The following is a 72,089-nucleotide window of genomic DNA, read 5'->3' as shown; positions in this document are numbered from 1 at the left end:
TCTATGTTTTAACATGATCCTAACTGAAATGGCTGCAAATATTTCTGAAACATTAAAGATGCTGCTAACATTTTACACCGTAATCAAAAATAATCTAGGGTGGCTGAAACAATCTTGCAAACGGGCAGGGAGAATTCTCCCCCTGATATCAAGCTCTTTCAGCTGCAGCTAGTGAGCTGGTGTGGCTTTGATGTACAGGCTGATAAACAGATCAAAGAGGCGCAGCTAGAAACCCAGGAATAGCCTTACATATGTATGGTCAAGTGACTTTTGATAAAAGCCCAAAGAAATTCAGTAAGGAAGTCTCATTTTTTCATCTAGCGGTGTTGGGCCAGCCAGGAAAGTATCACAGAAAAAGTCAACTTTAACCCCCCTCTTCCTGTGCCTAAAAAATAAAAATGTATCGGAGGTGGCTTACAGGTCTAAACATAAAAGCTTAGACTATGAAATTTTGGGAAGAAAAGGGGAAAAAAAGTCCTGTTTTCACAGGCTTGAGTCAGGAAAGAATTTAGAGGGGAGCATGGAAGGGGTCTATGCAAAACAGTCATCAAAAGCCAGTGGCGTGGCATTCAGAAATGGCAGGAAATCAAGATATGTTCCAGGCTAGCAAGGGCTCTCAAAACCATTTCTTTTTTAATCCTTAAATTGAACATCAACAAATTAATATCTGCAACTGTAACACCAGCTAACTCTACTAAGAGTATGAGAAGTCAAGCCGCTATCTGGGGAAAGTATTTGTGCAGGACATGCAGATTCATTAAGATCTTGTCTCTACCATGCATAAAGGAGTGCTGATATTCACCAAAAGACAGCCCACTTTTAAAATGCAGGCAAAACATATTAAATGCCTTACAAAAGAAGAAGTTGTAAAAACCAGGCAAGGGACACACATAAGAAGGTGTTACACCCTGTGAGTCACCATAGCACTAAAAATCAAATCCATGCTTCAGAGCATCCAAAGTTGGAAAGACTGACATTACTAAATGTTGGTGAAGGTCAGGAACAGCAGACAGAGACAGGCTTGAGTACAGGAGCAGCAGAAAGAGATGTGAGTTTTATTACAACAATGTTTTTGCCACTCTAAAGACAGAAATCAGGGTCTCATAGCTGCAGGAGGAGCACTCCATTGGTGAGTGAGTTACAGCTCCACACCAAACAGTGTGACTGTAATCATTTGGGGAAGTCAGCAGTATCTTCTAAAGTTAGTGATGACTGGACGTCTTACTCTTTATGATTTAGTGAAAAACAATGAAAACAGAACCACAGGGAAATACATGCATAACTTATGAAAAAGCTTTTTATTCCTATCTCCAAGCTGGACATGGTAGCAATATCCAGTAGCATGTAATCTGTGCCAATGAACCAAAGAGGCATGTCCTTATAATGGAATAAAAACCAACATGTACACACACACACACACACACACACACACACACACACATATGTGCACACATACACACACATACATACACACACACACATACATCTAAACATATACACAATTTCAACATAGCCACACACATATCCATACAGTCACACACAGGCACACATGGCTATGTATAGACACATATATGTAAATATATACACATATACACACATGCACAGATAGCATACACAAACATGTGCATACATATACACAGACACACATAATACACTATTATCTATATATCAATTGCTCAACCTCAGGTCATCATCATCATCTTTAATGTCAGCATAAGTCAGCCATCCAGACTAATGGCTATAGAAACCCTGTACACAAGTACCTCTTTTTAAGACCTGTATCCTCGTCTGGAGAGATGGCTCAGTGACAAAGAGCACTGACTGCTCTTCCAGAGGTCCTGAATTCAAATCCCAGTAACCACACTGTGGCCCACAACCATCTGTCATGTGATCTGATGCCGTCTTCTGGTGTGTCTGAAGACAACTACAGTGTAGTTATATATAATAAATAAATAAATCTTTAAAAAAAAGACCTGTATCCTCTTTAGCCTTCCTCCTCGGAGCAAAGGTGTACCTGTGAGCACTGCAGAAATTACCATGAGCACCTGTGACTAGAGTAGATATGTTTGTATCCTTGAGTCAGAACCCTCTCCAAGCAGAGGCTTAGGGGCTATTCGTGTAGAGACCAAAGGACATTCTTGAGTTTTGGGAGCTCTCATTGGTTTGGAGTTTTTTGGGGGGGTAGGATGGCTGTCCAGGGGCTCCAGGGACCTCTACCTGTCTTCCCTTCTAGGCCCTGGAATTATGAGTGTTTGCGGCCATGGTGGTTTTTTCTTAGTGAGACCAAGAGGAACCTCAGAGAGAGCTTTGTATCACTGGGAACATTACCAAAATCAAGGTCTGTCTTAAAATCTGCAAGACAATGACTAAAGAAAGATTCACACACACACCCGCACCCCCCCCCCCCCACAGCTTTAGCTTAGCAAGTACTTCACAGATGGCAGCTTGCTAGGGGACCTGTCCTTCCCACCACCTTACCCTGGTGTCTCAGGAAGCCCCAGCTGAGTGCCTGATCCAGAAGCCAAAGTCAACAGTGGCCTTTCCGGGAACTGGTTCTCTTTGTAGATGGTGGCAGAGAGACTGAGAATCGGTTTTTAGCACTGTATGGGGAGGGGAGGGTGGTCTGAGTGAACAAAGAGCCAAAGCAGTATATACTGAAAGGAAATCTGAGAATCTGACTGTATCCACTACTACCAACATGGCAGGTTCTATGGCTGGTCAGATTGAGCCTCTTCTGGTCCAGATGTCAGTCCTTTTCTCATAGCCCAAAGACCCCCATATCTGAACATACGCAGGGAAGGCTCAGCATTTCAGTTGCTTCTCATTTGGGAGCACTTGGTATGCAGGAAAGGGAGAACCAGAGCATTGAGGTTTCCATCCAGCCCTTCCACAGTGGACGTTTTGAAAACACGTAAGTATATGGGAACTGGCATCTGTGCTGATGGGATGCTTCTGTTTTAAGACAAATCAAGCCAAGCAAGAGAGCCACTGAGTGCTGCCTTATGGCAGAAAGAGGGGACCGTCAGCAAAATAATGGGCTACACTCATAAGTGTGTTGTCACTGCTCAAGCTGAGACTTATTTTCTATCCTGAAAGTGGCTGGGACAGTACAAAAGAATCTGCACTGACTACAGCATCCCTTCCCAGTGGGCATTTACATACTCAAGAGCCCAATAGCAAAGGTCCCTTGAAGGTCACACAGCATAAGAAGTTGACACAAGCCCCCAGGCCCACCTGTCCCTAGGACCTGCCAGGTATGCCTTATACATATTAGTGTTGGGTGAGGGAATAAATTCCCAGGGAGGGGCAATGGCTATCACACACCTACTTCTTCCTGGTATGTCTGTAACTTTCCCCCAAAGAGTGACTCATTTGAAGACCTTGACGTTAATGAGGAGAGAAAGGGAGCTGCAGTACATTGTCCCAAGTCAGTAAGAAGGGCTTCTCCCTCCTGTCCCTGAGGCCCACTGGCTTCCCACAGGGACTGCGTCTGGACTTTAAGTTTTCCAGGAACATTACCCTATGCTCTCTGTCCCAACTCTGGCTTAGAACTGCCCTTCGGTCATCCCCTGCTGAGCCTAAGTCCTGATGTTTAAACTTCCACAAAGCAAAGTGCACACATGTTGCAAGTTTGGAGAGTTTCCCCTGTGTCCTGATATACGATTGCCTAAAAGCAAATGAACCCCAGACCCATCCAGCTCAAATTGATTTCCTCTCCCTGCCTTCTGATCCAAACAATTAAACCAGACAACTGTCCAGGTTGACTTCACACTACAAATTAAAGTAGGGAACATTGGAGAAAAATGGCTCAGATGTTTGTAGAGCTCGGAGAGACGCCCCCACTGCAGAGCATCCTCAGGGGTGCTGGGACTGAAGTGTGAAGAGGTGGGTGGCCAAGCTTCCAGTATCCTCCCTGGCATGTGTTTTTGTACTTTCTTCCTGGTATAATGCAGGATTACCACTCAGGCATGAACTACCTCTTGAGACCCCTGAGGCTGAGGTGTAGCCAGGCTACTCTGTGTTGTGCTCGAAACTGAACTTCTTGGGAAGGTGCTCATCACCAGGTGCATGATGTCAGTCATCAAGGTGACTTGCCCTGTGCCTCAACTCTCAAAATAGCAAGGTGAGTCACATATGCAAGTCAGCATTACTGAGAGCCACAGAACTCTTTAGAGAGGGTAGACTTGAGAAAGAATCATGCTCCTATGTTGAAGACCCCATGTTCGATGTGGTCATATCAACACAGGGTTCACATTTACTCCTGGACAGTATTTCAGAATATTTCTGAGTCTTTCCCATGAAAGATTTGAAACCTACAATTTTTTTCTTCCTTTCTAGACAAAAATGACTTATTTTTTCAAAGTCTAATGAACTTGAAATCTCAGAAGTGTCCAACCTTTTGACATTGTGACCTGATATTTTATCCACAAATGTTTGGGTCTGAGTTTATAACAATTCTGTAGTGATGCAAATCGTGATCACATGTGGGACACCCCAAGGAGAGGGACAGCAGATCCATGTTACCACATATAAGAAGCTTATTTCTTCTTTGGGGAAGGGAGTAAGTTTCAAGTGGCAAAATTCTGGTGCTCTAATAAAAAATATATATATGAAGGCTAAATATTCAGTTTCTCTCACACAGTGCTACCCCTCAAGTTGCTTGGGTCTTTTGCTGGGTGCAGTGGAAGCTGGACTGTGTGTGTGGCCAAAGTTCTGTATCTTTCACTAGCATCCTCTCTAATATGGGCACCCAGGGAGAAACTTCCAGGCCACATAATGAGCTCTGTCTTGGAGTCTGGATAAAGGATACTCAGACTGAACACACATAGAAACACGGACACCTGCCAGGATTCCATAACAAAGACCATCTAGGGACCTCTCTACCTTCCCCAAGCTACTCTGTTCTACCTGTTCTACTGACTCTGGTAATCCACACGAGAGAGACAGTGGCTGTCACAGCATCACCTAGCATGCACAAAACCCATTCCATCCCCCAGGGCGGCATGAACGGTGTGCCACAATATTCTTGTGATTTCGGTGCTTACAAAAAAGACTCAGGAGCATCAGATGTTCAAGGTAGTCTTTAGCTATACAGTGAGCTCCAGAGCTGAATGTTAGACCAGGCTAAATGATATCCCATTTCCCCACAAACACGAGAGAGGAAGAAGGCTGCTGAGAAGGCTCAGCAGTTAAGAGCACCTGCTGCTTTTGCAGAAAGCCCAGATCTGGTTACCAGCACCTACATGGAAGGGCATCAATTTCAGTTCAAGGAATCTGACATCCTCTTCTGACTTCCTCAGGCAACATGCATGCGCATGGCACTTATTATAAATGTAGACAAAATACCACATTCTAAATTTTATTCTAAAAATAAAATTGGAGGAAGTAAAGCAATTGGCAAAGAGAAAAATGGGGCCCCAATATAGTCTCATGTTCCTCCAACCATATCTTGCCTATTTTTCCAATCATTCTTTTACTAATTCTAACCCTGCTGGTAATATATTTCTTCTTTGCAATCATTTTAGATATATTTTATTTAAATTTAATACAGATAATCTAAAAATTTCCAGCTGATACAGAAAAACCTGTAGATAAAACTCATAAAAGCCACTGTGGGAACCAATGACATATTTTTCATCCCGTGGAGGAGCAGAACATAAGAGATACTAGCTAGGCATCGAACTGTACTCCTCGCTACCAGGTCTTAGGTCCCAGCTGAGCACTGGCTGCCTCAGGCTTTCCAAACAGTAAGCCCAGGGCATGAAGCTATTATCTATAGGTGGCTGTGTCACTCCAAAGGGCCAAGTCACTCTGTCTTGTGGAGACTGTAAACTTCCCACCCTTGGTCGTTCATATACTCTACATGTCACATGTGTTACTATATGGGCCAGACTCTCCTGGTACCTGCTGAATGAATGAAGACATTGTTAGCCCTGATGAGCTCCAAAAGCCCTAGAGGCAAGAAGTTAGGCCTAGAAAAGTTTAAAGAACTTTGATAATCATGCCTGAGAGAGAGACATGGTTTTGTCCCTGGAAGGATATGACGATCTATCTTTTCTGTTGCCAGCTTCCTGTTAGGGGTAGCATGAAGGTGGAAGTGGGCTGACACAAGAGCCCATTCCAATGACCCTGGGCTCTGAGGAAGAGGGGGCTTCTGTTAAGTAGCTTTCTAGTTCTGATATTAACCCAGGCAACTTCAAAGAAAACACCAGGCAGTCACATACCTCCCCAGTCAAACTCATGCCCTTCTAAGAGCTCCTGCCTCTCATTGTGATCTCTGCACAGCATGTTGATTCTCATCCTAGAGAGGAGAAGCAGAAAGATCTAGGCTGCGGAGTCAGCAGAGGCTACCTTCCTTGTCTCCATTCCTGGGAGAAAATTATCCTCAAGCTACAGAAAGGAGAAGTCAATGGCTAACCAATTACCATGTCCAAACCCCTGCTTCTACATCTAGAAGATGTCTCCTAGAAAGCTGAGGCTGGAAAAGTAGGGGCCATCTAGGTTATACTTGAGTCTCTTATCTGGGAAGTGACATTTCTAATGAAAATGACAATTACTTAGCTCTTGACTCTTTCTCACTTATCAGTTGAGAAGGGCACTTTGACTTCTAGCAGGATCCTAGGATCCTCTGTTTAGGGGCTGGTCCCTGGAGTCAAGCACAAAGTAGACTGGGACACATTTATCCATGACTCATACTTTGCAATATCTCTTCAGTCACACTGAACCCTGTTCATTCTTGGGATACCAAGAATGAAGACCTTGGGTTCCTAGTTCTGTGTGCCCAGGCATCCAAGCACATGGCCCTGGTGGAGTCTATTAGCTACTTCTCTGTTGTCGTGACCAAAGGCGCTTATGAGAAGAGTGTTTATTTTGCCTCATGGTTCCAGAGGAACAAGGGTCCATCCTGGTGCCAAAGTACAGCAGCAGGCAGTAGGCATAGTGACTGAGCAAGATCCTAAGAGGTCACATATTTAACTACAAGCATAAAGTGGGGAGGGAGGAGGGAAGGGGGAAGGGGAGAAAGAGAGAGAGAGAGAGAGAGAGAGAGAGAGAGAGAGAGAGAGAGCACAAACAGGATGTGGGAAGAGCATATAAACACTCACACCCCACCTTCATTGATATACTTCATCCAGCTAGGTTCTACCTCCTAAATCTCCCCAACAGCACCACCAACTGGGAGGCCAAGTTTTCAACCTGTAGAAGATATTTCTCACTCAAACCTGTAGGGGGTATTTATTTCTCACTCCAACCATCTCTTAGATCAATCATTTGCATGGTGCTGTTAAATCCACAATGCAATAATTTGGTTTCCAGAGGACTGGGGCAATAACCAGATCCCCCAAGCCCTATTTAAAATGCTGCTCCTCTCCCCCTCTCTCTTTTACATTGTTTATCTTATCTGTTCTTTAGACTGTGGTTATCTTCATAGGCTTAGAAAGAAGGAGAAGCCCTGTGCATGGGGCAGGTGTTTATTTTTTTTCTCCTCTCATAACTGTTTCTTTTGGAAGGCACTGGAATCGCAATTATTAATTTCTCTTTCTGGAATTTCCAGCTGCCGGTCACGTGTCAAACCAGATACAAATGGGAAGATGTGACAGCTGGAGGGCAGGGCTTTTCTGCAGTGAAAGGCAGGTTTCAAGTTCCAGAGCCCTGGAACCCACCTCCCTTGGGTCTATGTCCTTTCCTCAGGAGGTGCCTTGTGCTCATCATTCGGAGAGAAGGATGGGCTGGGAAGTGGGAAAGGGGCCAGGGAATGTGAATGTCATGGGGTCAGCGCTGGTGTGCATATGTTGGGGAGAAGAAGGCATTGGCAGACCAGGGACATAGCACCTAGCATCTGTCCTCTTGACCAGCATGCCCTAGCTTAAAGGCACAAGAGGAGCCATCGTAGACTGGGTTCTAATCTCTACAGATCCGGGAAGAGAAGGTGGTCTCCTGTGGAAGAACTGAGAACTGTTTTTTGAAGACCCTAAAAGTCACCTTTCTTAGCTAGCCAGAGCAAACCTCTTGGCAAAAATCAAAGTATAGAGTTTGTCAACCAATGGGGATAAGAACCACCTGTCCACTTCACCTCATCACATAGAAGGGAAAATAAGTTTGAATCCCTTTAGAAATATCCACAAAAGCCAAAGTGAAGTTTACCGACCTCTAAGAGTCAAGAACGGGTGAGGGGTTTAGAAACCTCGGAAGGGTCACAGTTGCTTTGAGATCTGGAGCATAATGAATGTGCCCAGGAGACCTCTGAAGGCATGAGCTGTGTATGTGTGTCTGGGGAACAAGGAATAATAACCACCCCCAGAATATCTTGAGTATTGGCACCCAGACCAGAGGCCTTTATATTGTGGTCCATAAAACACTTGCACATGGAGGACACCAGGGACAACAAGGACACCAGAGGTAACTGGGGTAGTGAGCAGCTGTTACTGAGATCCTGGAGAAAGGACGCTTCTTACAGAGCACTGGATACAGAGATGCTCACCCACGGTGGTAGGGATGTACTCCACCGGGACAGAATGTTGGGCTCATTGCCTCTTACAGCAAACCTTATCACAGGTGACTTGCTTACTGCAAAGGCAGTGCAGGGCATTTGCCACTTGTTTGCACTGAGATATTAAAAGGCTCCCCAGTTCAATATACCATCACAGACAATGGAAAAATGATGACAAGCAAATCCCCTACCTCTGGGATAAGCCTTCTTCCCCTGCAGGAGAGCAGATCCTGTCCCCAGAAGCCTGGATAACAAAGGTTCTCTGGGGACTGAGCCTTCTGTGAGCACCAACAGAGAGTGCAGGCTTAGAGAGGCTGGAACCTCAGTGGGAATATCACTTCTCTGTGCTGGCCAGGTACATAGAAGTCTCAGGGCCAGCCACCTGTGTCACAGCTCCCTCTGCCTAGACAACGCTTCAACACTTTGTATGCCAAGGGAAAGCCCAGCTGGAGGTCATGGGCTAGCTGTCATGATGAAAGGCCACAGTCAGCAAAGCAAAAGTCCAGTTGCAGGCAGGACAAGCTGAGGCCACACGGCTATGTGGGGACTGTAGTAATATATTCTGAAATGGCAATTCTCCTAAGTAAATCGCACATCAACTCACTTAAACCTAATCATAAATGGTACAAATTGGGCCCATGTGCAAACAGAAACCTGAGCTGAGGCTAGAGTTAAAGCAGCCATTGTTTCTCGCCTGACCTGGGCTCGGGAAAATCTTGCGTGTCTGATTACATCTGTTAAAACGATTCGAATGCCAGCCCTGTATTTTAATTATAAATATATAAAAATTTTTAATAAGAAGGCATTCTGGGCTTGCTAAGCTTTTAAAATGCTCATTGGGGGTGGAGCGGGCAGAAGAGAATTCCATGTGCCCCTGATCCAGTGCCAGCATATAATGATTGAATGTTTTCCTGTAATAAATGGGAAAAATCTGGCTCGTATGAATGGCTCCAAATCACTTGGCATTAAAAAAGGAATTCGTTACCTGGCTTCCAGCATGCTAGAACCTGGAGGGAATGGTGATCACAGAGGGAAGGGACAAGAAGGAAGCTTGTGATCTGCCCTGAGCACTCCACCCCCTGGAAATTTTATGCAGGGTGTCCCTCTCACCTCCCTTCCCTGCGCCACCTTTTCTCTGGGCTTCTGAAGTGAAGGTTGTGTGGGCCAATGGAGAAGGGGGCTGTTACAAACCAGAGCCAGCTAGCTCTTAGCCACCTCCTTTGTACATCTCCAAACCTCAGGCCTGCTTAATTATGATTAATTGCCACATGGATAATCAGATACAGTTTCAGAAGGTTGGAAATGACATTCCAAGGACACCAGGGAAGACACAAGGTATGCCTTTGTTCGCAGAAAGAAAAAGGCAGGTCCCTTCCTCAGCCCCGTAACCTTTTCTTATTTTAACAATTCCAAACAGAATTAATACCATCAGTATATTATTCCCAACTCCAGGGAATTGGGCTTCAACAGCACAATTTCTGCAGCTGTCAGGGTTTTCAGAACTCCTGTCAATAACGCGATGTTGGGGTGCCCTTCTGCTTGAATGAAAGCCGGCTCGAGTTTCTGCTTTATGTCTGTGCTTGCTGGGTGGCGGGGCACAGTGAGAAAGAACCGGAAAGAAAAATAATAACAGCAGTTAAAAAGCCCCACTCTCGACCCAAACTGGATCAGATGTAATAGACTCGTTCTCTTTTCCCAATTTCCTCTGCTTGTTTTAGAAAACACTCAAAAGTGCAGGAGATTGTGCCTTGCCAGCTCTCCCCTCCATTTAAAATCCCTTTGGCTAAGTCAAGGATCACAGTATGTCATTTCCAGTCTAACAGAAGTGCCGGGCCTCACTCAGCTCCTATTACCAGGAGGCAAATCCCTCGGTTCCAGGCGCCAGTGTTGCGGGCTTTGGCTCTTAGCCCAACATTGTTCCCTTCATTACATTCCAGAGGGCCTCTCAGCCAGTTAATGTTTGCACTGGGAGGTCCAAATATCCAGCAATCAGCACTGAACTTTTCTCTTTCTGTTGAGAATTGCAGTTTTCAAATGCGATCACTGGCTTTGGAGAAAAACTCGCAGGTGAACACAAGAGCCCTAATTTACATTTTATTCACAAACAATAACATTTGTGGCAGTTTCTCCATGTGTGCTCATAAAGGAGTTTCAGAAGACGCCTGGCTTTTTAAGACTTTATGGGGGCTGGAATTGGTTTACCAATTTAAGGGCGGTCATTCCAGTTATTTACTTTTTAAAAAATCCTAAATAGCATAAGAGTATTTTATTTTAGGATGCTAGAAGCCACGGCACATTCCACATTGTTAGTGTGTGTGCTCACGTGGGAAACAACAGCCAGAAATGGATAAACTAATTTGAACCGGTTTCAAGCACACAGCGTTTAATTAGATCCCCATCTCAGAGAGGATTTTAAAGGTTGCGGTTTTCAGAACACGTGGACTTGTACTTTGGCATCTTGGCCCCAGCCCTGATGCACTTTTGCCAAGTGGCCACACTGACCAGACATGACTAGAAAGAGCAGTTGGAGATTGCAGAGCATCCTGTGTCTCGCAGGACTTGGAGAGTGGTGGTGGTAGGGGGGTGAGGGCATGGGCCAGAGAACTGCAGGCTAACTCTGTATCCCTCTACCCATCCCGGATCCTCGGGATCCAGAATCTTCCACAAAGCCCTGCTTCGAAGAGGGTGTTACAGACAAGGTGACATTAATCCTGCAAGTCAGAGCATTTCCTAAAGATGCTGCCTGGGAAGTGATAGGCTGAAGTCTTGGGCTTCCAGAGGTGAATGGACATTGCAGACCCAGGGGCCATGCTGAAGGACATACACTTCTAGAGAGTTCTCTATGGTGGTTCTGTGTTAAATATACTAAGTGTGACAAAGGGCAGAAAAAGCCTCTTTTCCTGCTTCCTTCTTCCACCACCTAATTCCTCCCATTTACCTCATTTTTCTTTCAGGCCACCATTTTCTTGCTCAAGAGTCAACTAGGGCAGAGATACTCTAACTTGTCATAACCATCAAATAAAAAGAGTTCTGGGAAAGGGTTCTGACCTCACTCTGGTTTCACTCCCATCTTCTGAGAAGACACAGCTGATTTATTTTTATTGAGAGTTTTGTCCGTGTTCATAATGACTTGTCATCTTTTCCAGTTTGTTCCTTGGTCTCATCTCCCCTCCTCTCTGTCACTGAGCCCTTCTTCTTCACAACTAACCACATCCCTTCCAACTTGACTTTTATGTGTCTGACCCACTGAGTTGAAGTACGGTTATCTCCATGAGTATGGATGGAAGATTCTTTTCTGGAGTACATGCAACTTAGCAGAGCCTCCACCACTGAACCAAGTGACACCCTGCTCGGTAGCCATTGCTAATTATCATTAGTTCCCTAAGGAGGAGTGGAGCCTTGAGAACTCTTCTCCCTTCCATGATGAATGGCTGAGAGCTGCCTTTGATGAAGGGCTTGTACAGATAACAAAGGCTGCAGGGCACTTGTGAATGCAATTGTATGTTGTCTCCAAAAGATGTTGTTTACAGCAGCCTCTCTGGCTTATATGCTCTTTATACCCCATCTACTTCCATGTTTCCTAAGTCATACCTTAGACTCTAAGTCTTAGAGAGTGACCACATTGGGTTTTGACATTTCTCCCACAGCTGATTGTGGTGGTAGATCAGAGAGAAGCAATATCTCCCCTTCCATCCTTCCAGTCTCCATCCTTCCCCACTCTGCTCCTCCACTACTACAAGATCACTACATTGCATTGGAGGCTCTCAGGAGCCACAACACAGCACATGGCACTGAAGACTCCTGCTAATTCTCTCAGTACTTGCTGAGAGAGCAGGTGGGCAGACTCATAGGAAAGAAAGGGTCAGGAGTGACCACTGAGCCCAGACACAAAAAGTGTTGCCTTGGAAAGACAGGCAGGGGGTTTTGGATACCACCTGAGCTTCAAAGAGGAACAATAGCTAGAGAGGGAGGCCTTTGAGGTGCCCAAGATGGCTACAATTAGGATCAGAGGGAGAAAACTGAGGTGTCCTGCTCTGAAGATGAGCTTTCCAGCTTCCTCACTAGGAAAATGGGCTCTGTTCCTAAGGACAAGGGTCTTGGAAATATTGCTTAATCATCTTTGTCTTTCTTCTTTCATGGTCCTTGCTGTGATTCCCAGATCGGGGTCAGGACCATTGCATGTCTGCCTTTGGTGAGATAAGGGACTTTCAGAGAGCCTCCCAGTTCTTTGGCAGGGAAACACAATAAGGTCATAAGGACCTTAACTCTGAAGCAGCTATTGAACACTCGAGAGTGTCAAAGAATGAATCCTTAGGGTATTGCTTGTTCAGCTCACTCCAACATGTAATTTGTAAAAGGATTTGAAAGTCCAAGTAGATGTTGACCATTTACTCATTTCTTCTAATTTGTTGCTGACTAAATCAATCAATCAATCAATCAATCAATCAGTCACATCTTTTATATTGCTCTCTGTTTACTCCCTCTGAGGGTTATTAAAATAAATATTCTTATGTCCCCTCCTCCTATTATTTTGTGATCCTCTCTGGGTCCCACTTTGCCAGAAGCCAGTATGAAAAAGTTCCTTTTGTACCAGTGGAAACCACACTGGATCCTGCCTCGGCTCACCTCATTTCACTGTATGGATGAGGGTCCACTTACCCTCTGTGATGATCAATTAGTCTTCATCGTCAACTTGACTGGATTTGGAGTCACCTAGGAGACTTCTTCTGTGGTGTCTGTGTCTTTGAGGCTATGATCAGAGAGGTTTAACTGAGTAGCTAAGATCCACCATGAATCTGACTGGCACCAGCTCTTTCATTTGGGGTCTAGATAGACAAGACAAAGAAAAGAATATGAAAAGGAAGGCAAAGAAAAGGAAAGGAAGGGATGGAAAGAAACTTTCCTTGTCTATAGCATGTAGGGGCAGCAATCGCTTCTTGAACAAATCTGAGCCATGTAAGAAAGACAAAGATGTCTGGAACAGTATAATGAAAGGTAGAGCAAAGTAGCTGTGGAAGGTACAATAGGCCCTTCTGAAAGCAAAGGAGAGCCATCCATGGCATTCTATATGTGAACTAAGAACCTCGTATTCCAGTGCCACGGTACAATACTTGGAAGATTTAGCTAACCACAATCGGAATCCCTATAGAGCTAAGGAACCTCTTTCACTTAGAGAAAGTAGGGTCTCTTCCAGAAAGTGCTGAACAGAGGATGAAAGCCATGGGAGCCTTCTTAGAGTTTGGGGTATGGATATGCATGCCCTCTGCTGGGTTTCCACTTCTTTGCTTGTGCATATATTAACTTTTCAATTAAAATTATGAAGATTAATCTGCAATATTTATGACTGGTGATAGAAACCATTTAGGAAATTATCTCCAAAATGCATAAAAAAATGAAGGTAGTAGTTACAATAACTCATGAGGAATGTAAGGAAGCCCAGAGCAGGAGGCTATAACAAGTACGAAGGGACAGAGCAGTGTGGGAGCTGCCACAGACCCATTTCTCTCTCTGCCCTCCGCTCTGTCTTTAAAGAGAACATTCCAAGGGAGCTGGCAGAGAGAGTGTGAATGGAGCAGAGCTCTCAGCAGGAGAGGCAACAGATTTGTTCTCATGTTGAAAGAGCTCAGATGTGCATTTGTACCTAGCTATTGCAGGTGACCAGAATAGTCAAATAAGGGAGGCATGAATGTTCACTAAACGTAGATTGAGATGTTCAGGGAAAACAAACAAGAGCAGATCTCCAGGATTCAGAATCACCTATTGACCCCGAAGTTTGTCTGTCCCTCTGTCTCTCTGTCACTTGGAGTTCTGACATGGGATGATGGCCCTATTTCCCTTCCATGTACATAGTGATTTTTACCCCACTGATTTACTGTTGCTCTACCTTGATGATTTATACTTTTTTTTGGCTAGTACATATATTCATTTTCAATTAAAGTTATAAAGATAAATCAGTAATATTCATGACTGGTGATACAAACCATTTAGGAAATTATGTCAAAGTGGCACTGGAGGTTTATCCCCAACCCTTCCTAACTCGATTACAATTCTCTTTAAGAGAGAGACCAATGTGAGGAAGCAGCTGGAAGAGAAATTGAATGTTTAACAGGAAAAGAAAGGGAGAGGATGAGAAATGAATGCTGAATAGGACATTTGTGGCCCCTGTAGTCGCATAAAAGCAGAGAAGTCAACAGTCAGGGTCTGAAAGGTGTCTGTGCTAAGTCCCCTGATTCCATATGCCAACTGCTGAAGGTCTAATTCCAGGTATTTTGGTGAAGCTGCATCTGAAGAAGTTCTTCCCAAAAGTTGATTAAGTTTTCCAATGTGGCTGGTGTCAGTCTAAGAAGAAGAAATTAATCCAGAGGCAGGGTTGATGAAAACTTTCAGCTAAGCACTTGTTAAAGGCAGTGACAACAGACTTCATTCAAGAGGAGCTGGTAAAGTGCAGGGTACTGGGTTATGACTCACCATTGATTTCCAAAGGGCAGATGGGAGCAACTTATAACCAAAGAATAGGGTGTGAATCAGTGAACAGAGGTTCACAAAGATGAAGTTTCAAGGATGACTAGGGGGTTCCAGACAGACAGACATTACAAAATTAAGCAGGTCAAGGGAACAAGATAACTTGGGTTCTTGGACAGCAAGGGTGGGAGATCTTTACTACCTGACTTGGCAGGATTCCTCATCAAACTGAAGTCCAGCAGGATAGAAGGAAGACCTGATCAGAGAGGGCCCAGAGGAGCCCGGCTTGCTATGGCAGCAGGACAGGGCCTTTGTAAGCACAGATCGGGCAGATGATGAAGACGTGAAGCTACAGCAAAGATTGTCTGTCTACCAGCTGAGAAAGAAAAGACGCCAGTGCCAAGTACCAGAGTTGCAATACACACCTTAGTAGAGGGCTTGACAATTATTAAGGTCTTTGTCCTGAAGCTTCCTTGAAGTTCTATGTAAATGGGAAGGTAACCTTCCTATGTCTGGTGGCCTCTCACCAGTTGAGCTGGCCCTCCTTTTTTAGCACAACAATTCATAGAGGGGGAGCAAAACAAAACAAAACAAAACAAAAAACAAAAACAAAAACAATTTCACCTTGAGATGAGGCTCCTGTCTGCCTGCATCTGTGCACATAAAGAGGTGCTTTGTTTAGATGAACTATTCTCCAGCTCCCTTGTGAGAGCTCCTGTTTGTTTTCTGTCTTTCTTCACACTTTTAGAGCTGCTGAAGACACACATACACACACACATACACACATAGATACATATATGAGCACACACATGTAAGACACACATGTGCACAGACACAAGTGCACACACACACATTTACACACATGTAGGACATACATGTACACAGATGTAGGATGCACATGCACACGCAATTTCCTATGAATCCACACACAAAAAAAGAGAAAAAACAAAAAGCTGGCAGGTGCTGACTTTTCTACTTAACTGCACAGAGTTTTATGGTATTTCTCTATATTTTTCTCCCAAGACTCACAGCTGACCTCACTTGCTCTCCAAATTCTCTCCACTGTGGCCAAATGCCATGGATCCTGTGAGGTGGTTTGAGCCATGAAAACATCCTGTAAATGAGTGTGTCTGCCCTTTGATCTCCACCCCTCTCTGCCTTCTGCAGCAATCTCCTTTGCCTAAATGAAAAGCCCTTGAGGCAGCGCTTCTGACTTCTGACACAGAGAAAACCCTCACCTCACTTAGCTCAAGGAAGCCCTTGTATGTGTTGAATAAATTTGCATACAAAGTCTCAGCATTTTGAGTAACAGTTCAAGAACCAATGAACAGAATACCAGCTGCACATGCCCAGCTCTGCACTCACCCCCACCACGGGCTGACAAAGGACAGAGGTCAGGTGAGTCAGGAACAGGAAGGCCTATGTCAAATTACCTGTAAAAGCCCAGGTATAGGTAGCACAAGAGAAGAAGCAGATGGATCCCCAGAACTTACCAGCCAGTCCTTCTAGCCAAAATGGGGAGTGAGCTGCAAGCCAAGAAGAGAGCCTATTCCAAAAATAATATAGAGAAGCAAAATAGAAGAGGGTGTCCTAACATCAACATCTTCTCTCTACCCACTTACACACATGTGCATATGCACACACACACAGACTGGGGGGGGAGAGAAAGAAAGGGAAAGACAGAGACAGAGAGAGAGAAAAGATAAAGACCCTTCCAGCATTAAAATGGCTAGTGATTTCAACATCCAATTTAATGGAAAGCCCAGGATTTTGCAATGACAAGCCCACACGGCTCTCTGTCTGGCATCAAAGTCCACTCTGCACGGCTGTGCTGTTCAGCCAAATGAAAGATCTAGTGTTTTCCAGATGCACCTAGCTAGGCACAGCCACATTTCAAGCTCAGAGGTGACTCACTTTTGAGATGTTTCTAACAGATATCTGATTAGATGCTCCAACTTTAACCCAGTTTGTGAAGGTTCACATGCAGATGAGAAACCCCAGGTCTAAGGCACTTTCTGCCTCTTGCAGCACAGGGCTGTGGCTGGAGGGAAGAATTCTAATTGTGTCTCTTATGAAACTCATGAATTATCCTGGTTTCTCCGTCACCTGTAACTTTGCTTATTTTCCGATTGCTGTTTTAAGTCTGTGTTCTGTGTTTCTAAATGGGAAAACTGCTGTGAACATGAAAAATATCCTTGGGAAAGTCTTCTCTCTGCTACTTAGCTTGAGAGACCAACTGCTGGTTTTAATCTTATGCCCACTGGGACTACGCAGAACTCTCTTGAAAACTGCGGCCTGTTCAACTCTCGACATTTTTTTTTTAAAGCATGCGAAAAACAAATTAAGAATAACTTAAGAGCTCTTGGCTCCCCTCTGCTTCAAAGATACCTCTAGGAACTTCAGGACAGAGCTGGGATGATGGAAGCAATACATGGAGCAGATGGCAGAAGGGAGGGATGGCCCCAACAGCCATGGTCTCAGCTGTGGGCTGTGCAAGCTTAGCCCTGATTATTCCTTCCCCGGTCAGCAGGGCATTTCGTTCTCATACTCGGGTATTTCCCACTAAGGACATAAGACGACAGCATAATCTATCAGGCAACCTGCATAACCTGCTGGCTTGGAAGCGATGGTTATGTTTTAGATCTCAGCTAACTCGATGGGAACTAACGGTATAATCCTTCAATGGTGCGGAAGACCTCCAAAACAGAAATGTGAAGGTTTCTGTGCATGCAGTCGGAGTACAGAGCTGAGCACCTAGTCTCATTCCAGCGTTGACTAGTGTTTGCCCTGAGGAGGGCCCGGCCCAGAGGCAGTTGCCCCCCTGCTTCCTTTTGTGGTTTCGGCCTCAGCTTATTGGGGGAGGGGAAACTATGATCAAATACATGGAACACGTTTATTTAATGGAGCAAAATGGTCATAATGTAACATTTGATATTTGAGCTTTTTAGGGGGTAAGGGGTTCAAGACGGAGTTTCTCTTTGTAACCCTGGCTGTCCTGGAAGTCACTCTAGACCGGACTGGCCTCTGACACAGATCTGCCTGCCATTGTCTCCGGGATGCTGTAAATTGTGCACTATGATTACCCAACTTCTAGGCTAAAAATGTTTTAATTTTGCATTAGTTATTTGAGAAAATTTCCCTTGTCTTTTACCATATTTGCTTCTCTCCCAACTCCACCCAGGTCTGCCACCTGCTTCCCTGCTTCCCTGACATTGTGGCTTCCTCTTTTGTTTTATATCCATTGCCTGCATATATTCTTGGGTGCATGGCCTTCCACTGGAGCATGGGAAACCAACCAGGGTCTATACTCTCAAAATAACCTGACTCCACCTCTCCCAGAAGCTATCAATGCTAACAGGTTCTCAGCTAGGGCGGGACCTGTGCCTACCTCTTTTCTCATGACGAGATTTGGTCCCACTGAGTTTCTTGAATGGGACTTGTTTAAGCTGTCACAAATTTAGTTAGTTATTTGGTTTTTATTTTTGAGATTATAATTCCAACATTTCTCCCTCCCTTTCCTCTCTCTAAACCTTATAGCCCTCACCTCTCTTTTCCAAAGTCAAGGCTACCTACCCGTCTTCATTACCCCTCATTGCATGCATGTATATATAGGGCTGGTGGGAGCTGCCACACTTTTCAAGTGTGCATTTCAGTGGCAATGGACACTCTCGATTCAGTGTGCATCCTGCCACTTTGACTAATGACTCCAGGCACAGTGACAGGCCGACACCTGAGTTTGAACAGTAAAACAGTCAGGGCCCTGTCTTCTTGTGAATTCACAGGTACCCATGGATTCCTTTGATTAAGATATACTTTATTTAAGCTGCTCTTTTGTTTCTGGAGATCAAACCCAGACACTCTCTCAAACTACTCAAGCAGTGTCTCAGGAGCCACATCTCTAGCCTTCAGGTAGGCTGGTTCCTGTAGGGACTTTCCCATCACTGCTCTTTATTGCCCTTTGTGCTTATATAGTATGGTGGGACAATTTATCTTTCGTTGATTTTTAAAGGCATAACCAATATTTCTTATTTCCTTTCAAATATCTTTCATAATGCCTCTCCTCGTCTTAACTCTACCTTCCAAATGCTTGTACCACTGCAATATGAAATGATACAGATGGAGCTCAAGACTTTATATGTGCAAAACTTAAACACACACACATTCTCTCTCTCTCTCTCTCTCTCTCTCTCTCTCTCTCTCACACACACACACACACACACACACACACACACACACACACACACACAAACCAAAAACCCCACTCTGCTAAATGAGCCACATTTCTGGCCTGACTTACTTTAATTTTAATTGTTTTAAATACAGTATTTCATACATTGTCCAGGATACCCAAGAATTCACTATGTAACCCAGGCTAGCTTCAAACTCAATCCTGCCCCACCTTCCTGGTGCTAGATTACAGGCACAAACAACCACATCAGGCAAGGAAATAATCTAATGAGTGGATACACAACACTACAGACACCAGGATGATTGGCCAACCCACCATCTTGAAATGTTCTATCATTCTTTTTAACTTGGAGAAAGTTGAAAACCCTCTTTTAGGTTATTGGGAATACACTGGACTAGACAAGGCTTACTTCTTCTCAACTGCGACACTGTCACATTGTCAGAGCCTTTGCTTCTCACCCATAAACACCACCATTCTGTCCTTGGCACCTCTAGCATCCACATGTGAAGGAGCTTGTGAGTTGCTGTGATTCTATCCCTAGCTCTTTTCACTTAACATGATGTCCCCCCTTGAGGAAGAAGGGTTAATGCACATTATTGTAAAGGACAGAACTCCACCCTTCATTATGACAGAGTCCCCCTCAGTTTTACACATGTACCATATTTTCTTTATCTGTTCACCTGACATTGCTGGGGTTGGTATAGTATCTTGGTGACTATGGGGAGCTGGAGCAAGTTTATAAAAATTTTTATTTATTTGGTTTAGTTGCTGCCCTTCTTAACCTCTCTTACTGAACCCCTTCCCCTTCTACCTTTCCCAACTCATTCTTTCAGGTCTCTTCCTCTCTAGTAATCCCATTTCTACTTTTGTGTGCTACAAGTTCCATGCCTATAGGACATAAAAATAGAAGTAGTGTTGTCTTGAGGAAAAGGGACTAACAGGAGGGGATGAGATTAAGAGTGGCCAAGAGAGTATATATGATCAATGTCCATGATATCCTTAAAGGAAAATATATTTATAACACACTATGTGGGCAATGATTCATGAATATTCACCAATAGGAACAAGAAGGAGAAAGCAGAGGCCAAGTGAGCAGGCTATATGATTTCAGTGGGAGGAATCTGCTCTGCTTGTCTATCTTAGGTATGAGTGAGAAGGGGGAACAACCAGTCCTGACAAGCTCCCCAGAGTGGTACTGTGAGAACAAGAGATATCCACAGAGCCTGAAAGCAAAGCACATGTATGTGAATATCAGAAGGGTAGCCTCTGGGTAGAAGCATAAGCCCTGGTGAGAGAGCCTAGGTGAGGAATAGGCAGGAATTCGATTCTGCAGCCTGCACAGGGATGGAGGAGGAGGGTGGGGCAAGAGTCCAGAGGATGTGAAGTGTACTGGGACAGATTTTTCTAGCCTAGTGGCAAGGGGCTATTGTGGAAGGAAAGGGTATGTTGAAGGTTCTTTTAAGTCTCTTGGATAGGTGGCCAGCATCAGGTTAATGGTACAGAGGCTAGAGTAAGCAAGTGAGCATGAACTATGAATTGATATAAAGCAATACTTAAGGTGCACCCAGGTCTTGGGTCTAACTCTAGCTTCCAGAGGGGAAGAAGATAAAGAATTTTGTACAAGTGAAGGTAGAAATTCTGTTTGTGAGGGTTGGATTGTCTGCCCCACACTCCATCTGAGAGTGTTAATCAGCACACAGGCTGAAGAGTCCCCTGATAGGCAAACAATTCAACACTGAGTACATTTCTTGGATGCCATGGAATGGAACAGAAATGGTCTGAAGTCCTAGGTTGGAAGGAACTTCTTAGGAAAAGACTATGCATGATTAAGGGCAGGAATCAGGGTATCTTGGCCTACAGTCCTGGGTAAGTCCCAACCCTGTCTTCCATCTGGAGAGCAAGGAGGCTGCCCCTGTCCACAGCCAAGAATCTCTCCAGTTGAGGCAGCCAAGTTTTCTTCTTTAGTCTTCTTCCAAAAGCCTCTTCTTTCACACACTCAAAGGCGCCTCAGAGGAGCCACACACAGTCACCCTCGGAACTCCCCTCTGATCGAGCCTATCATGAGGAGTTGAGGAAGCCAGCACTCTTGTAGGAGAATGAATTTTTTTCCTCTGGTTTTTCAGAGAATCTTGGAGACTGTGGTTAATGGTGTTGTAGGGGTGGGAGTAGAAAGAGTGGACAGGAGAGAAAAAGGTCTCCAAGTGTCCCTTCTCACAAATGTTTTTAGTGGTTTGAGATCTGTGTCATCATGTGTCTTTCTAAAATGTCCCTTCAGCCTCCTCCATCCACAGCTGTTCTCCAATCTTTCTGGTTTCCCCTGAGACCATTAATAGTGAACACATATGATAGTGAACTCTTGTAAGCTACCCAGGAATCCTTGTCATCAGTGATGAGTGATCAATCCAAAGAAGGCTTCAAAAGCAGAGGGAGAAACTGCCCCAGATCAAAGTGGTCTTTGTTTCTACCTAAAAACATTTCCTTAGGTAACATCTGATAGTTTTTGAATTGACAGCATAGTATTTGCACTGGCTAAGAGAAAGTCACAAAGCTATGGCTTTGAGGCAAGCAGGGATCCTCGAGTGAATAAGCCCGTGTACCTCTACAGATTGACTGCTGACCTATGAGATGAGACTATGCCTCTAAGTTCTTGAGAGGACTGAGTTTTCCCCAACTCTCAGATTTCTTGGGACAATTTTTTATTATTGGTCATTGCAGCTAGAATCCTCAGAACTCTCCAGCCTGAAACTAGAGTGTCAATTTGTTTATGAAACACAATGAGTAGTTTTCCTGAATGTTTCTTCACAATCAATATTGTTCCAAGAGTGGTATTTGGTGGTAGGAAAGGGTTGAAAGCAGGAGCCAGATGGGCCCCAGTGATGTGTATCATCGAGTGGCCAACAGGTGTCACTGAATGAGGGATATAGAAGGGCCTCTCTTGTGGTAAGCAGAGCTGGTGAGAGTGTGCAGAGATGAAAGAGATCCATGGTAACTTTCATCACAAAGGGAGATGTCTAAATAAGGAGAAATGGTCCACAGACAGGCTCACAGAAAGACATGATATGAGAAAGACCTCTTTGGTTGCTGGGCATCAGCACATGAAATCCAGGAAACCCTGAGGTCAAGGACATTAAGTAAGTGCAGAAAGGCCATACTGTCCCCACCCATCACAAAGGGTCTTGTCAGAGCTCCTTTCCCCATGGCCTGTCAGAATGAACCTTTTCTATTCTGTATATAGTATGAAGGTTCTGTGTCTTTGTAGAACCCCCGTGTCTTGCCATAGGATAATACTGTGCGGAGCACACCCATCCACTGGATAGTGACCAGGGTAACCAAGATGACAATGCCAATGGCTGAGCAAAGCCACAAGCAGTGTGTTTACAGAAGGCACTTAGTCGTTCCAGATGCTTCTGAGAAGATGGGAGAACCATACATCATCTGCCCATGATCCATTGGGCAGATAAGGGGCAGAGCCTTGACAGGAGGGAAAGAGATTAGCCTGAGAAAAAGCAGCTGTAGTTGCCCAGGGTCCCATGTCCTTGGCTGGCACATACTGCAACACACACCTCACACATGAAGAGTGCTCATGTAGATTCTAGAAAGTCAGATGTCCCTTCCTAGTGTTAGGAATAAAGAAGCAAGTGAGAGTCCAGGCTTTCCCCGTGGGAAGCCTAGAGACTAGTGAAAGAAACAGGATGATTCTGTCTCCCTTAAGCATGAAGACTGGGTGACCTGAGAAACCAAGAACATTAGAAGGCTGAGTTACCAGAGAGCTGGAGAGGCCCCTACGGAGACAGACGACCAGGGGTATGTCTTGTTGAACAGACATAGGAGCCAGCAGTACTGTGTGAGTGGCTAGAAGTATACAATTAAAAAGGGCTGGGGGGCTGCATGGTGGGTCATGAGCATGAAAAAACCAAAGCAAGAGGCCTATACAAATGTTTACATTCACCAAGGGCACAGAGAAAGCCTAGGAGAGATTTTAAATTGTCATGGTGAGGTCTGAAGGACATTTAAAAAGACAGAAGATGGGGTTTGGTTAAGGAGCCATCCTGGTTGATTTTGGCAGCAAGTGGGGACTGGTACCTTCAAGGAGACAAGCAATGTCACTCGAGGATGCTTTGTGCCCAAGAAGAGCAGTCTCAACTCTGGGTGGGTCAGTGGGTGAATGGGTCTCTCAAACATTCTTTATTAGGCTCCTGTCATTTCTTCATTAGATACTTTGAAGGGTTCCCCGTGTGGAGGTTGCAGAGCCTCCCAATTACTGCATGTGAGAGAAAGCAACATTTGAGTAGGTTCTTAATCTTGGGCAGTTGAGGACATTGTCTGAGAGGTTGTCAGCTCTCGAGAGGTGGTTCAGTATCCTTAGGGAATAGTTGTAACAAACTCCATACTGATCTCATTTATCCTCTAGAAGTCTTCTTTCCAAATTCCCCAAAGGACTAGGGAAAGCTAAGCTCTTACATGTTCTAGAATATACCATTTTCTTAATTTTGGTGTCAGTCTAGTCTAAATATAAGTAAATGATGGCCTTAGGGACACAGGCCATACTCTCTGTACAGTTGCTGCTTCATACTTCCTGTCTTGGTTTGCAATCAGCCATGTCTCCAGCCTGAGCTAAAGCCAAGACACAGACTGAAGAAGCACTTTGATGTTGAGGCTGAGCATTGTTTTGTTGTAATTTAAATCATGTATCCTGAGATGCCTTACCTTAATCATCAATTTTCTGCAAAAACAAAACAAAACAAAACAAAAACCTAAGCAGCTTTTATGGTCTTTTATCAGGTTGCTTAAAAGGAAAAAAAAATTACAATACGTGTGTGTGTGCGCGTGCGTGCGTGCGTGCGTGCGTGCGTGTGTGTAAAAAGCTACTCCAGCCTAGGCTTGTTTCTGCTTTCCAATGAGAAAAACTTTTTTAAAAAAGGAATGGTTTTATAAGAAATTTAATCTGAAGGTTCCACAATTACAGCTAAGCTTTCAGACCTCTGGTATCTAAGGTTAATTTGACATTTTTTAAAGCTGTGATGTGGTCTTCTTTTTTACCAATAACCATCACAATCGACTGCTTAGATTAGGAGTACTTGATAGCATAAATGACTCATTTCTTTGTTTATTTGACAGCTTGTATAAATACACTTTGTTTTTGTTTGGATTAAGTGACAGGAGTCTTTTGTTTCTAAGTAGAAAGGACTTTAGAGAAGTTTCTCTTGCCAGTATTGCTGGTCTGCAAAGTCTTCCACAGAAAGAAATATGAGTGGGCAGATCAATTTCTGTCCCCACATCAAAAACCCAGTGTAATGTTGAAATTCCAACAAAAATTCTTTTTTCAAAAGAAAGATTTTAATTCATGTGCCACTCAAAATCCACCTCTCTCTCTCTCTCTCTCTCTCTCTCTCTCTCTCTCTCTCTCTCTCTCTCTCTGTGTGTGTGTGTGTGTGTGTGTGTGTGTGTATACCAGATAAATTATAACAGAGTCGTGGAAGTCGCATATATTGATTAAAACATCAAGCAGTTACGTACAGACCAATAATGAATTACTTCATCTAGAAGATAAAACTTTGTGATATTTAAAATTACGGACTTGAAAGTAAGGAAAATTACCCCTAATTATGCAGATGGGAGCAACACCTTAGCAGTAAACAAGATAAGCACCTCAAACAGCGCTAATAATTTTAATTAACATTTTCTGGTTTCCTTTCACCTCCCTTCAAGGTCACCTACTGTGCTTCTCCGAAGGCACGGCAGCTGTTATGTGCGGCCCTCTATCACCTCGTGCCCAATCGGCAGGATTAAGCAGCAAGAACATTTTCTAAGACTGACTGTGAGAATAAGCAATTGTGCACAAGAGTAAATATTGAATCCTGGCAGCCTGTTAGCAAAGACTTAAAAATGAACCACAAATCTAATTTCCTACGCCTGTTCAGATTGTAGCTTTGTCGTTACTGAGTCCCTCAATTTGAAGTATGAAATATGCCTGAACCATTGAATATTCAGATTATAATCTTAGCAGAGGCAAATTTAGCTGCCAACACTGCATTTAAACCTCATGTATAACAGGACCCGCGTATACCGCACCTGAATCCTCTGTTGAGCGTCAATTAAAATGTTCGTTGGTTGAAGATTGATGATTTTGCTTAACTTTTTTTCCTCTTTTGTAAATTAAGAAACCAGTAAGAGTAGGACTTTGTTATATCAATAGGTTTGTTCCATGCCACTGACTTCATGTACAGGGTCACTTGGAATATAATGTGTAGAGAAAGAATCTCATTAGGCTAAAATGAGTGTAAAATGTGTCAATTTGATCCAAATGAGAATTGTAGTAAAACCATGTTTGATGTTCATGTGCAATAAATCTTTAACATTTGCTGTAAAGTATTCGGGAACCCACAGGGAAATCTGTGTTTGCAATGGGGGCTCCTTTTCTGGGGTTTTCTAAATTATTCTTCATTGGCATTAAGCATACAGAAGTCAGAAGCAGAGATTTAAACTGGAGGTTGTTAACTCAACCCTAAAACAAATAGAAATGTACATTAATGCTAATTAACGTATTTTAGGGAAAAAACGGACTAGTTTTGTTTAAGTGAAAAGAGGCAAGCCTTTGAAGATACTTTCCTCCACATTTTTAAGAACAGTCTCTAGTCAAGCCTGCAGATGACGGGCCGAACCTATGTGCATGCAGAGTGCCTCTGACTCTTCTACCTGGTTTTGAGGATATGTAAATGTTCCTCTCCTATGCTGAACACACGATGGCCTTCTTCTTCCCGATTCATTTTCATTTTGACATATTCCTACTGTTAATTACTGCTGTGTTTCAATTTTCTCCCTAGTATTCTGGTTCCTTCATAATAGCTTTATGGTTCACTGGACCACAATGACTATAACGAAAGATTTCTGAAACTTCTGGGAGTAATTTACAAAAACCACCACTTTTTAATTGTTCCTGGATGTTTAGGGTTAGCTGTCTGCTTCCAAAAGAATCACTCTCCATGATTCATGTGTTGAACTGAATATATTGTCTGTCTCAAAAAAATCTTGATGATTTAATATCTTTTTCCCTTAAATTATTAAAATTTCCCTTTACTATCTAACAATCTAACAGTTTAGAGCCGAACAATGTATTTTCTATTACTGTTACATCAGTCAGTTCATTTTGGGGATAGGAACTTATTTTAATCTCTAATGTACAATAATAACAATAATAATATATAGATAGATAGATAGATAGATAGATAGAGAGATAGATAGTCACAAATATGTAATTGTAAATGATTGTGAGAACTAAAAAAATATTTCTTCTGGAAGACTGAAAGAAAATTAATTTCTCAGTGTTACTACAATTAAAATCACCTGCAGAATCCAAAATAAAAAGAGAAAAACCAATATGTTACCTGTTAAAAATAGTTCCTGAGATTTGGAGAAGTTGTAGATTCCCTTTTATCATTGATGAGCTTGGGGGAACCAAGTACTTTATGAACTGCCAGGAGGCCTAAGATTCCCTTTAAAGTCAGAGTGCCTCTTTCAGAAAAAAATTAAATCTATATTCCCATGAAATATGCTGATTTCAATGTACAGTTGTCATGTGGATAAGGGGAGATTCCTTAATGCCTTTGCCCCTTTGCCTGGGGTGTCCTTAGTTGATTTAGAGATAAATGTTATAGCCTGTAACTACTTTTCTATTTAAGTTTCCACCTCTTTCACAAATAGTATTCAAATCACTGTCTACTATTATTGTTTATTTATTAATTATGTTCATTTATCGATTGAACACATAATGTGACTATGTAGCCCAGACTATCCTGGAACTGACAATTGTCTAACCTTAGCCTCCTAAATGCTGGGATTGCCAGCATGCACAGTCTGCTTAGCAATCTCCTTAAGACTCTGCTACTAACGTGTATGATGACATAAAATATCTGCATTAAAAAATATACCAAGATAAAACTAATCAACCATGCCCTAAGCACTGCATTATGGCCAGTTTCTGGGTAGAAAAGAGATGGGGTTGGGGAGCAAATCTTGCAAGGCCATGTTGTACAGGCTAAAACCAGGATCTATTTAGCTGTTAGGTCTCTGCTTACTTGATAACAAAGTAACAAAGAAGGGCTTGTCTGTACATTCTTTTTGAGCTTGGAGTACACTTGCCTGTAGTAGGCCTAATTTTCTAGTCACAGTTGTCTTTGAGCAGCAGAAGTGCCACATTCTCTTGAGTGCACACTGTGCTGGAAGGAGACCTGCAACACTCTTGCCATCTGAGGAATGACATCAGACTCAGAAGCAATTGCTTGATTTGAGGGTCTCAGTTCCAGAAACAACAGAAGTCTGGACCATCGCCTTCACCTAGGGTAGTCATGTGGCTTTCCAAAATTTGTTGCCCATTTTTAAAAGCCATGCCGACCACACCTGCTGGGGAGGACCCTCCTTGGAAATTTCCATACCAAGTGTTACTTGTCATTTAGATGGTTGCCCAGGCTTCCCACTTCCTTCTGTGTTGGAGTCATTCTGTACCCTCTTAAAACCAGTTTTTCTTTTCTGGTTTGCATTTACTATTGTCTATATATTTGGGCTGGGATTGAAAACAACCTATTAGCCTATTTAAAGGCAAGTGAGAAAGAGAGTACTTGTCTCCCCGGGGCACCAATTGACTTAAACAGTTTGCTTATAGTACCCTGGAAGAGAGCCAGCTTCTTCCTACATGAGATGCCTTCCCTAGTCTCCTTGCCATGCCTGAATCCCCAGGCATTCCATCTTGCTTCCCTGGCCATTCTAATGCCTATTGAGGACCAACAGAAGCACTCAGCATCCACCTTCCCAGACGACCTCTCTAACTTTCCTGATTCTATTCTCCAGCCTCACATCATACTGCTTGATCATTCTTGCTACCAAACGCGTCACTTATCTGAGTATTTTTTTTTCAGGTATTGGTAGCTTTATTTAGTTCTGCTTCTGATGGCTCCCGACTGATTGCCCTTTCTCTCTGTATACAACCCATACTGTAGGCAGATTGGAGAGCTAGCCACAGTCCATGTAGAAATCCTACCAGAAAGACTTGGAAGTGGATTCCGTACTGCTCCTTACCTGATACATGCATCTAGGATATTTGTTAAGTTTTCCCAGATACTATCTCTATATCCATTAAATTATAATAATAAAAAAAACCTTTCTAGTTGCTGTGCACTCTACTTAGTATAAAATTTGCAAAGCCCTGGTCACTTTGTTTGGGGCACACACTAGGTACTCAGTGACGACTTGGCCCTTTCTCCATATTGACTGTTTCCTCTGTGCAAATTACCATCTCAGCCACTTGTGCTGTATCAATTCATAGTGCACTCTTCCCTTGCCTTCTTTTACCTGTCAAAATCGTCCCTTTCCTCTAGACCTATTAAGTCTCCCATACTTGACTGTGTCATCAAGTGGACAGGGTTGGGTCTCAGTCACCCCTGCCTCCCCGGGGCCACATCAGCACCTGAAAAGTGCATGCAATCAACAAATCAGTCTTCTGCGAATAAATGCAACACAATACATCTCCTTCAATGAGCCATGTCTACCTCCCCATCCCAATGTGAAATAGGCCCCCCTTCTCTGTGCTCATGGGCTGTGTCTAAGGTGATGTCTAACCTTTCAGTCTTTTAATTGGGAAGATGAGCCATACACAAACACAGCCATAATATATTGAGCTCCTTGGGGGCAAAGGCTGTCTCAGCTGCTATGATGGAAACATCCATGACATTCCCGGCAGACCCTAAAGGATTATTTTGATGGAAGGTGCTCCTCACTCCATGTAATAGATCCAATTTAGCCAAGTGCTCCATCAAGCAAGCTACCAATTCTCTCATTGACTTAATTATAGATGTATAAAATTTGGCACGGATTACATGAGTGACTATTTAACCCCTAGATCCCTAGATAAATTGTTGACATTGTTTTGGAAATGATCCCTAAAACTTGAGTTATTATTTTTTTCCCTACTGCCAGCACAAAGTTTAGAGCTCGGGTGGTTTTTCTTTATGAGCTTCCCCCCCCCCCCCACTGCATTGTCCTGATCCTTATTCTTACAGGTCTCCTTCCAGACATCTTTGCCCAGTAATAATTACAGTGTGTTCCCAACCTAGCTGATGGCTGGTGTCCTCATTAAAGACCATTACCCTGAAAAGGGTGTTTATTGAACCTGGCAGAGTGCTGATATTTGTTAGACCCTGTCATATGGTTGATGACGTTCAGTCAGAACTCATTGGGAGACAGGAATGAGCTGTCCTAACTGGTGCTGGCAGAGAGAATGCAATGTGGGCTCAAGATGGCCGCTTGAGTCTCCATGGTGCCCACAGGCCAGGGAAGGCTGCTCTGTCAGGTGGCCTCATTCCTCTACCCACCCCCACCCCGAATTCCATTAACTGTATTTCTGTTGGCTGAGAGACACTCATATCAGTTGATTGAAATGAGGGGAACAATGGCGTGTGTGGATTTTGTGTCTACTTTTGTAACATATGCACAAGACTACTCTAAAAGGACTCTAACCAAATAAAGAATTGATACTACTGGGAAAACAAAATTTGATTCTCTGTTGTATTAAAAATTATTGAGGTCACCAAGAGGGTAACTGCCCCCATCATGATCTTACTGGCAGATAAAACAAAGATAAAGATTTTTAAGTCAACTTCTGCAATTGAAAGATCTTGGTCAATGTCATTCCTTAACACATTGTAAATCCTGGAGATTGAACAAAGACCAGAGCATGAGTTGAATCCATCTCTGACCCCAACATTTCCCATTTATGGGTACTCAGCATTTTTAAATATAGGTTTCTTCTTGGCCAAACTCATCGAGTCCTGCAATATTTTAGAACATTCTTCATGTGGGGCTTACCATCCAGTGGATGGATAGTGTGCCTCTATCAACATTGCTTAAAATGTGTGCCTTCTTCATTCATGCCTATAAACCAGGATTTATAGAATCACAAACTCAGAAAAAGACCTAAATTCTTCCCAGAGAATGGATCCAATGGAAAGATGACAGCTGTTGGTGTTCAGCATTTATGAAGGGTTCATGTCATGCCCTGGACCAGATAGCACTAATAAACATCAGTACACCCCATCTCTCGAGACAATCCATATTCCTTTTCTGAGACAGTAAGTATGAATTTTAGATCTTCAGAAGGAGAAAATGGCAGAAGAAGGATATTATGTAAAGAAACCAAAATATCCACCATCCCTTTCTGCTTTTGTTCAGGGAGCTGGAAAGCATGCTCAATTGCTGGGCTCTGATCAGAGATGAAAGAGCTTCTAATCTCACATTCAAATGATGTCACCCAAACAAGAGCAAACAGACTCTATAGGACTTGGTGTAATGAGCCAGAGACTGTTTGGGGTAGTTAATATGGAGCAGCAAACCAGGCAGGAATTTCACAGTACTGGTGTGCTGCACAGTGGTGTGTGGCCTGCATGAAGAATGGAATAACAGTTGCCTTCTTGGCAACTGCTTCAGATGGGGAAGTTTGCTCACCACTGATGGCCGAGAGGAAGCCCAACACTTAGCTGGTTCCTTTCAAGAACCTGGAGGACCCCATAGCAACAGTTCCTACAAAGCTGGCGATGGGTTGGAAAGCCAAGGGAGAAACTAGAAAGGTCTTTGGAAATGATTGCTACTTGCCCTGGGAAGAGACAGTGATACCACTGCCTGGGTTAACAGGTCTTTGAAAGGGACACTTCATCACTGAGACCCAGTTACTTGTAATTTTAGTAATGATAGTTTAGAGAAAGTAGTTCCCAATCTGATGTGGATCTCAGGGGAGAAGACTATAAGTGTGAGGGACATCCAGGAATAAGTGAGGCACATGGAGGGTCCATATTGAAAGACACAGAGTCTCTCCTTCAATGGGTATTTATTGACACTTCCTACATGGCAAGACTTGATGTACACCTTGCTGTCCTGGATGGATAAGGCACTATTTCTGAGGAAACAAGAAATCTGCATGATCCAATGCAGGCCTGCATTGAATGGAGGACTGAGACATGTACTGGACAGTATATATCTCAGGGGGTATATGGCATTGTAGTGACATCAAGATATGACATGACTACTTGGAGCTCGTTGGGTGGTAGGGTGTGTGGTCTAGACAGTGCAAGTCTGGGAAACAGTATGGAAGGCAGTATGGCTTGGAAGAAATAGGAGCTGCTGTTTGGAAGCAGCATGTGGCAAGAAAGGAGGCTGAAGAAAAGGACCAATCAAGAGCTGGTGCCTTGGAGGGACAGCAGGACACAGAGAAGAGCCAATTACAGGCTCCAGTTTTGGTAAGGTGTCATTACATGATTTCAAAAATGCTATCTATTTGACTGTGCATCTCAACATTCATATGTTACATGTTTCAAATCCCAGTTCAGTGGGGCAACACTGGGAGGTGTGACCTGAGGACAAGTGTTTTTCTACAGGGTCTATGTCTTTGAGAATGAATACTGACCATGTTGGGAAGGAGGTTAAGTGGGCTCCCAGAAAGGATGAAAATGCTGTGAAAATAGGGTGAGGCTCCTGGGGTAGATGTATCTTCATGAAGCTCTTCACGTGCTAATACCATGCTCCCAGGTTCCTGACCTTCCAGAACCATGAGCCAAATAGCTATATATTCTCTTTGACTTGCCTTGCCTCAGGCATTCTTTTATAGCAATAACTACCCATTCTTGTTGAACCACCTGGCACCTAGTATCAGACATACTATCATAGCAGCAGAAAGCAGATTCCTATTTTGTGCCAGAACTTCATATCACCTAGATTCCAGACAGCTATAGAGGAAGAAGAAGTTGAACTTTTAGAAGGTAAGTGGCTGAAAGGGAAGCATCAAGAAAGTAGGTCAGTGGCCTGGCAGGCACGGGGTTGTTGGTAGCTGCAGGGCAGTGGCCTGGCAGAACCTGAGGCTGTTGGCAGCTGCAGTTTGGGGAGGAGCTTTCACAGAATGTGGGGATGTGGAGGGTGAACATGTCCAATCACTGAAGAGTAGAAACCAAGGATGACTCTAGGACTCCTAAGTCGGAGGATGGATATGGGTGATCCCATTCACTCAGAGGAGCAATGAATGAAAGAGGTTGAAGATGCCAGGCTGGAGATGAATCACCTACCCAGAGAGTACCTCCAAGTGGGTATAGATACTTCAGAGGTAGAAGTAGGAGGATTGGGACTTCATGGGTGAGTAATACCAAGAATGAAGACATTTTCAGAGAAAGAGACACAGTGTGGTACACAGGAATGCAGTCACCTGGGCCTTCAGACTCATAGATAATCTGTTACTAGAAGGTACAAACCAAAGCTTGGGAAGTGAAGATCTTTCAGATGTCAGGGAGGTAAAAAGGGCTGTTGAAGCCAAAGGAGCAAGTTAGCTAACCAAGGTAACAGATGAGAGCTGTTTGAAGCCTTTTGCATGAAAGAACTGTGTTGGTACAAGGGATATGCAGGCACTGCAGACCTTTAAGGGACTATGCTGTTGTGGCACAGCCAGACATTCAGTGTGGTCAGTTAACTATGGTCATCTACCACTAGACATGTGCTATGGGTCCCACAGGCTACAGTTATAGCAAAGATTTGAATTGTACAGGTTTCCTATACTAGAATATTTGGTGTGTGTGTGTGTGTGTGTGTGTGTGTGTGTCAGCATTCAAGGACACCTGCCTCAAATTCCTGAAAAGAAAGGACAAGTCTGTCGGAGCTCAGCAAAAGAAGCTTAAGCTATCTAACTATGAGCAGTCAGGAACACCCCAGAGACCCTAGCATTTGGCTTGTCCAGTATTGTCATCTTGATTCTTGACAGGGGTTGGAAGAAGTTGGAGATTGGAAGACAATTCACTATGAACTCTCTTTCCTAGTTAGGTACATTCATCCACGACAAACTGAAAAAAAAAAAAAAAAAACTTAATTAAACTTGTTTGCATGTTTGGTTCATTTCCCAGGAGCTCACTGCTGCAAACCTACTGGTCAAAGCCTCTTGCTCTGAATTGCCTCAAACCCCACATGGACTTCCTAGCATTAAGTGCGTAGTCCAGACCTTTGATTCTAAGCTAATGTTCAGTAAAAGAGACAATCAATGTGTTTCCTTAAGGCAGCCATCTGAGTCTGTTACCTCTAAGAACAATGGCTACTACACTGAGCCATGGTGGGCTCAGGGATGGGACCTAGGAATAGCCTGTGCAACCTGAATAATCAGTGGGTATCTTTGCCACTGTCACAACTTCTCTAGATGTTTGTTTATCCCAACAAAAAGAAAATGCAGTTGAAAGCTACTCCTGTCTCTTGGTGTCATATGTGGTCTGACTTAACAAAAGGAGAGAACTCATGGTAATTTGTCACAGACTGTAGGGTCTTTGAGGAGTGGACCAGTGAGCATGGACATCCAAGGTGTATTTTCCTGGAAAGGAAGAGGCAACAGAGTCATTGATGATCCATCACTAAAAGTGTCAGGGACCAGAATGATGTCACTATATAAGCTGGCCCAGCCTCTCCTTGATACTGAGAGGTATGCACACATTTTTAAAGAGGGAGCATCTCTTCTTCCAACATAAGCATTTCCCTCCTGGTGGTCTCAAATGACCCTGTCAATTTCTTCCTGGGCCTCATGAGGTCATCACAATAAACAGGCTTCTTCCCAGGGGCAATCCTCTGCTTCCACTTGGTTCCAGTTGTTAATTATATTATATGGAGCCCAACAGATGTCTCTTCTTACAGCCAGAATGCATTTTCTCTCCATTCATATATTTTATGCTTTTGATTTACAGCTTGCATCCATTCTTGGCTGTGATGTGTAATACTGAGACCATTCACTGGAATGCAAAAGTGGCCAGTGCGTGGCTCCTCTGCCCTGAGGAGCCTTCAATTGACACTGGGCTGCTCAGTGGAACACTGGGCACCTGCTAGTCCCCAGGGATTTTTTCCTCCTCTCCTACTAATTTGAATTCCTTTGTATCCATGTCTGAGGCCTCCATCAGGAAGGCACAATGGGACACCTGGGCTCTGCCTTCCATCTGCCACCCACCCCAGGGTGGCACCTGCTGTCAGATGCCAGCTGGCTTTACTGCATTGAGTGCAGTTCCTTCTGGTTCCAGACTTTGCTCCGATAGGCATGCATGCTCTCAAAGGAGGAGAGCTACTCTAACCCTGAGACTGATGTGGGACCCACACAATGGTGTCAACATTGCTGCAATCTGTGTGGGTTCCTGTCGAGGCTTAAAGGGCTTAGATGATGCCATTGAACCAGCTGCCTGGAGTCCCTGGGCCTGAGCAGCACAGGTGTTCCCAGACCCCACCTCAACCCATGCAAGCTGATCTCTTGCTGCAGTACTGAGACATAGAGGGCTCTGGCTGGGGTGTGGGATCCCACTCTGGGGCTTTGTACCCTCCCATTTCCATCTCTTTCTTCATCCTCTTTTCAGGCCACATCTGTCTATATTGTGTTCTCTGATCTGTTGAGATCTCTATCAGTTCTGGGTCCCACTCTGCATCCAATGTGTTCTCTCCAGTCCAGTGCCTCAAATCTCATCCCAATATTCCCATGAGTCCCTGAGGGCTGACCCCAGCCTCCTCACTCTTTCCTCTCAGACACTGCCATGCAAGGCTTTGAAAGTCACAAGCCTGCAGCCTGGGCTGCTCTTATAAGCCCAGACCTGTGGAATTAACCAGGCCTCAGTATTGCTAGTCAGGCCCAATGTCACGTATCTCGGTCAGAATTCTGATCTTCCCATACCATGTTCTTTCCCATTGCCCTTTGCTCTCATGGCACAGGTGACCTCTTACCCCTGCCTCTCATTGCTTCTCTGACATTGTCCATCACCCCATGTCATAGCTACTTCCTCATCAGTATGATTAAAAAAAAAAAAAAAAAAAAACCACTGATGAAAGCAACTCAGGGGAGAATGGGTTGATTTGGCCTCAGGGTTCCATAAAGTCCACACACTTTCTTCTTCCTTGTGGCCTGTAACCAGCAAATGCACCCTGGGAAGTTGGCTACTCATCTGCAGACCAGATGCTTTTTGGTCACTCTTGTTCCCGCCCTCCTGTCGGGCACCCCTGCCTCTCGTGGAGCTGATTCACCGAGTCTTCATGTTTGTCCTGTCTTCTCCTGGCTTCCTTTCTACAGACCCATACACACAGATACCCTGTGATTTCTAGAAACCCTTTCATGAGCGCCCTTTTCTTTGAGGGAAATATTCCCAAGATGTGGCTTTTGGAGCTTGCATGGTCACTCTGTCTGTGTGTACATCTTGTCTCCTGTCAGCCAATAAATAGATGTAGGCTCCCCCAATCAGGCCCCCTTCCCGTGCTCAATGTAGACATCTGTTTTGTCTGAGACAGGAGCATAGCTGTAGAGGGGAGTGAGGGCAGGTTGACAGGGAACTACCACAGGGCCTCAAATAATCACTGTGTTATATTTCAGTCTTAAGACTAGATGCGACTTACACAGGGATAAGATTGATTAAATTAGGAGACATTCATTGAAACCTGGACAAATAATAAATACTGGAGATTGGTTTGCAGAGAATTTTTATTGACTAGAAAGATGGCCATATGTTGAGAGGGAAGACAAAACAAAAAGATTGCATTCAATATTGTATTTATCACATTAATGTAAAAACAAGTATGTGTCACCATGTTGTTGACAGTAGACATGTCTATCAAAAGAAATGTAAGGATATTATTTTAAATTTTCTTTTTGCCTTTCTGTATCATTCCAGTGTTTTATAATGATCATAGGTTGTTCTAGTGTCTAACCAGCACTCAGGAGGCCAAAGCAGAAGAATTTAGAGTTCAAGGCCAACCTAGTCTACATAGCAAGACATTGAAAGATGAAAGGGGATAAAAAGAGAGAGGTAGGTAAAGGGAGGAAAGAAGAGAGGGTGGGAGAGTGGAGGAAGGGTCAGCGGAAGAGGGGGAGGAAGGTGAGGATGCAGGCTCTGTGCCATCCCTTCCTAATTCTTGATCACCGGTGTGACGTGGGCTGCCATCCACCTTTACATGCTCTGCTCTCCAGCAACACCCCTGCTCTGCCCACACCTCTGTTTCTGATAGTCACATTCACACCCCATATCAACATTTGTATCTGCATCTTCAAACCGATATTCACACTCAGACACCTCTCTAACGAGTTCTAAACCTGCCCCACATCCACAACAGGTGGGTGGAAAACAACTACTACATATGGGAAAAGCTAATAACCATTAACATATCATAGTAGCTTCACTGAGACTTTGACCCAGATCTCTCTATTCTGGGGACTCTATTCTAGGGTGCGGATCGTAAATGCTGTTTAATGGATTTATTTGTAATTTGAAGGGATAAATAGTTAAACAAAACAACAAATTAGGAATGGATTGTTTTATAACTAAATGGTCTATAGTTGTTAGAAACTATGCTTTTAGTATTTGGGAGGCAGAGGCCTAAAATTGTCAGTTTAGGAGATTCAGTGGTAAAAAATGCTGCTCCTGCAGAGGACCCAGGTTCAGTTTCCAGAGCCCTTATACTGGCTTATAATCACATGTTATTCCAGTTCCAGGGAGTCTGGCACAATCTTACCTCCTTGGGTACCTACATGTATGTAGTGTGCATACACTTATGCAGGAACACACAAACAATCAATCGATAAATAAATAGATCAATAAATGTTTTTAAAAGATTGTAAGTTTAAGTTCTGTGTGACTAATTTATCAAGAGGAAAAAAATGTAATGGCTAGGAATGTAGCTCAATGGCACAGCACTTGCTCTGGCACATGTGAGCCCCTCAGACCAGTCCCCGGTACTGACAGGAAGAAGGGCAGGGGGCACTGTGATAGCGAAAGAGAACTTTGCTATTTTGGTATAGCTTGTCACTCTCATACAAGCACACAAGCGTAGCAGATAAATCAAGAGCGAAAGCAATAACATCAAACCCCACAGGAACACAAACACAAGGTCCAAGCCCTCTGGGCTTTCAGAGTCAGGACAACAGACAGAAAGTGGGCTCAGCTTGAGGTTTCCATGTGAGCTGGTAGGGGCTACTGCAGAAGCCAGTGACCACTCTACCTGTGATTGACATAGGCCTGTTATAGAATCTCTACTGGAGGGTCCCATGTCTGAAAGGAGACACCTAGGCCACAGATGTTTGCTCTTCACTAGAAGCTGCCTTCCAGAAAGAATCAGACAATGAAGACATTCTTGTGCCTAAGCCCAGCCATAGTGACAACAGTCACAGAACCTACAGTATTGCTAGCTACTCTCGGTAATGGATTTTTAGTTGACTATGGTACAGAGTAGTCATATAAAGGGGCTTTGGAACTCACCTCTCTGCAGACTAGGAATATAGCAGGCCTGGGAGGCAGTAGTGCTGGTGTTGAGCAATCATGGCACAGTCACCGGAGAAGGCACTTGCTCCAAAGGACCTCAAATTAGGAGCATTTCTAAAATCTTCAGAGGAGGAAAAGATTCTAGAGCAAGTGCTAGACTACAGAGTCATATCTCAGTCCTTTACTTTTTATTGTTTTTCATTTGTTAAAGACACTCCTATTTTAAAAGACATGAAATTGGGACACAAAGAAGCCTTAACTCAAAGCAGCGTTGGTAAAATAGGAGCAGCAGGGACTTTCAGAGATATAAATCAGAATAGAAGCCAGGGAGGCACCCAGTGGGAAGCACATGGAAGTAGACATGCCAACAGAAGGAAGCCCAGAAGGCAGAATAAGACCATCCCACAAACAGCATTAAGAAAGTGTTGGTTACAGCAAGGGGCAAAAACAGACAAGAAGACATCCCCAGACTCCTCTGGAATCGCTAAACGTCAGTGTTATTTGAAATTCCAAAAGAAGAGCTAAGGACTACAATAGACCATTGTGATCTGATGATAATAATAACCAAGAATCACCCAAACTGAAGGCACATAGAAGCCCTCAGACTGAACTGAATCACATTGAAGGGTATTCTAAGAATTCGCCAGAACAAAAATCAGTAGTATACTATAGGAAAACCACAGAACACCAGCAAAGTCAGACAAACTGGAGAGCATTGAGACAACCTTCTGGGAAGTTACTACCAGGAGAAAGGACAGAAGAGGGCTGTGCTGCAGAAAATAATCCCAAAGACAGAGAACATCCTTGAGTAGTTTAAAGTTAAGAGAGGGAAGCATTATCCTATTTTGAATTTGAACTTAGATGAGTATTACTCAGGAACAGAAAAAGTGAAAAGAAAAAAACAACAATACTTGGGAGATAGAGGCAGGATGATCTGGAGTTCGTGGGTAGCCTGGGGCACTTAAGAAGCAGAGAATCTAAGAAGAGGAGGAAGTTTGTTTCAGGTAATAAACAACGTGAATTTGTCACCTGAAGATGCCACTGAAAGAAGGCTTACAGAGTTACTTCAGCAAGAATAAAATCAAGCTCGGAGGGAAGGGGGTGCAACAGATATTGATGAAATACAATGGTAGATTTAATTAATTATTGATGCCAAGCAATCATAATTAATTGTGTGTGCTTTATGCAGTGAACTTAACCCCAGAAAAGAGTAACATGGAAAATGGGGGGAAGGGGTTGAGGCAGACAATCAGTTTATTTCTGGTTAAATTAGCCAAAGTCCTGGCTTTGCGAAGAATTGAGACATAGATGGGAGGACTCTTTATTTTACTATTTTATAGTTGTGCTGGGGCTTGAACCTGGTGCTTCTTGCTTGCTTAACACGTGTCTCCCACAGAGCTGTATCTCCAGCGTATTTGATATTTTATTTTCAGGTGTGGTCTCACTGAGTTGTCTAGGATGACCTTGAACTTACTCTGCAGAGAATCTGTGGCACCTATGATTCCAGGCTCAAAACACCAAGTTTGGGCTCATATTTATTATTCTGAAAATTAAGTTAAATACTTTCAGTTAACCAACTAAATAAGGAATACAGTCTAATCTCCCAGGCCAGATACTAAGAGAAAATTATGAAGGATGCAGGGAACATAGAAGGAAGAGGAAAGAGAGAGGAAGGGAGGGAGTGAGAGCTAGAGGAAGAAGCAAGGAGGGCAAAGGGATAAGGAAGAAAGGAAGAAAGAATGTTCTCTTGGAGAACATGGAAGAAAAAAAACACACAAAGGAATGTGTTGATAAATGGAGTACAGGAAGTTAAGAAGTGCTATTATAAAGGTCTACATTGCTGAATGTTATAAAGATATATTAAAATTAGAAAATCATTAGCATTTTAAAAAATCAACATACTTCATATAAAAATGCTCCCCAAATAGAGAGACCCAAATGCATCCTTAATAAATACATGTAAAAATATAACCCAACTGAAAGAAAAGAGACACTACTGATACAGAGAAAATAATAATTAAAATTAAAAGAATTATCTTCTATTATAGCATGAACAATTCATCAAGAAGATATTTGAATTGTCTGAATTAGCAAAACAGAATGAGACACATTTCAAGAGCTAAGAGAATTACCAAAAAAAAAAAAAAAAAAAAAAAAGTTTAGGGAGAAAATCAGAGAGCAATGATGGAAATGTGGAGATAAATTATAGGTTAAAGATTATCGATGAAAGATTGAAATTGCTATGGTGATATTTTTTTCAAACATACAAAAAGAACAAGTAATTCTCATTTACCAGAAATGAAGACCCAAGACTGAAAACAGTTGAGACATCAACCTAATTTTGTCCAAGGAAAGTGTGGTTAGGGGTGAATGTGCTTGATTTGGAAAAACAGAGTAACTGTGACTCACCTGTGACTCCCATAAGCCAGTTCTTTCCTGGCCAAACAGCCAGAGTAGTCCTTAGTGAGCAATGGGGTCTTCACAGTTGCAAGAGAAATCAGCTCAGATGATCACCTGCTGGGGACTGGACCCAAAGCAAGACAAGAAAATAAAGTTTAAAATGAAAATAATCACAAAATACCAATGTTAGCAACTTACAGACCTCAGTTCATTTCAATGTCTGTGTGCTAGTGATAGTTCCTGGGTGAAGAGTAGTGTGTGTGTGTGTGTGTGTGTGTGTGTGTGTGTGTGTGTGTGTGTATGTGTGTTCTTTTTTACATCTCATTTTATTCGTTCTTTGAGAATTTCATACAATGTGTTTTAATCATATTCACTGCCATCTACACACAATCTGGCAACCCCTCCCACACACACCCCACTGAGACTTTGGCCTCGGAAGACTTGGTGAGCGGTTGGACACTAATTCAGGGTCAGGCAGAAGGAGATCAGAGGAGCTGTGGTCCCATTCCAGTGCCGTGGTCCAGAACACCGAGTCAGTGATACGGTTGTACAAGGCAAAACCATCGGTAGCATGAAGGTTTCCTGTGCCCTCAGCTAACTTGGGCTTTTTTGAGTCACTCCTGCAGGTGAAGCAGGGCACAGCAGATTAATAGGTTGGTGTGTAGTACAGGAGGCACTGGGGAGCCATTTTAATTTCATAATTGTAAACGGGAATAAATGATCCCATCCCTATTTTTAGCGGGAAGGAGGGATGAAGAGGTGAGCCACAGAGGAGTTTTAGGGCAAGGAGCTCTTCTGAGTGACGCTGCCAGGGGAAGACCACATTGTTTCTCATTTATTGGGACTCGTGGAATTTGTCCCCCCTAAGAGGGAGCTCTCATGTCAGCTGTGGGCTAGCTCATCATCGTCTAGAAGTCCACTGATTGTCACAGCAGTCCCTTGCTAATGAAAGTGTTAATAAGAGCAGGCAGGAGTGGGGAAGGCTGTTGGTGTGTATGGGAGTACTTTGCACATGCAAGATCATTTTCTCAAAAGCTAAAATTGGTTGGAAAGTACATGAACCCTTTTCTTTTTTTTTTTTCTTTTTTCTTTTTTTTAAGAGTTGTCATATTCACAATAAAGGAGAAGAGAAGCTGGTGTGTTTAAGGAGGCAGTGACTTTACCATTTCTCAGGCCTGAGGCACCTAAGGCTTATCTAGACCTTTATTCCAGACCATGGAGCATATGTCCCAGGTGCACTTGGAGTGAGGACAGGGAAGAACCCAAAGCTCTTTCTGGTGCTCTGCCATGGAATTTGGGAATCTTACCAAGTGCTGAAATACACTTCAAGGAGGCTTTTAAACTTCCAGTAGGGATGTGGGATCTCAGCAGGGGACTGAGTTAGTCTTCCTAACCAGGCAGACTACCTAGGAAGGATAGGACCCAGTGTTCTGAGCAACACAGCAGAGTTCTGCTTTATGTGTGGCTTTAACTCTCAATAAATTGAACTAAAGGACTGGATGGATGGCTCAGTGGTTCAAAGCAGTGGCTGATCCAGCAGGGAACCTGAGTTCAGTTTCCAGCACCCACATGGCAGCTCACGACTATCTGCAAGTCCAATTCTAGCATAATCTGACAACCTCTTCTGGCTTCCTTGAGCACTGTAAGCATAAAGTACAGGGTTATACACAGACAGGCAAACAGACACACACACACACACACACACACACACACACACACATGTCCATCCACATATTCAAATACACAGTATGCTAAAATAAAAATATCTATACCCATCTGTGCACATACATAAAGTAATACAACAAGTAAAAATAAATACTTCGTGAAAAGAAAATGGAACTGAGCTGGTTTGGGAAAGGACCAGTACAGCTTTTGCAAGCACATCTGAAGCTTGCCCTGTATGTTTAAAATAAGGCTAAGGCTTGGACTCAGTCGACCAGATGGCTGGGTTGACCAAGCAGAGCTAAGACTTTAACAACATTCTTCAGTCACCTAGAGCTCAGGAAGTCATCAGAGCCTGGGTTTGCAGAAAAGACTTCCCTTTGACTTGATGAGGGCAGAGGCTCCTTCCAGACTTGTGGCAAACTCTTTTACAGCATAACAACTGGATCGAGTTTATATCCCCCCCCCCTCAAGTGTCCCCGAAGTACCTCAGGCCACTATCAGAGTTGTTAAGAATTTTTCGGACTTAAGAAACTAATGTGGGAGTTGACAGCTATTTGTACATTACGTGTCATTTATTATTCCAAATGTAATTTTAATCAGTTAGGCACGAAAGCATCCCAATATTCTCAATAATGGCACTGACAACTTTAAATATTAAAACCCACATTAGGAATTCCCCTGTCTATGAGGCAACTGCAGTATTTGTGTTGTGGGCTGGGAGTTTGACCCAGTCTCTGCTTTCTAAACTCAATTTCAGATGATCCTCCTGCTGGCTCCCAGTCCCTCAGCAAATGCCAGAGAGATTAGAGGTAAACAAGGCCTATACACATCAAAATTAAATGTTCCTAATTATTAGCCTTACACAGACTGTCCTCATGTGGTGGGGGTGATTCCTTGCCATTCTGTGACACTCAGAGACGGCTTCGGGACACACAGCATTACCATAATTTTTCCGACTGGAGTTCTCATAGGACATTGGATGTAGTCCCTTCCCTTCCTTTTAATTGCCTAGGCTGCATCCTTAATTAAAAGCTGTACAAATGGATTTTATGCCATGCCAAAAGAAATCCGAGTTCATTAGTCATAAAACCTTTTAAAAATTGATGCAAACATGCAGATTCCTTAAAAGTTTGAGCTCAAAGTCCTCATTTCACAGAGAAGTTTCTTTCTACCTAGAGAATACAAAGTCAACATAAATTAGTTTCTTTTAAACTCAGTTTTTGAATGAGGTTGTTTTCTGTCATTTTTGTTTCTGGTTTTATGTTTTTTTTTTCTTTTTATTGTTATAGAGTGGGGTTCATTTTAAATTTTAATACAGAAGAGGTTTGTAGGTGGGCACTCCTGTTGACCTTTTCTCCCTGGGTTTTGCCAAGAAAGCTCATAATCCTTTTAATAATTTTTCTTATCAAGTCACAATTACATCATCTTCAACAATAGAAGTCAAACTTGCCAGCCCATAGCACCAAGACAAATCTTATCTGAACTTGATTGGCTTGCTATGGATTCTCAAATTTAAGTAATTTTACTCTAAATGATGTTAAAAAGCCATTTTCCATGTGTGTGTGTGTGTGTGTGTGTGTGTGTGTGTGTATGTGTGTGTGTGTGTGTGTGTGGGCTAGAAGACAGCTTCAGCTGTTATATTAAATAACGCCCACTGATTTTTTTTATGTACATGTGAAAACTGTCTCACTAGCCTAGAACCCAGCACACAGGTTAGGCTGGCTGGCCAATGAACCCCATGTCCTTCCGGTTTCCAGCTCATTCACAATGGGGTTGGAAGCACATGACACAATAAACAGTATTTTAAATGTGAGTTGGGGGACTAAACTCAGGTTCTTGTGTTTGCAAGGCTAAGAGCTCACCTTCTTTGAAGGCTCTCCAGTCCCACTCCTACATCTTCCATGGGCAACATAGGATCCTAAAGCATCCAGAAGAGGCCGATGGGAACATGATCTCCATTCTTTAAAGGAAGAGCTTCCAGGTCCCAGTGCAAAGGCCTGGATCCTGGAATTGTAAAGATTATGACTGTTTCTATCTTTTCAATAGAACTGCCTAATTGAGATAAAGTTCACAACTACACAATCCACCCTGTTGGTTTCTCATATGTCCTCAGAGTGGTGTGGCCATCTCCATGCTCTGGATTTATTTTCCTAATCCCGGAATGAAACTCCATAGCCATTACCAAGCATGTCCTGTTGGTACCTCCAACATGGGCTCATACATACGTGCACATACCCACATCTTCCTGTCCCAGCCTAGGGAAATGCTTAGCTACTTCCCCATTCTGCTGGCTGAAGGAAGGACTGAGGCTAGTGTTTGTAACCCATCCTCTCACGTCTCCTCAGGCTGACAGGAAACACACTTTATAAGCAACAGAGCATGTGTCTGGTCGGATGTGTGGCTTAAATTTTGCTTTGTTTTATGACACTGGTGAACCAGGCAAAGCTGATGAAGGGGTGGCAGGCTCAGAAGGTGAACCCCCCAACTCAAGGCTTCCAGGATGTGGAAATTTCTAGGAAATGACTGCCTTCACAGAAATGCTGTGTCAATAGTGTTCCCTTGCAGGCTTTCCTAGGACGAGGCAATTGTCTTCAGCTGAGGAGGCCCTGGCCCACATCTTCATGTAAAAGCTGCAATAACTTTTAGGTTAAGAAAAGTTCAGCTGTGTTTTTTCTCTCTTTCCTTTTCTGCTCTCTCCGTTCCTCTCCATCTACAAGTGAAATCTGGAGTGTTGAAATGTTACAAGGGGGTGGGGACGGGGTTGAGGGAAGAGATGTTCTCATGGTATTTCTGATCCAAGCGGAAGCAGAAAGTGCCAAGGGGTCCCTGGAGAAAGCTTCTCCATGCTGCTCAGCTGTATTTTTACAGGCCCACAAGATTATGAAAAAGCCTTCAACAGAATCTGGAAAATACTGTTGGCTCTGTGGAGGAACCCTCCCATTCTTTGGCAGCTCAGCCATCAGCATTTTTCATGGGCTCTAAAAGCAAAATGTTTCCATGTGATTAGAATATAGTGTTCAGAAATAAAATGGGAAATAAAAATCTGGTGTTTCTCTGAATAGAATTATTCAAAAACATCTTCATATGTGTTGCTTATCCAGAAATTCATTTGGATCGAGTTGAAAAAAAAAAAAACAAAACCCCAGCAATTTAATAGGCTGGTCTCTGATTCATTCAGCAGTGTGTGGCAATCCTAACTTCCTGCCCAGTTGGCATGCCCACCTGTGGACTTCAGACAGGAAACAAGGAACAGCCAGGAGAAAACTGTAAATGTGACCCTTTGTGCTGGGTAAGCGGCTGGGAAATGGCACAACCATGGATCTGAGGAGCTACTGGAGTAACTGGCTTCAGAGATCACACTAGGACTGTCTTCCAGAATTCTCCCTTTGATCACTGTCCTGCTTCAAGTGGAGGAGAGCAGGAGCCAGGCACACTCAGAGGTTTGGGGGGGCATGTAGGACAATGAAGAGGGGGGTCAAAGGAGGGAAGATTCAGAAGAAAGAGGAAGGAAAGGAAGGAAGAGGAGGGGAAAGTAAGAAAGGTGGAAGAATCGGAGGTGAAGAAAGGATGCAGAAGAGCTAGAGGAAAGGGGTGGGAAAGGAGCAGGGAGAGAGAGATAGAGATAACCCGGGTCCGAGCAAACCTAACCGTCCTGCCCCCCTCCCCAGCACATGAGTCACATTTGTTTCTGCTCTCCTTGCCAGAACTATTAAAGAAATGGAGGAGAGAGAAAAAAGGAGGGAGGGAAGAGAAGATGAATGTTCAACCTGGCGTCTTGGCGTTAGTCTGTGGGGAAACAGCAAAACTGAGAACACAGGGAAGCCAGCAAGGAGGGAGCAGTTCTCTGCCAAGCCAGCCTTTTCTCTGTAAAGCTTTTGTTCCTTCCAAGGTGCCATAAAGCATGAAAGGAAACTAAAGGATGAGCTAGAATGTCCTTCTTTTCAGATCTTTCTTTTGCTGTTGACTTTGGTTCCGGGCTCCATACCCTGCTTTCTTGGCTCAGGGTTTCTTCTCCACTGTCTCAGGGGCAGTGAATAGAGTTTATCAGGCGGGAGCGGGCTTGTAGTGAGGCATCCAGGTAATAATGTACACAGACTGCGTTTGTGCGGATTCGTTTACACCCTGCAAAGTGACATCTTGTCTTGGACTTCTCCATATCAAAGACTTACTCGAGACTATTCTGCAGAATCTTGGAACTAAAGTGTCCTTGAGGACTCACACAGTGTAATTGTTCGACCATGTGCCAGGAAAAAGTGCGATACACCAACCTTCTTGATGTGCTTTACAACGGCCAACTTTCCTGAGAAACTTTAGATTCCTCTAAACGTGCCTTGGCTCTGCTCCCAGGAAGAAGAACACAAGGAGAGGTGAAGAGTTAGAAATGGGTTTTCTTTGTCGGCTTTTCTTCTGGTGTTTGATTATAAACACACACACACACACACACACACACACACACACAATAAATAAACATATTAGCACCCACAATCTGGCCTGTACCTTCTTTCTAACCCATAGCCCCAGTTTCTCTTTGCAACTGCCAGTTCCGGGGGGCCTTTAATCTTTCTAATTCACGCAGTTGGATATCTGAGTACCTGTGACTTCCAGGCTGTGTGCAAGGTGCTGAAAGTACCCTAGGCAAGCAAGACACAGCGCCTGTCTCTAGGCATCTGCTGGCTGAGAGAGAAAATTGCAATAGTGTGTGAGGAATTTGAGCTGGGAGCCTGTGCTCAAGTTACCTGGCACCTTAGGGAAGACAGATTCCAACTGTGGCTAAAAAACAGGTCAGATACTGTCAGGGAAGAGGGGGTGCTACTTTACAGAATGTTAAGTGCTGGGTCAGGACTTTCAAGTGAGAGGAAGAAGAATGTGCTACAAAAGGAATGCACTGTATGGTGAGTTCAGAGCCCTTGCTAAGGAGAAGAGAAGGCGGTAGCTCCACTCTGTTTTGTGTGTGTTCTCAGATGCCCAGGGAAGGTACCCATCAGAGCCTCCCTGCCTGGCAAGGGCCTTGAACTTCTTAACAGGGCCTTAGCTTCAAGGATTGTGCATGTTGCTGATGTAAAGTTGAAAGATGGTCCTGAAAGGGGGAATCTCAGGGTCCAGAGACCTCAGATGAAAATGGCTGCAAGACCTGGATGCTTTGGGGAAGTTAATGGCAATGCCATCGACTCAGCAAAAGCCTTGGGAGAAATGGGTGGGAGGTGAAGAAGAAAAGAACGTTCATTTCCCATGCTTTCGGTCTAGGTGTCTGGAATCACTGATAAGCCTTGTATTGTCTATGATGCTACTGGCAGGGCGGGAATGGTTCTGGAAGAGGGGTTAGTGGAGGATATGTGACATCCATGAAGAGGTCAGCAGAAAGTCTTAAGAATACAGACATATAAGAACATTCCATGAAAGAAGGGCAGAAGCACATAGGCTCACAGAGGGAATTAAACACAGCAGAAGAGCATTCTATTCCAAGCACCCACATCTACTAACTACTCCTTCCTGACACTGAAAGACTTGCAGAAGCTCTGCCAGCACCTCTAATCTCATAGAAATATTTCCAGACTTGCTTGCCTGCCGTCTGCCTCTGCAACATCAGAAGATCCACCTCTTTGGCCCGTAGTACTTACCTTATACATGCAGGAAGTACCGTGAGGGGGACATATGAATTGTAACGAGATGTACACCCACCTATCTTGCTGTACCTGTGAAAGAAGGCAATGGATTTAAACGGGGCAGCAAGAGAAGAGATGGCATTCAAGCCAATCAATGCAAGAAATCCTTAAGAGCATAAGTGGGTATGAACGTTCCCTGGTTGTGTTCATGGTTCATGGGAGAGAGAGTTTTGAGGGTTAGAACAAGAGGACAAGAAGTAAAAAGCAAGGGCTTCAGAGAAATTGAAGGTGGAAAACATTGCTAAAGGCAGCAGGAATTCAACAGCAACACAAAGAAAACACACATGGCCAGACAACAGGACCAGGCTCAGCCAGGGGACAAGTCTACGCTGAGGGTCGGCTATGGGAGTAGGCCAGGAGCAGGACACTGAACCCATAGTCAAACAAGAAAGAAATATCTGAGGTGGCATGAGCATGTCCGGGACATTTGACAGCCAGTGAGGGGAGAAAGGAATCTGATGATGCAGGCAGGTAGACACATTAATCTCTGAGCTTTCAGAGAAGGAACGTCTATAGTTAGACCTCTGTGGTGTGGGAATGAGCTCCACAAAGTTGAGGGAAGAGCAAGTCAGCTAGAGAAGACGATGACTCCCAGCTTCCCAGTAGGAACTGGGCAAGTAAGAGAGCCAAGAGGAACTATTATTAGCACCATTATGGGCTTCACACACATCACCTTTGCTCAGACTGAGAGATCATCAAGTCATCCCTATCATGGATATCAACAAGAGTCACCATAGAAATGTTGAACCTTGAATTGGCACACACAACAATACACACACACACACACACACACACACACAGCATAAATAAATGTAGTAAAAAGTGAACGTTTAATTGTTACATTAAAAATCATAGTTTGAATGTGAAATGTCCCCCACAGGCTCGGGTTTGAGCAGTTCATCCTCAGCTGGTGGTACTGAGTGGGAAGTTTAGAATAGATACTTTAGAAAGTAGGGCCTTGCTGAAGAAAGTGAGACAGTGGGGGAGAGTTCTTAGTGGTTGGAAGTGAGACAGTTCTTAAAGATTATAATCTCTGCCTATTCATTTTTTGCTTCTTTAACCACCAGAGTGGCAAGCAGTCTCATACTCCACTGGCCACAACTGTGAGTGATCATGAGCTGCCATGCTTTCTCATTATGATGGTATGTTCCCCCTCAAACTGTGAGCCATACCAACTCCTGTCTTCTTGGAGTTAATTCTTGATAGGTAACTAGTTACAGCCATAAGAAAAACAACACATGTGTGTGTGTGTGTGTGTGTGTGTGTGTGTGTGTGTGTGTGTTACAGACAGACAGACAGACAGAGTCAGAGAGATAGAGTCAGGGAGACAGACAGGGAAATATATTCATGGAGACATATTATACATATCAAATTATTTATGGACACATATCAACTTCAATTTCTTTAAATTTCCAAGAGACATTTTACTGCTAGAAAACCCAAGTGTGATGACATGTATTTGTGAATGTGCTACACCACAGCCCATTACTGTGAATGCTAACAACAAAGTTAGCAGGGGAAAAAAAGGAGAAAAAAAAAAACTTAAAACAGAAAATCTGCTAGCTAGACACAACTAAATTTCCTCATGTGCATCCTAATGATGCAGCAGTTCTTTAGTGTCTGGTAGATGATTTCACCAATCTGTCAAAAAACTAAAATGACTCTATTTTCTCATTGATATTGTATTTATTTGTTTGTTTATGGTAAGGAGTCTCACTGTGCAGCCTGAATATTCTGGAACTCACTATGTAGACTAATCTGGTATCAAAATTACACAGATTTATCTGGTTGCTCTGCCTCATGAGTGTTGAGATTGAACTCAGGTGCCACCTCATCCAGGTCTCAATGACATTTTAATTAGAATTTCTATCATGCTGTGTTGAACATCAAGAATCCATCAAACATGAAGCACAAAGCCTACATGGATATTAAACATAGATAGTGTTAGAGTTTTAGCTAATGGTGTCTTCCAGAGATGTTTTCTGCAAAAGATCATTGAACAAGTATAAAATGCCATCATTCCTCTGGTCTGGGAGATGATACCATGATTAAAAACCTTACCTGTTAGTTAAGCAAATATGCAACAGTTTTTAGTATATTGCTAGGGTGACTTTCATGACAATCCTCTATTCTTCCTGTGAGTTAAGCCAAATAATTATTTCCATTAGAAGTAGAAAAGAAGCAAGCACCATCAACTGAGAAAAAAATGTTAAACAGAATATGGATGTGTTTTTTAATATTTATTTATTTTCTATATGAGTGCACTATCCTCAGACACCCCAGAAGAGAGCATCAGATCCTATTACAGATGCTTGTGAGCCACCATGTGGTTGCTGGGAATTGAACTCAGGACCTCTGGAAGAGCAGTCACTGCTCTTTACCACTGAGCCATCTCTCCAGTCCCATGAATACGTTTTAAACTTGAAAAAGCTTAGTCTTTCTGATATCTTTTTACACAGGACCCTACATCCATGTTGTTTTCAGAAGGTCCCCAACACAGGAATGCAGAGCCTCATGAGGCCCACTGTGTGGTGAGCTGAGACAAATTGGGCAGAAAGGGTCTTCTGAGTTCATGGCCTCCACATTGCACCCAGTTCTAGCCACTGTCTTCTACATCAGAACCTAGAAACATTCATACAGATCAGTTCACCAGTGCCTTATCTGAAGATCCTGGCCCTGTTGAGGATGTGCCATGTCTTGCACAGCCTGTTTTTTCCCCTAGTGATGCCGGGGGGGGGGGGGTGGAGCAGAATGAATGATGTGTATGCGTTATATATTCAGAGCCAAGGTCACACACAGGTCACCAGTTAACTTGACTTCTGGGAGGTGGCAGCAAACACTCCGAGAGTGTCACTTTCTCAGAGCATGAAGATGCAAATAAGAGACTCTTAAGAGTTGAGCTTGAACTTTGAATCATATCTGAGCCATTTTCAGGAAATCCCCACAGGCTCTCATGGGCTTTCCTTCACCAGACCCAATGGGTATCTGTAAGAAAGTATGTGGACAACTCCAAAGTCAATGTGTTCCCTTCACTGACACATAAGGATAGACCCTGTATGTAGATTGTACTGCAGCGTTTGTATTTTGATGTTAATTCTACTTCCCCAAGAAGGGCTGCCTAGTCACATACTCAGATGACTTCATGAGAACCTGTCCATTTTAATTAGTAAAGTCGAGAGCCGGTGATTGGGCAGGGGATGGGTGGTGGAGAAGAAAGGGAGAGGGAGAGACACAGAGAAGTACAAAGGAGATAGGATCAGAACGGAGACCAAGAGGGATGAATTGGATCCAGGTGGGCTTTAATTGGCGTTAGGTAGCTATGTTAAGGATCTTATAGGTCTTTTATCTCATGTAGAAGGCAGTTTGTATCTTTGTCCATTTGATGTAGTCTTATTGTGTAGAGGAGCTTGTGAATTGAGAATTGAATATATAAAGCTGTATGAAAAGCTATTGAGCCTTAGAGTCATGTTTGTGCTGGGCAGGGCATTAATTCCACCCAGGATGGAAGCAGTCGTGTGGGCAGAGTGAGATCGGGGGCGGCTTGGACGGAGAGAGAGTCCGTGTGCCGGCTCCATACTAAAAGTGGCGCACGAGAAGTGAGACCTGGGGTGCTGATAGAGAGATAAGCCTTTCCACTTTTAATACTTACTGCAAGACCTGTTTTCTGGAACATTCTCTCATTCATGCTTCACTGAGAAGGGACAGAAAACCTTTAAATCTGGTACCAGTTGAGAGCTACGTTTGTAAGAGGAGAAACAGGGAGAGGAGAAATGAAATATGCCTTCTCTTGAAGAAGAGCCAGGAGCTGCTCCATGCCCCAGTAGGGAAGAGGGAAGCCCACAGATGCAAGCTTCTCACTCATGACACAGCACAATGTGGCTGCAGAGTGAAGAAGGGTTCTTATAAGATGCAGACAGACCACCGTTAAGGCTAAGCCAGGAGAGTGGAGACTCCTCTGCATCCTAACTGATGCAGCATGTTTCAGAAGCAGTAGCCTGAACATAAAGAAGTACAGGTCAGAGGCAAAGGAATCTGCTGCACCCATGAACAGGGCCACTAGAACTACAGGAATCCAGGTCAGAGTCTTGCAACAGTGGGAGTTTAAGCCTGTGGGACATTAGACAGCAATGAGACCTAAATATAACCAGTGACCAGGCTAGGCCACCATCCTGCAGTAAGGAACTTACATAGAAAGATGCAGGCTGTGAACACAGTGTTCTTCCGCAGTACACTCTGTTCTAAGGTTAGTATCCAGTGGTCAAGTGGAACTTCCTAAACATACGTAAGACAAAGACAAAACAAAACAGAAGCCTTTAAGTGTCATTACAAACAGATCCAGGGATGGTTCGGTGTTGGATGAGCTGAGGGGCTTTGAAGAAACCTTAACAAATAGTTAAAAGTGTAGTGTAGCTTAGGGGTAGGAACAAAGACACGGAATCCAGTTAAATGATACTGTTAAGTGAAGGCTAGAATCATAAAATGCCATTAGAAATAAGCATTTCTTTCACATGACCCATCCATAGTCTAGATCAGGCGAGCAAATAATGTGTTTGAAGATGAATCAATAGAAATTATCTATGCAAAGAAATGTTAGATGAGGAAACAGGATACCAAAGAGAAATCTGATGCCAAGTGTTCTTGCTTGCTTGCAGATACAGTTCTAGAAGAAAGAAATATGGGAAGGGGAAGAGAAAATAGATCAAGAGCTGGTGAGCAAACATCTTCCAAAATGAATGGAGAATAAAATTCACAAAGCCAAGAAGCTCAAAGAATCCTCAGAGGAGTAAATTACAGGCATATATACACATGTGCACACACACACACACACACACACACACACACACAGAGAGAGAGAGAGAGAGAGAGAGAGAGAGAGAGAGAGAGAGAGAGAGAAACTGCACTATAATAAAATTAACTCAACTGAAAAAATTACAGAAATTCAGAAACAAAGGTGACTGTCACAGGAAATTCCTAATAAACTTTGAAAACAAGAATAAGAGGAATGCTTTGTAAGGACTGGGAGTCAGTTGGGTGAGTGCTGAACATTTAGTAGTAGCAAAATTGCTTTTAAGCAAAGAATCAAATTAAAAACATTTTCATAAAAACAGAAACCCAGATGAATATCACACTCTATGACAATAAAAATACAACAGGAAGTTCTTCAGACATGAATGCTATGGTATCAAATGTAAAGTTTCTCTTCACAATGTCACAAAGCTCCTGAGAATACACAAAGGTAAGTATCACTGCTTTTATTTAAAGGATATTTTAGGATATTTTAGTATGTAAGACAAAATACTAAAAACTATTACACTGAAAGTTTATATAACATGTATGATAGCAATAGCTCAGAGATGGGATAAGAAAAAAAGATGGGAGGGTGTTTTATAATTGATAAAGGTTGATAAGCAGGTATCCAGAATAGTCTAACAGTATTTTAAAATAACTGCTATGCAATTATTGAGAACTTGAGTTCTAGTCTCAGAACCCACAAAAATCAGCCATAGTGGTACACACTTGTAATTCCACTGCTTGAGAGGCTAAGATACCTGATCCCTGAGGATGGCTGGCCAACCAGACTATCCTAATCAGTGGACATCAGATGCAAATGAGGCCACGTCTTGATACACAGCTGAAAATGATCCACAAGGTTAACCTCTGGCTGCCTCACACACAATGCACATGTGCACGCACGCACATACACACATGCACACACAGACGTGCACACACACACACATAAACACATGTGATTTTATGCCAAAAAATACAAATACAAAAAAAGAGAAAGAATGAAAGAAAGGAAGGAAGGAAGGAAGAAAAGAAAGAAAGAAAGAAAGAAAAGAAAAGAAAGAAAGAAAGAAAGAAATTGTTTAACCATTTTAAAAAGCAATTTTAGTGGCTATCCATCCAATTCTTAATAGTTTCTCACTATCATTTGAAGAAAGCACAAATGTCCTAAAGAAAATATGACAATTGTGGAGCTTAAACAGACTCAGAAGAAGTAAACCCAATGACTATAGAAAAGAAAAAAAGATAATTGGAGAAGACAAAACAATAAGTGCCATCATGGTATACATAAACTTGATCATAATAGAAATTATATTAAATATAAATGGTTTATATGCAGCCATTAAAAGGCTTGGATTTTCAGAGTGGCCTAATTAACTTGACCTAGCAATGCTATATCTACAACAGTCATTAAAAGACCTAGCTATGTTGCTATCAAGGGAGATTTTGATTATGAATATCATCAGTGATATCATAAAGAAATATGAGGAATATCATAATAAAGAGGTAACTATCACAAAGTCTTAACTAAATGAATGCAATGTACTTAACTACAGTTTCAAATAAATAAATAAAAAACTGAAAGACTGAAAAGATAAATGGCTAAATTCAAAACCATGTCTGTTCACCATCCGAAAGCTCTCATTCTTACGAAGACACTCAGATTTAGTGCTATGACTCTTTGGATATGTGCATATATGTAGAACTCTAATGCATGCCACAGAAAAATGGCACAGGAATCATCCAGACATTCTGACTATATAGGTTATCATTCTTTTCATAGCCTCAAAACATTGGAGAACAATGACTCTTCATTTTTCCTACTTCTTTGTCTATTGATCTACAGGTCCACCCAGTTTCATCACCTTTATAGACTTCCCATACCCTTCTTATGTCAGGAGGTGCCGGTGGTCACTAAGCTACCAACCAGCCAAGTACTAATTGCCCCGAAACACACTGACAACACAAGGTAGTGACTCAGACAAAATTGTTCAACATACCTCCCCATGGGCTAAGCTTCACATCTCTCTTTATCTGAGATAAATTGGTTTAACCATGATGTGGATGAAAGGGAGAATGAGAAACTGTCAAGAACAATGCTATCCTCTCATCACTAAAATAACAGTAATGGGAATAATGATAATAATAGGCGTTGTCAGAATCCACCTTCTGTGTTCTGGGGACTCTGCTAATCTCTCTGCTCGGGCTCACTCAATAGAGGAGGGAACGGAAAAGCAGAGATTCAAACCCCAGTTTGCCCGACAATGTAAACTTCACTCAAAGATGCCAATAAGAACAAAGATGCTGTAGCCAAATATTTGCTGAGCCTTCACTCGGCTAAACCAGCTGATTAGAAAGGAGGAAGGCACTTGGTCTCACGGCAGCTCCGCACATGCTATACTGGCACTACAAATAGCCTCCCCTCATAAGGCCAACTGTATCCCAGGACCACAGACAGAGAGCACAGGCTGCTGGGGGGAGGTTGCTGATGAGGATTTGGGGGGTAAACAGGAAGATCTACTCCTTTGGCGTTTCTGACGAAGTACTTGTTCTTTGGGAGAGTGGAAGAGAGTAGCATTTAAAAAAGACTTCATTGTGTGTTTTGAATAATTTTATGTAATTGAAGCATTCTAATTTATCATTGCAAACTAGTATGATAAATAAAAAAAGATATAAAGAGGCCCTTGGTTTTCAACACCTCCATTTTTGTTTATTCTCAGGTATGCTATGACAGGCTTCGAATTCCAGCACTGGGAGGCAGAAGCAAATGGATCTCTGTTTGAAGCTGGCCCCGTGTATGTAACAGTTTTAAGTCAGCTGGGTCTACCGAGTGAGACCCCATCTCAAGGGAAAAAAATTAAAAGTCTCTTAAGCCACAATCATGAGCATTCACCTAAGTTTTCCTCCAAATAAATAAAATTTATGTCCTCAGTAAAATAAAATAAATTCTTGCCTCAGCTTCTTTGTAGTAGAAAATGAAAGTTGAAAAAGATCCACTTTTCATTTGTCTACACAACTCATTTTATTCTTTCCAGTTATTTTTAAAATACATTTCTTCTTTTAATTTTAGAAACTAGTGCATAGAGTAGCAAAAAATAGAATAAAACATTATTCATTATTATTTTCAGTTATTTTTAAAATCTAGCTAAGGATTGCTTCTAGTTCGTGACAATACCCTAGCCTTAGCTTCAAATCCTACTGAGACTCTGAGTATAAGCTACCACACCCAGACCCAGTTCTAAATGGTTTCTTTTAAGGACACAACTTGTTTTATATGCAAGAGAAACAGAAGTAAGTACTTGATTTTTTTTCACCCTAACAGTTTTTTTATTCATTAATTTATTTGTTCACTTTATCTCCCAATCATAACCCCCCCCCTCCTCTCCTCCCAGTTCGCCCCCCACTCCCTTCTTCTCAGAAAAGGGGAGCCCCTGCCCTAACCCATTCTTGCACATCAAGTCTCATCAGGACTAAGTGCGTTCTCTCCCACTGAGGCCAGACAAGGAAGCTCAGATAGGGGAAGGGATCCAAAGGCAGCGACATAGTCTTAGCCTCAAAAGACAGCACATGCTGGTAAGGATGTGGAGCAAGGAGAACACTCCTCCAATGACTGTGGGAGTGCAAACCTGTACAACCACTTTGGAAATCAATAGGATGGTTTCTCAGAAAACTGGGAATAGTTCTACCTCAAGACCCAACTATACCACTCCTGGGCATATATTCAAAAGTTGTTCTACAATACCATAAGGAGACTTCCTGAAACTATGTTCATAGCAGCTTTATTTGCAATAGCCAGAAACTGAAAACAACCCAGATGTCTCTAAACAGAAGAATGGATAAAGAAAATGTGCTACTTTTTACATAATGGATACTGTTCAGCCATTAAAACAAGGACATCACAAAATTTGCAGGCAAATGGATAGAACTGAAAAAATGATATCTTGAATGAGGTAACCCAGACCCAAAGACATGTATGGTATTCACTTATAAGTGGATATTAGCCATAAAGTACAGAATAACCATACTTCAATCCACATTCCCCAAAAACCGGAATAACAAGAAGGGCCCAAGGGAGGATGCTTGAATCTCAGTCAGAGGGGGAAATAAAATAGACATCAGATTAGGGCAGAGAAAGGGAACTGTGTGAGAGAAGAGGTGAGGGGGAATTGGGGTGGGGATAAGTTTTAGGCTAGAGTAGAGGTAGGGGTTAGAGAGTGGGAGAGAAGAGAAAAATAGGTGAAGATTGGTGAGGTACATCTCTGGGACAAGCCGGACCTGGGACAGGGAAGACTCTTAGGAGGATATGGGGTGACTCTAGCTGATAGCCTTAGCAGCAGGGGATATGAAGCCTGAAGTTTTCTTTAATTTAGAGGAGTAATGAAGTGAAACTCAGGGTTGAGACCTAAGAGCCTTGGGGTTTGTGTGTGTGTGTGTGTGTGTGTGTGTGTGTGTGTGTACTTGTTTTGTTGTTGTTATTTTGTATTGTTTTGTTGCTATTTTGTTTTGAGATGGGAACTCACTGTCTAATTGACCTAAAACTGCTATGTAAACCAAGCTGGCTTTGAACTCAGAGATCTGCCTGTCTCTGCTTTCCAAGTGCTAGGGTTAGAGGTATGTGTCACCATGCCCAGCAAAGAATGTAAGTGATCATGCTAAAAATCTAACCAAGGGCCTGATGCATGCTAAGCACACACACTACCAAGTCACACCCCCAGAGGCTTTTATAGTTATTCTTTTAAGTAATGGGAGGTGGCAAACATGCCCACTTTCAGTGTCACCAGGAGGCATAGCTGTGTTTTGTACCCATGCAGACATGTCAAGTCACTGCCATGCTGGTAGGAACCCTGGGGACAGCATGGAGCCCAGATGCAGACTCTGCAGTATCTCTGTTCCTGGCCACACACACAGCCTCGCACATGGTCTCTTTAGCTGAGCCCAACCTTGCTTGCTGTACTCATACTTGGCCTCTGGGTACCAAAAATGATGTGGGCTTAGAACAATTGGACGGCCTCTGATATATGATGTGAGGGAGAAGAAGGCTGGACAAGGGGTTGGCAGAGAGGATTACCTAGCAGTCCATTTTCAATTTCCTGGCTCCTTGCTCTTGGCACGTGTTTGTGACTGACTTTAGACGAGCCCTGAAGATGTGTGCAGGTGGGCAAAAAGGGGGTGGACACCTCCTCCCTAAACTGCTCATTAAACATTCTAACCTGAAACTTTGCCTTGAAAGACATTGACTTCCATTTTGTTTCTGTTTCTTCTTGTTGCTAATCAATCCATTGCATCTATCCCAACAGAATCCATGCTTCCAGGATAGGGGCACAACCTACCAGGACTAAGGGCATAAAATTCCCAATACAATTTACAGCCCAACACCCCAATTTCACTAGCCATCTTCTCACCTGGCTCTAATGACACATTTTTATTTTCATTCTTTCTTTTAGGATTTAGAAAACAATCTGTCATCAAACTGTTTATATATACATATATATACATACATACATATATATATATATATATATATATATATATATATGAATTTAACTCCCAGAGAGACCATGATCCCTGTTCTTCCCAGACTCACTAACACCCACAAATCAGCCATCAAACATTAGTTTATATCCTGACAAAGATGTGTACCAACCTCGTAAAGAAGAGCAGACAAAAACTACTGTTGTCCAAACCAGCTCCAGAAGAACAAACCAGCCTCCGTTTCTCATTCCTTAGTTCCCCGTCCTCCTGGTTCCAATTGGCAGGGTCTCAGAAAGTGTACTGGCAGGAGAGCTTTAATTTATTGATGTTTTTGCCCCTACTGTACGTTCCCGGTTCCTACTTGTGTGTAATGGATGGAGCAGATGTTTGACACGGCAGCACCCCTTCATAACTTCACTCTTCAAACACACTTTTACAAGTACTTACTCGCATGGGTTCCCATTCAGCACAGGAAGTTGAGGTCATCGTGAAACAAGAGGCTCGGGCAGGAGTCTGAATTCATGTGTTCTGCAGCTGGGCTCCCATCTTCTGGGCACGTTAGCAATTTGTGAAACAGCCATAATTTTCAGCTTATGGACAAAGAAATAAAAGTGTTGACACCATTATTGTAACATCTGTGGGGGGGGAATACAGGCCCGTTTCTTAGCGCACAAATGGTACCAGAGTTATAAAGTTCCTTTAATGCCTAATTGTATTCATTATCAGCAGGTACTGTGTCTAACAAGAGTAATTTCTAACAACTTAATGGATCCTGAAAGGTGAAGACACCACACCAGTGGTCTCTACCTCATGAGCCGTCACATCTGCATGCTGCACAAATTCTGACACTAGATGTGCCTCTTGGAACTGGCCATCCTCCAGAGTGGCTCGTCCAGGTAGCCAGAACGCAGGAGCTGTTAACTTCATGGAAGGGTACTACTGAAGACAGTCATTCTTAGGCTTCTGGAGTGTTGGCATGTGGTGGATTGATTCCTGAAGGTTCCTGTTTCCTTACACCCACCCCAACATGCTTAGTACAAGTGCCTATGAATGAGAGTGAGATGCTGGGGATATATGTTGGAGACAGCCCTGCAAGGCTGTGGAGTGTCATTTATGGGTAAGAAGTTGGCTGGGTTAAATGATACAATGAGCTTATATCCTCCCAGGGTCTGTGGAGAAACTGCCTAGGATCCAAGGCTTTGCCTTCACAGTTGGTTGAGGGTAACCTAGGGGCCCAAAGTTTCTCCTAGCAGGCAGACAGTTGTGGTGTGTGTGTGTGTGTGTGTGTGTGTGTGTGTGTGTGTGTTTACATGTGTACTCACTACTAGAATGGGTGCAGACAGCCCAATCTTCCCTTCCCAAACAATCTCTACGTTAGCTCACATTTCATCTGAGTCTCACGTGGGACAATAATATCTGTAGACCAATTCCCTAGCCCCTTCAGAAAATCATGAGCCCCCTTCCTTGGAAGAGACAATTCAGGAACCAGGAGCAGCTTTTTATATCCTGTCCCTTGCTTCATTTCTTTCCTATGTGTGACTCGATGCTGGAAAATCTGTTTTCAAACTGCTAGACACCTGACTATCTCTCTGGGCACCAAACCTCCCTTCAGCTCCTCTGAGTTATTCCTCAGCATTCACAGTTAAATGTGTTCCCAGTTTTCCTAAGAGAACCTGGCACGTGTTCTCAATGATACTAGCCTTCCAGGTACATGGACCTCGGACCTCAAATTCCCGGTATCACCCCTCTTGGTATCCTTGACCCATGCTTTAGCCTAGAGTCCCAGTACTGCGTGCCAATAGTTCACAGAAAAGTAGAATCTACAAGAGAAGTGAACACAGCAGGACAGAAAATGACATGTTACATCCCTGACCCTGGGAGGCATTTTACCCTAGTTACATTGCCATGTCTTGACAGGTTCACTGTCTCGGGACAATAGATGTCACCAGGCAAGCTATTTGGAAAACATGTGCTCCAAAGAAAATTATAGAGAATCTCTCTCTCTCTCTCTCTCTGTCTCAGGTCTTCCTCCTTCTTCTATTGGTGCAAGCACTGCTAGAATGGAGGTAGAGCCCTGGAAAAAGCCAGAACCTCAAGCTTGAAGGTCAAAGCTTTATCTATTGTACAGAGCTGTCCCCAGTGGCTGGTGACAGGGTCTAAAAGAACACATCACCACAGGGAGAATGAAATTGGAGAAATGCATATCCATGCACACATGCATATGTAGATATCTATATATTTCACCTACATATGTAGAGGTATATAAATGTGTATGTATATAGGGGCCAGAGGACAACCTTGAGTATCATTCACTCGGGCACTTTCCATCTTGCTTATTAGACAGGGTCTCTTACTGGCCTTGAACTTGGAAAACAGACTAGGTTGGATGGTCAGTGGGTCCTAGAGATATGCCTGTCTCTACCTCTCCAGTGCTAGATCATGAGCATGTGCCAGCATACCCAGATTTTTCACATAGATTCTGAAGATCCAACTAAAGTACCTGTTCTTGTAAGATAAAAACTTTACTAAGCTGTCTGCCTAGTCACTACATGAGTCTGTTGGATGAGGCAAATATATCAATGATAATCCTGCATCTGATAATTCTAGCATCTTGCCGGGAACAGGGGAACTATGAGGTGATGGAGGACACTTTGGTGGTCAAAGCAAATGAACAGTGCATCTTGACCAAGAGTAAAACTTTGGTGAGGGAGGATGAGAGAGGGTAGAAGTAGGGCTATGGCACCATGGACCTGATCTTAACTCAAACTGCCCTATACAGGTGCCCCGTTAAGTTGACCACACAATGAACGGCATGTTGGTGACGCACTCAACGGCTGGGAACATGGCTGTTATGGGTACTGACACAGAGCTGGCCCTGGATCATTTTCTGAGGGGAGTCTAAACAAGTCAGCAAAATCATGGGCTGTCTCACCACATGGTTTGCGCCTCTGCTTTTGATGACAGGAGTGAATGGCTCAAATGTGCAATTTACACATTAAGAAGCTTTGATTAAGGAGACCTTTCATGAAAGGCTGGCTGTCCAAAATTATGTGTTAAAAGTCTGGATTGTTCTAAGAATGGTCAAATTATTGTCTTCACTAAGCAGGTAAGCAACTGGGGTCAAGCAATTTAGCCAGGGCTGTTTAGTCCATGTCCCCAAGCTCTCAAGTTTCTGCCATCTCTGCTTAAAGCCCCCTGGTCAGTGCTAGAGAAGCCAGCAGCTTTGGTACCAAGCAAGAGTGACGGCCACCTTAACACCCTCACAGAGTGTTTCCTAGAGGAATCTTGAGAAGCTACTCAGGATACTCATGGAGATTCATTGAATGAAACTGACCTGGAAACTGTGTTCTATTGGCCTGGAAATGGACTACTCGGCTCTTGGACTCCTGAAATCAAAACCATTGACCTCTTTAACCTGAAGATTCAGACATTTAAGAAAAGGCTGCTGAAGACCTCAGTGACCTGTGCCAATAGTCTCCTATAGACAATTCTGCCACTCCACTGGCAGCTCAGAGGTAGAGATTCTATCCTCCCATTCACCCCTACAGGCATTGTTTCTGCAAAGCAAACAAAAAATGGTACCAGGAAAATCATATCAGGCCTACACAGGCACTGGGTGAACATTTAACAGTATAAGGCAAATGGCCCTTGACACCTGGTGTCCCCTCTGACAGAAACCTGTGTGATAAGACAATGCTTCACTTCCAGAGAGTCACCAGGGTCTGTGCTGAGGAGTGCCTGCCAGCCTGTATTGTGCTCTGCTTTCTTCTGCCCAACATGGCAAACTCAGATGAGGTAATTAGCATCTGTCTTTGAGCCTTGTGCCTTTTGAATTTCCACAATACTAGGAGCAGGAGGTAAAAGTTCTGAAACCTTCCATGATGCTGGCATTGCCATGGGAACCCTTTTTCTAGGAGTTTTCAGACTTACTCCCAGCCTCTAATCAGCAGGTACTCCAAACCAAAGATTAAAGGAAATTTATAAGGAGGAACAGAGGCTGAAGGCAGCCAGGAAGTTAGGTCATCCCTAGAAAGTAACAGTTGAGGTAAAACCTAAGCAGGCATCATGCTCTCTGGCAGGTGACAGGACTCAGACTTTGTCATGTGTTAATTTAAAAACTTGGGGCCAGTTTTAAATGGAGGTGAGGTGTGGGCTGGCATTTCTGTATCACTGGACAAACCAGGCAAACCTCTTATTGGCTTTATCTGCAGTTCCTACCAACTTGACTAGATTTGGAATCACTTAGGAGACACAGCTCTTGCATTTGGATCTCCCACCCATTTCCAATAGTATTGTTACTAGAATGAACATGAGCAAAGGAAAGGGCTTTGCAGTCTTTGTAAAGGGCTTGAGAGAGAACCGAAACAACCTTCCTTCCTTCCTTCTTTCTTTACTTCCTTCCTTCCTTCCTTCCTTCCTTCCTTCCTTCCTTTCCTTCCTTCCTTCCTTCCTTCCTTCCTTCTGTCCTTCCAGCTGACCAGCCTGCCTCCCTCCTTCCCTCCCTGCCTGCCTTCTTACCTACCAATGAGGAGGTGTCCAAGTTCCATCCCAAGCCTTTGATGCTGCCCAGTGTTGGCCTCTGAATGAATACTCATTCTATTTGAGAAACAAAACAAAACAAACAAACAAAACACCAGTTAGTCTTATAGGCACCCTGCTTTATTGCTAAGAAAAGACTACAGACTTGAATCTGAAGCATTAGCAGGCTGTTTACAAACTAGGGACTGAGGCTCTGAGGAGGCAAGTATAAGTGTCAGAACTTTACTGTAGGCTTAGCGAAAGATCAACAGAAAGTAGTCCAACTGCCTCACAGTCCACAACATGCAGTGCAGAGAGGAAGCAGAGGGTAGCTAGATCCTTTCCCTGGGGAGTATGGGCAGCTTTGTCTGCCATGCCTCTACAAGGGAAAGAGGGAGAAAGTGGGCTTGTGACAACCTATCTAGGTTCAATGTGGGCAGCCTCTGCGTCTGCTCTCTCCCAGAAAGTACACCCCAAATGTCAGAGTACAACTTTCTGTACATAAATAACTTTCCTTTGAACAGATTTTTTTAAAAGCCTAGTTTCAGTGCAGGGTTGGAGGAATGATGAAGACAAAGCAGGGAAGGAAGGCGGATTTAAATGAACGCAAAAAGTCCACTGCCAGCCACATACTGATTTCAGCATATTTTCCTTGAATTTAAAGTAGACTTATACCACGGTCATACCCAACTGTGCAGTGAATGTCTAGGGCTATTTGGAATTTGTTTCTGATATTTCAGCTTCTAAGTAGTTCGTTCATATTTAGGAACAAAATATTTGCATTTTAAAATTGATTTACAAATATAGACTTCTACAAACTGGTTTAGAATTCTGACTCCTCCACCAGATACGGGATTAAAATAGAGACATCTGCCAGGAGCAATCAATTGAGATGGGTTTAAGGCTTGACTTTGTTTTTGTTTCTGTTTCAAAGTACAGTGCAAACTGATCTTAGGCAGAATTCCCAGGCACAGCAGCAACTGGGGTGAAAACATTGAATGCCCACTGAAGCCTGGTTCCAGCCTGCTGTCTGGATCTTACCATGACTTCTCTGTCTTCAAGCCCTGGTATAGTGGCTGCAGAGGCAGAGTCTGGTTCTATGCCCTGGCAGGCCTCCCTCAGTACTTAGAGTTCAGGGAGGCATCTTTCCTGCCACTAGAGGCATTTCCAGGCTGTCATGGGGACATCCAATGACACAGTCTATGCTCTCGTCTGAGAAACCACTTCCAGCCCTGTGATGGATGTCCTTATTGTCTATTTGCCTGTGCCTGGAATTAATAAAACCTAAGAAGCTGCAATGAGGGGATTTGTTCTCAATTAGCTCATTGGAAGTGGGAAGAGCCACTTTTACTCTGAACCTTTTGAGGTGGGAAGATCCACCACCTTCAACCTGAGCCACTCCTTCTGATGCAGCCTATATGAGGACATGGGAGAAGGAAGCTTGCTCTCTTTGTCTGCTTACCCTCGCTCTCACTAATAAACCCACTCCTTCACTGGCAGTGGAGCTTGCTTCTTTGGGATTAAGGCAGATACTGAAGAGCAGCAGAGCCATCCAGACACATGGGATAACAACTACTGGATTCTTGGAACTTCCATTGGTAGAGAGCCAATGTTAGACTAGCTGGATCACAGCATGTAAGCCATTCTAATATCCTGCCTTTATAAATATGTATGTGTATACACACATGCATGCATACACACAGTTACATGCATGTATGCATGCATAAATACATACATACAAGCATACATTCAGTTCATATATACATATAGGCATAGGTTCATTTCTGTAAGTTCTGTCCCTCTAAAAAAAATCCCGATTAACACAATCTCTCATCAGGCTGCTAACAGAATTTCACAGGATGAAAAACCTTATCTGGAGGCCAGAAGTGCTTTATAGGGAACACTCAATAAGTCACCAGAGTGAAAGTTGACCTTCCTGATATTAAACTGGGTTGAGAATATTTCTGTGGACTTTGGCAGCAATTCAATCCTCTGCACTGAGATGGTGCAGTAGGAGAACTAGGTGGTAAGAGATCAACTTCAATAAAACAGAGCAAGCAAAGATGGGGCTAGGGATAGCAAAGACTCATTTGTCTCTTCTCTTCCCAAGTAGCATTCATCTCTCAAGCATTCTAAGTGGTTGGACTATTATTACCAAGCAGGGAGGGGGACTAGGGCCCTGGTGAGTGAATGGCGATGTTACATGTCTGAAAAGCTTTGGAACATGGACCTGGCCACTGTTGAGGTTAGAAGTAGTTGGGTGGTAAAGTGTCTTTGCCCTTGGGGAAAAGAGGTCAGCCAGCTCCAGTTCCACCAATAGGAATCTAGCTCCTCTAGTGGGCAGGAATCTTACTGTCTTTGGTGGGTGGCTCTTCATAGGAAACCCCCCTCCATATGCATTTTCCACACCAGGGACACCCAAGTCTCCTAAGAAATTGGGGATGAAAGGGGTTTCTCCCAGAAGATACTCTAGATGCCCCTACACAGTGACCTCTTTAGTTGCAATGCATCCTTCATGATCCCACGCTGTGTCATGGAGGAGTCTGTCCATCCCCATGGTCCAACCATTCTGCCATGGCTCTTTTCCAATGAGGTTATTAGGAAGTTGCTGCAGGCTTCCTGCTACTCCAGGCCCTGCTTTACCTACCCCAGAGTCTAACCATATTGAAAAAGCATTTCTCCGATGCATAATGGTTTAGACATAGTATGTCTTAGGCTCAGGCTGTAAAGTCTACACACATGGGGGTCTGCCCTGCCCCTCAACTCTGGCCTGGTTTCCTCAAGGAACTGATGAATGCAAACACTGCATTTTGTATTTTGACAGCTGCCTGCACTTTCTCATGTGGCTCTCACAGCCTGGGAGGGATGTGAGGCAGGTTATCCCCATTTCTCAGATAAAGAAGCAGTGGTTAAAGGAACACAAATGATTCATGCTTGGGGGATCCATCAGTAAGAATTAGTACTGAGAGACTCTGGGCCCCAGCACAGCATTTCCCAACCACTGTGTCCCCACAACAGGACATTCCCAATAGTAGTTACATGATTCCACCAGCCTTTGGTAACAGCCATGTTGTTACCCATATCTCTCCCTTTCCTCCAGCAGGCCACCTGCAACCTCTGACATTTCACAACTTCCAGAATCAGCATGCACGTTTTCACATTATCTTCAGCAAGTGCTGCTGAATGCTACCTCCTAATCAATGCTCATGTGTATTTCTCTGTGCATGTGGTTTGAGTGTGTATTGTATATTTGTGTATCTACATGTTTGTGAACCTCTGTGTGTCTTTGTGAATAACCATGTCTATGGTATGTATGTTTACATATGTTTGACATGTGTGTATATGTGTATATATGTGTATGTATGTGCATGCATGTGTATGCTTGTGTGTACATATGCATGTATATGTATGTGTGTATGTGTATGAATGTATATGTACGTATGTGTGTGTGTTTATGTATGTATATGTATGTATGTGTAGGATTGTGCTGAGATGTCAGGAGAAATGGGGAGTGAACATGGACAGAGGCCATCAGTATCTTCAAGGAGCCCCAAAACTACCCAGGAAGGGAAGCTTGTCATGTACCACTCAAGCCTGTGTAATGTTTTATTTTCAGCAAATAGAGACTGAGTCATGGCTGGGCATTAGGGGACCCTAGAGGGTCTTCACATTTTGAACTTTATCTCTGATGTGCCCTCTACAAACAATGGGGAACCACTGAGGGCTATTTAGCAATAGTAGGTAGCACACACATGAACATGCACCTACATATTATACATGTATATATAAACACACAGAAACTCAGGTAAGAGATAAACACAGATGCAAACACTGCATTTAATTAAGCATGACCACAATAGAAAACTTAATTGTCAGAAGCCAATGTGTTTGTGATTCACACATTTGCAAAAACTAATACAGATATACTTTTAGAATAAAAATAAGAACAGAAGCATGGAAATATTGTAAACCAACTTCTAGATGTAGACAAAGTGGAGAACATACACTCTGCCCAGTCTCTACTGAGTCAGGCTGAAAGAGTCTCTGGGGACTCCTTTGTACAGTGAGCCTTGCCCTCGTATGGGGCAAACGGAAGCTAGAGTATGGACTACAAGAAACAACGGAGCCTCTGCTTTCTTTTGCCTTCCCATGCCTGCTTGATGGAGAACTTTGACACCAGCCAGCAGAAGAACAGTGATGGACCCAAGGCCAATGGAGGCCACAGTTTTACGTACTAAAGACATGATCTACAAGTGAACATTTGGACACATGAGATTACTGAAATTTTCACATTTTATGCCCAACTAGTATTTCTGAGATAATTTTAAAAGAATATATAAGAGGAGATATTTATAAGCCAACATATGTCTTCTTTAAAAATGCACAGGTTCTCAAAACTCAATAGAAATTTAAGCACTTCCATTAAAAACAAACCAAAAATAGATTGTTCACCAGAAAGAATATAGATGGCAAATAAGAACATTAAATACAGGCCACGGTGCTGGGAAGATGGCTCTGTCATTAAGATGCCTGCTGTACCAGCATGAGCACATGACATTAGATCTGCAGTATCTGTTACCTTAGCATGACAGATTGGGAGACTTGGCAGTGATCAGGAAGATTTCAGAAGGTCATTGGCCACCAATGTAGCCTATTGGTGGGTAAGAGTTGCAAAGAGACTCTGCTTCCATAGAAGGTGGAGTAAAAGATAAGAAAACACCCAGTGCTAACCTCTGACTTACACAAACACACATATTCACACAAACATTCACACACACACACACACACACACACACACACACACATACTCCATAATACTCTCTCTCACACATACTGACACTTGCACACACACACATTCATACACACTAACACACTTGCATATGCTCACACACTTACACACTCACATACTCTGACACACTTGTGTACACTCACACACTCTCACACACACACACACATACACATACACTACTCATATCCATAGTCTCATATGTGTAAATAAACAAAATAAAATCTATGTAACACCATCTCCTGTTAGACAAGTCTGAATAAGAAGCGCAGTAAGTTATATCTTCTGTCTTATTAGACACAATTGTAACACATGTCATCATCAGACAGTTGAGGGGAGAAAGAAACTGGTGGAGAAAAAAGAAACAGCCAAAGCGGCAGCATGAAAGCTTTGCATCATGGGATGATGGTTCCACCAATCTATGCACCCCCTAGGAGTGAGTGCGGAGCCAGCAAAACTGTGTCACTTTGTCTCTGGTTTTGATACTCCTCCAGGATTACAGAAGCTGTTAACATTGACCACACAGGGCATGTGCATGTGTGCATGTGTGTGTGCGTGTGCATGTGTGCAAGTGTGTGTGCGGGTGTGTGACCTTTGTAACACCCTGTGAACATAGTCCTTCAGAGACAGTGTCCACGTAAGGCTGTGCACATTCAAGGCTGAACTTTCAAGTACTGGTTTCTTAGGTTTAGCCCTGAGATCTCTGACCTGACACATCTTGGCTTACTCCCAAGCCCAAACTCAAAAATTAATAAGGACTGTTTTGAGATTGAAAATATTTGCCATTCTCCAAACCTTGCCAATTCTCTTTAATCCCAGTGGATTTAGATATGCTGTTTTATTCTCATTAAAGAATATCACTTTCCTCTCTCAGGCACAATGTCAACTTCTCTCCTCAGAAATTCAGTTCAAAATTCATTCCTCTGCTGTATGCACTTTAATGAGAAATATATGTATATATATGTATATATATATACATATATATACATATATTTCACATTATTGCTAGGTTAATTATTGATGATGACTATGTGTTTCTACGTGTGCATATATACGGCATGTTGTGTGTCAGTCATGAGTCATGCAGTGTGCCTCCCACTGTAACTGCATCCCTTGGGGAGCAGTACCTTTTATGGGAATGGATGGGTAACTGAGATTCAGTCACAGGAAGACAGATGGGTGCTGGAAGGCCTGAGTACTCCCATCTGTGCTGAGCGACCTAAAAGCTGTGTGCATGCAACATGTGCACATATGGGTGAATAAATAATCACATTTGCATTCTACTTTGCTTATGTACTATACATATAAAGCCTATGTTACGTGTATATGCTACTATGATGTGACATAGGCATATTCATAGCCTACATGTGTGTCTATAATAGGCATGTACACATCAGTACTTATGTATACCCTGTATTTTACATGCTAAGATATATTTCATGATTTTGCATGTGTGACACATACTTAGATACTACATTCTTACATGTGTATATATATATATTTATGTACACTATGTGTAAACAGTTTGTGGCTATATATCATGACATGTACTATATTCCATGATAGAGCATAATTGACACAGCTATAAACCATAAATGCAATGAACACAAGAATATATATATAATATAACATAATATATACACATACATATACATCATATACACATGCACACACACACACACACACACACACACACACATATATATAATTCTATACGAAGGCAGAAGACACATGTTTACATACATTAACACAAAAGCTACCTATAGGTAACTGGTCTCTGAAATTGTGATGAGGGTGTTCTGACTGCCCTTGTCCCACTGCCCCTACCTTCACAGCATCCATTCTGGCCAGCATCCTGAGGGAAGGAGGGGCATGGTGTCCCGAGACTCCAATCCCTGATATCCATTCAACCTATGGCTTCTGAGACTTCACCATGCAGACTCTTGATGTTTATTAGTATAGAGCTGCTGGCAAGTTGCTCTCCTTAGACCCTAGGCCTCAATCCGAGTGCTCTGGATCTGGCCCATGGGGAGAGAGATGCTAGTTACTCTCTATTGAATGTTCCTAGTCCAGGCCCAGGACATCAAAGGCTGAACCAATCTGTGGCCCATGATTCTCAGCCATGGGATCTGACATTCTAATCAGGGGTCCTTTCAGTAGGTGACTTTTCCAACCTTGGAGAGCAGAGGTCACTGAGTGGCACCTGCTCAGCATTGTGGCCTGAGCAGCTATTAGGTTCTCAGCTTCTCCAGCATACAAACAACCACTGTGGGACTACTAAGTACCTTATTAAGTCAAGCTAATACATTCTCTATTGATATAGCATCCCTTCTACTTTATACTTTCCTATCTTCCAATGAGGGTCCCAAGGGCAATTAAAGCACATCTTCATGCTGGTTTCAACATCTTTTTTTTTTAAAAATGTCTCCTAGAACTTTCCAATTGAAAGCAGTATGTACTTTTGGGCTACCTAGGATTCTAGGTGCAGAAGTCAAGACTGAAAGCCTTGGGGTACCAGGTGCTTTAAGTTCACATGGGCCAGGTGACAATAAACCATTGCTCTTGTGATCTCCATCTTCCTTTCTATGTCATAGTCCAAGTGCGGCACCAGCCTACCAGGTGGGGAGATGCCCACACAGACCCCCTCAGGACTAGGGTATCCTTTGACACAATCTGAACTGGGGCAACTGTGAACACTAACTATTCAGTCCATACCAACAGGGCAAGTGGCAGATTTGCCACGTGGTCCCTGCCTAGGAGACGCTATGAAGAAGGCAGTCAACACACACTGCTCACCTAGGAAGGAAAGCAATTTATACCCACTTACCTGCAATGCTGTTTGCAAAGAGCTGCTGTCTTTGCTCAGAGTCACATTGCCCTTAGTGAGCAGGTGAAGAGACCCCCCTAGCCGGGCAAACTTGGCACTCCTTGAGAAATGCATCCTTTTCAAAGCCCAGGGCTCTTACGCTGTAGTAGGGGAACAGGACTTCTCAGAGAGATCCACCTAAAGTCCCCTGATCCTTATTCTGCCAACTCAAAGCCAGCAAGCTAGAGAGAATTCCTGGATGTTGCCAGGGCTCTGACTGCTGAGCCTCACGGGGTGCACCTGAGCCCATGAGTGGAGCCAGACTTAGAGCACCGAGTCCTGCCACAGCTGATTCCCACTTGCTTTAAAGGTTCTCTAAGCCTAGAACTCTGAACTCAGCTTAATCCACAGATTTACAAGACGGTAGACGCTCACACTCAGTGTGGATTTGAAGTGGGTATTTTAAATGCCCCCACTGAGTTCCTATCTGTGAGGTAACCCTACCCTTGGCACTGTGATTTGTAGGGTTGGGCCCAGCATGTGGACCATGGGCTTCATCTGGCAGCCTCGACCCCACTGTCCACAGGAGTGTTGGCCCTGGGTCCTTACTCTGGCTTTAATACCTTAATAAATGTGTTTTCAATGATCCCTGATCCCTGATATCTGGCATATTAACGAGTAAGTGCTGTTGGGGGAATAGAAATCTGAATCGGCCCATAAGAAATCACATTTGGGGGAAAATCCTTCCCCTCCGATGATTGCAAGCTGGCCCTCTTACTCTAATAAAAGGCAGCAGCAGCAGCGATCAGCAGACCCACCCTCAGTGGCACTCCTGGGGTGCATTTTAGAGCTTGGGGTTCACCTGTAGAGCTACAACACAGCAGTACTCCCAAAGGCTTTTGTACTAGAAGCCAACCAAGGCAGCAGAGTAACATAGCAGGGAAGAGAAAGTGGAAACAGGAAAGTCTGAAAAGAAACTTGCATGCCAGGCCCAGAGTTAAAGACGCAGAGTGGCCCTCACACCTCATAGAATATAGAAATTTGGTATTTATTTTGGGGAGGGGCAATGGGATAGGGGGATTGCAGAGTGGAAACCAGGAAAGGGGATAACATTTGGAATGTAAATGAATAAATATCCAATAAAAAATAAATAAACAAAGCAGAGTGGGTCCTCATACCTTATAAAATTTTAAGAAATTATAGAAATTTTGTATTTTTTTCTTCCTTTTCCCCTAGAACAGAAAATAGACAAGTCTTTCTTGTCTGGGAGCCTTAGCAGGTGACACAGCTTCTTCCTCCTTCACCTGTGGCCTCTTTGTGCCTCGGTCCCTTTGCATGCTGCAAGGAACCACCCAGGTCTTGAACAGGTTCATAAATTAATTCTACAGTTCCTTCTCTGTCTCAGTCTCAGTCTGTCTGCCTTTCAGTCTGTCTATCTCCCTTTCTCCTTCTCCTCCTTCTCTCCCTCCCTCCCTCCGCTCCCCCCTCCCACACACACACACACAAAGGGGCATTTTGATCTAGCCAGGTTCTGCCATCTACCTTGATTCCACGCCAGTTTTTTTACTCACCAGCACCATCAGAGCCTTCTTAACTTTGGCTCTGAATGCCTGTTTACTTGGTTATGGCACCAAACAGAACATCTTCTTTATGTTCCAGCAGTTTCTGGAAAACCAGCTGTTCTAAATTTGGTTTAAAACATTTGTTAATGTCGCCAATAAATGGGAAGGAGGCGAAACGGCTGGCTTTGTGATAGGAAACGGCTCTCACATTTCCTTCAACAAGATGGCTTTTCCTGCTAGATTGCTTTACACTTGAACAGGTCTTGAGGGGATTGTTTGAATCCAGACAATAAAGGAGGGTGTTTTTCTCCAATAGCTGTCCTCCCAAGTGTGTCTCAGCTGACCTGGTATTAGAGAGCCAAGGGTCATTCAACAGGAGGCTGCAGGGAGAGTGACCTGGCCCATGTGAGAAGGGCTCATGGGCCCTAAGACTCTGCGTGGTATATAAAAAACTCTTAGGGCCTCCTCAAACATGCCTTGGGGCTCCCAGGTCAGGAGCATCTTGCAGCACATACAATTGAGGGAAGTACATAGAAGCAAGGGTGGAAATCCAAGCAGAATCCCTCTCGGGACTTTTGAGATCACTGGCTTAGAGTAAAGCATCGGTGTCTTCTGGAGCATGGCAGGGTCTAGGTGGCAGAACACACTTGACCTCTCACCCACCATGGTCTCTCAGAGAGGTTGGTCTCAGAGGCCTCCATATCTGAGAGGATCCCTTCCCTCTGAAAAGCATAAACAGCAGGAACATCGCACATACCATGGAGTCCAAACCTCTACTCCTGGGCCTTCCCTGGAGGCTTGAAGATCTCACTTGACCACAGAGTGTAGGACAGGCACACGACATCTCTGGGAAAACGTCTCAAAGTCGAACTAAGGCCCGTGTGAGCACAGTGTTCTTTTTTTCTGCAAATGGCACGTACACCACAGGGACTTCCAATGACCTTTGAAAAACTGCTTTAGAGCAACAAGCCCACATGTGGAGCCCAGCACCCACTCCGACCCAGCT

This window comes from Micromys minutus (assembly GCF_963924665.1).
Source record: "Micromys minutus genome assembly, chromosome: 2".
NCBI lineage: Eukaryota > Metazoa > Chordata > Mammalia > Rodentia > Muridae > Micromys > Micromys minutus.
This window is presented reverse-complemented; position numbering follows the sequence as displayed.